We start from the raw sequence: 72,089 nt of genomic DNA, 5'->3' as shown, positions 1-72,089 counted from the left end.
CCTGTAGCCATTTGGGGCACCAAACAAGATCCATTCCCAAAATCGTCTGCACCCACGACTTTTTCTTATCAGTCTGAACCCTTGGGTCCATTTTCAAATTTTCTCTCGCCGGAAAGTTCGCGCACAAAAATTGGACCCCGAGGCACCCGCACGTGACCCGATAACCGTTTGGGGGCCAAACGAGCTTCGTTCCCAAAATCGTCTGCACGCACGGCTTTTACTCATCGTTCTGATCCCCTGGGTCCATTTTCAATGTTTCTCTAGTCGAAAAGTTCGAGCACGAAAATTGGGCCCTAGGGCACCCCGCCGGGCCCGTAGCTGTTTGGGGCACCAAACGAGCTTACCGTCTACGCACTCGACTTTTTCTCATCGTTCTGAACCTCTGGGCCCGTTTTCAAATTTTCACTCGTCGGAGAGTTCACGCACAAAAATTAGGCACAGAGGCAGCGCCGTGGGGATCGATAGCCGTTTGGGTCACCAAACGAGCTCCATTCCCACAACCGTCTGCGCGCACAGCTTTTTCTCATCGTTCTGAACCCTTGAGTTCGTTTTCAAATTTTCACCCGTTGGAAAGTTCGCGCACAAAAATTGGGTCCCGGGGCACCACTACTGGGCCCGATAGCCGTTTAGGGCAGTAAACGAGCTTCGTTCCCAAAACCTTTTACGTGCTCTACTTTTTCTCATCGTTCTGAAACCCTTGGTCCATTTTCAAATTTTCGCCCATCGAAAAGTTTGCGCACAAAAATTGGGCCCCGGGGCATTCCCGACGGGCCCGATAGCCGTTTGGGGGACCAAACGAGCTTCATTTCAAAAACCGTCTGCGCGCACGGCTTTTTCTCATCATTCTAAACCCCTAGGTACGTTTTCAAATTTTCGCCCGCCAGAAAGTTTGTGCACAAAAATTGGGCTCCAGGGCACCCCCGCGGGGCCCGATAGCCGTTTGGGGCATCAAACGAGCTTTGTTCCCAAAACTATCTGCACGCATGGCTTTTTCTCATCGTTTTGAACCCCTGGGTCTGTTTTCAAATTTTCGCCCGCCGCAAAGTTTGCGCACAAAAATTGGGCCTCGGGGCACCCACACGGGGCCCAATAGCCGTTTGGGGCACCAAACGAGCTCCGTTCCCAAAACCGTCTACGTACACGGCTTTTCTCTTCATTCTGAACCCTTGGGTCCGTTTGAAATCTTTTGCCCACTGGAAAGTTCACGCACAAAAATTGGGCCCCGGGGCACCCTCGCCAGTCTCGATAGCCGTTTGGGGCACCAAACGAGCTCCGTTCTCAAGACCATCTGCGCGCACGGCTTTTTCTCATCGTTCTGAACCTCTGGGTCCGTTTTCAAATTTTTGCCGGCCGGAAAGTTTACGCACAAAAATTTGGCCTCGGGGCACCCCCACCGGTCCCGATAGTCATTTGAGGCACCAAACGAGCTCCGTTCTCAAAACCGGCTGCGCGCACGGCTTTTTCTCATCGTTCCGAACGCCTTGGTTCATTTTCAAATTTTTGCCCGCCGGAATGTTCGCGTTAAAAAATTGGGCCTATGTGTTTGGCGATTGTGACTCCTATGCTCTCGAGAATTAGCCACAACATCACTATTACACAATAAAGTGTGATGGGCTTTGACATGTCTAGAATGACTTTAAGATCAGTCAATAATTTCCTGAGCCAAACAGCTTCCTTACCAACTTCACAAGCCGCTACATACTTAGCCTCCATAGTGGAGCCAGCAATGCACCCTTGCTTGGTGCTCCTCCAAAATACTACCTCTCCATTAAGAGTGAACACTGGTCCTAATGTGGATTTCGTAGAATTCTTATCAGTCTTGAAATCGGAGTCCATGTATCCAATAAGGAGTAGATCCTTAGATATACGAGCATGTAGTCCCTCGTTCTTCGTAGATACTTGAGAATGTTCTTAACGATGGTTTATTGATCAAATCTTGGATTAGAATGGTATCTATTGATTATCCCCACCGTATAGCATATGTCAAGTCTCGTACATAACATCGCATACATCAGACTACCAACAACTAATGCATAGGGAGTCCGTCTCATTTCCTCAACCTATTGAGGTGTCTTAGGACATTGCTCTTTAGAAAATATCATTTCATGCCTAAAAGGTAGTAAGCCTCTCTTGGAGTTCTGCATCGAATACTTGACAAGGATTTTGTCAATGTACGATGCTTGAGACAGAGCTAGCATTTTGTTCTTTCGATCTCTAAAGATCTAAATTCCCAGAACAGACTGAGTGTTTCCAAGGTAAGGAACCTCAGGCGAAAAACCTTGGATGATTTGAAATTCCACTCAACGGCTTTTATTTATAGAGCTTGGTCTCCGACAGCATTAATGGACCTGCTTTGAATCTAACACTCATGGCACGATGGTCCTTTTCTGAATCTCTGTTGCTAACAGCATGGTAGGTGAAATGTCAACATCATCTTTTGATACTCCCAAGGTATGCGTTCATGTTGCATTCCATCAACCTTGCGGTTGACGCATACTCGTTTTCTCATGAATTCCTAACATAATAGCCACATATTCTACTTAACAGCCCTCATAATTCTAAATAAAAGGCCTATAATGACGTGCATTTCTGCCCGTTATCAATATGCAATATGCATTTAAGAATATATGCGACGACCATGCATTCCCGTCACAAGTTTTCTTGCTCTCTCGCCAAGTATAATGAGGTCGCAAGTTTCTCATGGTGATTCGAGGTCGAACTCAGGGACTTGTAACTAAATGTTGTAATGTAATGTGTTTGCGGCGAAGAATAAAAGAATAATGAAGTTAAAGGACTATGCGCTACTCCTACTCCTAACTAAACAGATTAAGCAATGGAAGTATGACTATGAGAGCTGGCAGAGGCATGGAAACTATTAATGCGTAATAAGATGCAAGGAAAAATAGATAAAATGGTGGAGGAGATGACTTCACCGCATCATTAAACTTGATCGCAAGGGTAACCCCAGCCAGTGCAAGTTATACGATCATGCTATACACAAATATATATGTATATGATGCATATGCGAAAATGTTGATAGAACATATGTCTAAGTCTCTATTCTTGCTTATGCGATCTAACACACATAAACAAGATGACTGCATACCATTATATGCTACTTCTAAGGCGCATGCGATGTGTAGATAGCAGATAAAACTTATTTATAAGTTTCTACTCTTGCTTATGCAATCCAATCTGACTCTCTCAAGCCTAGATTTGGTTTTTAGACTACTCTCTCAAGTATGTCTAAATGATGAATGATGCACTCATAAGACAAGATAATCACATAAAGCATGGTTGACATAAGATTATTCCTATCTCTAGGAACACTACTTAATTTGCTCAGTGAGTTCCACTACTTACCCTCTCGGGCAGTTAGTCGTCGCTGTTCAACTCATAGACAAGCATTGCGACTGCTCATAAACAAGCGTTGCTACACTAAGCAAAAAGAATTTACTCACTATACTCGCGCAACGCACACCTTTCAGTGGTTCACTACACGCTTCATATGTCTATGCTGCATGATTAAGTATGCGATACTCTAGCAATCTTACTTAGTCGTTACAATAAAAGTAAAGGATGATAAAGAAAAGGTAAATGAAGATGGAGTCGAAGGAAATAAAGAGATGCATTGATTACAAAATATATTAATGTCTTAAGCCAAAATGTAATACAATACAGAGATAGAAGAGAGATGGAGGACCAGATATAGGCAATGTCTTACTTCCATCAGATGTGTGTCAAGGCTGCCGATAGTGCCATGGATGGGCGGTCAAGTAGTCTCTCTTGAGATCTATCTCCGACGAAGCTCAGGTCGTCACTTGGAATGGTTGAAGGAATGAAGAACTCTCAAAGATATGTCTTCTCACGCTCTCATCTGTGATCACAAGGATCTGCCTTAAGGCAGAAGCTCGGATGATTTGAAGTTGGGCTCTAAGGCTTTATTTATAGAGCTAAATCGCCGACAGCATTAATGGTCCTGCTTTGAGTCTCTGCTACTAACGGCGTAATAGACCTGCTTTGAATCTCTGCTACAAACGGCGTGGTAGGTGAAATGTCAACATCATCTTTTTTATACTCCCAATGTATACGTTCATGCTTGGTTTCCGAAGTACCATCGCGTTCTACCAACTTTGCGATCATCCTTATATTATGGTTATTATCCTGTAGTCGCAACCTCTATGCGATGGACACATGCGGTTAATGGCCGCAACATCTATGCGATGAACATACACGATCACCCTTGCAATGGTCTGGGATTCACCGTATGCGATTGGTTCCTGCGTTAGCTACAAAAATAGACATTTGGACGCAGAATAACGCATAATATTGGGTTAGCCGAGATTCTCAATGCTGATCGATGCAACCTCACTTTTCACATGAATTCTTAGTATAATCACCGCATATTCTACTTGTTGGCCCTCATAATTCTAAATAAAAGGCTACAATAACTTGCATTTCTACTAGTTATCAAAATACTCTCACGAAAGTTGTCAAGTAAATAGGATTTACTAAGTGACAACTTGGAGCGAGCTAAACGATTGTGTAGTGTTTGTAGGCGACAGACACGCAGCTAAGCGAAGAGCTAAACGATCGTTTAGCTTTTGCTAGACGGTCGATTAGATTTTGCTAAACGATTGGGCATTAACCTATACGATAGGTTCAACCTTCTCCCACTTGCTCAATCGTTTACACGATTGTTGTATCCTCTGTCTTCTGCCTCAAACCAAGTCCACACAGAGCCCACCCTCTGGATTCTCACACCAAGAATACCAAGGTAGCCTTCTTGGTGGTGCCATACTCAACTCGACGCCATCGAGGTTTTGTGGAGGTTGTTCGTGTTGTTTGAGTGTTCGTGACCTAGGCGATCGCTGAGCTCGAGTGCGCAGTGTTCATGCTGTGTAGCGGTTGTGTTGGATGAGCGTTCAAGGTTGTTGTGTTCGAGCGTTCATGATCAAGGACCTTGGCGATGAGTCTACGAATGTGTGTACCAGTTTCTCCTTAATCATTTGTAGTTTCATGTTGTAATTTCTATAATTAATGCATATCCGTATGTTTTTATTTATGACTATAATTTGTAAAGCTCATATATGATTGTAATTTGGAATGATCTTTCCGCTACTCATGGAAATTCTTATGATCGATTTCCTACAATTAGTATCAGAGCCAGGTTGTTCTGATATTCCAAATTACAAGTCTATTTCGAACTTAATTTACAGTCTCGGTGGGTTTCTGCATTTTTGTTTAATTGTTAAGTGCATTTGTGGATGGAGTTGATGAATGTTTCAAGTTTAATTGCCTTTCGTTAAAGCTTTCTTCAATTACAAAGTGTTAATTTATAAGGGCCCCTATGTTTTTGGGCGTAATAAACTTACAATCAAGTCTATAATTCAAAGAGTTTGAGTTAATCGAGTCGTTTGTGATGAAGTTTCGAAGCATGGAGATGTGGTTCTCAACGAAGAAGAAGACCAAACATTGGTCGTATCGTGTAGCCTAAGGTAAATGATAGTTGGGATTTATCTAAGCGATCATATAGATTTTTCTATACGATCGTGTAGTATTTACTAAATGATCATTTTGCTAATGTTAAACGATGGGATAAATTGTTTACTCTATCGTGTAGTGTTGGTTGCTCGATCGCGTAGGCACTGGAGGTAGAAGATCGTAGTGGGAGCATGTGATGCTCATTGTTTAGTAAAAGGCGCACGCTAGACCATCGTGTAGTTAGCAAGCCTCATCGCTTAGTTATTACCTACACGATCGTGCATACACAATACGGAGGCGCTAGTTAAGCGATCGTTTAGGCGATGGTGCTTTACTGCATCGTAGTCGTTTAGGCGATCACGTAAGGTGGGCGTTGTGCGGAGCGCGCTAAGCGATCGCGTACCTCAGGCTTCATCGCTTAGTAAAAGGTACACAATCATGTAGTATTTGCTAAATGATAGTTTAGCTTTGGGAGAGTTGGTAAGCGATATAACGAAGCGTTTGTTTTATCGTGTAGATGATTGCGAGGAACTTAGTACACGTTGGTTGGAGGCGATGCTTCTCCCGGACGATTCAAGACTCGGTTCGTCTGTTTGAACCAGAGACTCCTTGTTTTTGTAATAGTTAGCTTTAATTTTGTGATTTTAAGGTAATTTTACCCGGTTCATCAACATTTATTTTTTTATACATGTGATGTATGGTGCTTATATTCCAAAGTGTTTGATATATAGTTTAAAACCCACCTTAAGTTGTGCAATTATTCATGCGTCATGTATTATAAATGTTATAATCGAGCATGAAGAAATTACTTGAAAGTATTTGCATGCATCATGAAATATAAGAGTTATATTTTGCATGTAGTGAGAATTATCATGCATCATCCTTTTGTTATAAGTGTTATAGTCTAAGGGTGAATTGAAGCATGTTTTGCTTGTTTCATTGCTGTTTTGTATAAGTGTTATATAAAAGAAGTAGGAATGAATGAACAATGCATTGAGCATGACACTTAGGCTGTTTATAAGCGTTATGAATGCCTTGCATTTGTTAGCTTAGCATTGTGGTTATGGTTTTCGTTTATAAGTGTTATAAAGAAATTAAACTTAAAATCAATAAGAAAGAGTTACATGCAGACTTAAGGTGAACTCAAGTTTTTTTTAAAAGGGTTTTAAAATTGGATTGAGATGAACCTAAGTTCAAGTGGTTCTAAAGAGTTTAGTAAATTAGATTAATCTTTTAAAATCAGTTTAATAGGATTAAATTGGTTGGCATAAAAGATTAAATTTGTTTTAAATCTTATAAGGGACATTTTGTCTAAGGCAAGTTCTGCCTAGGCTGGGGTTCTTAAGTTGACGGAAACGTAACACCCCTACCTGGAAAGGGGAATTAGATAGATTTTCAATAAGTATGCGAAAATTTGGTCAAAGACTCCATTAAAGAGTTTAATGGATGATGATCAAAAAGTTGTTTAACTATCTAAGGTAAAAGTTACTCTTGGGCAAACCTAAAAGTCACTTAGTTAAAATCCTTAGCCGTGTTTTTTTCTAAGTAAACTAAACCTTAGGTTATAAAATACTCATTAGGAGGAAGAGATGTATCTGATATATCTATGATTCCACTCACTTTTCTCCCTGAATGTTCACACCGTGAGATTCATGCTTGGCCTCGTGGTGCCCTACGAGCATCCCCCCTTCGGATGGTGTTTGCATGAGTCAATATCAAGGTGAACAGAGAGTAGTGTTTATAGTAAGTGGGTGAAGGGTGTGTGTCAACACATCCTATGGTCTCTATCATTGGTTTACACCATGAGATCATTCTATACTCCCTCATGGTGCCTTGGGAGTGTCCCCCTTCGAATGGGTTTTGTGCAGTTGGTCAACGAGATACTCATAACTAGGGCAAGTAGGAGAATTTATGGGTATCTGATGCCCTAGTTTATTGTATTTATGCTTTTGTTTTTATTCTCTCATTGTACTCAACATTGAATATATTTATCCACTGGAGTTGTATTGTTGGGTTGTATGTCCTAAAACTCACAGTTTTAGAAGTTAAACATATTCTATTATCAATAAAGATGTTATTCGACATTACTTCAACAAAGTTGTTATTGAATCTATAAATTGCACTTAAAAAGTCTAAATCCAATAAACTAAGATCCATGGCTATTATATGAATACTTGAACTTTATGTGGAGATATAAAAGTGGATCAGGTTCAAGTAAATAGTCAAATTGATCTATAGTATACGAATAAGGTTGGGTACCTTATTCTGGTAATACTAATGGATGCAGCCCACTCTATAGCTGTTACAAGTTGTTGTAAAGATGCTACAAATGAAGTAATCCTGATTCGTTCATGTATTGACATGAGGAGTGGGGGCGTCCTATGCAATGAGTTTGCATAAGATCGGACGAGGAAATAAGTCACTCTTACTTTATAACGTTGTTTACTGTCTAAAGACTGACTATTTCGTTTAGATGACTTAGGTAACTTGATCTTAATCCTGAGCTAATTATGAACTCCTGTTTATCTGGAATTATCCTTAGATTTGCATAGGTGAGAGTTGGCTCAATAGCGCCAGTTCAATATGCCTCTCATTTCAGGGGTAGGACCGGGTAAATAGTTGAGGACATAGGGTGCAATAAGGAATTCATGCCTACCCGTTTTAGGTATAGAAGAAAGGTTGTTCTCTTAAGTATTGAATCCAGGTTGTTCTCATTGGCCCGAGAGGGATCTGGTTTAGTGAATAGGATTCATGTTTTAAATTGGGTGTGTGATTAATTTAATATTTAATATCTAATTAATTAATTAATTAAAAATCAAATTAATTTTCAATTTCAATTCAATATAAGAAATTAAATTTTAGTTTTTTAGATTTAATTAACTATGAATTAATTAAATCAAATTTTAGTTAATTCTAGAATTGATTAAAATTTGAAATTGGAAAAATGAAAACTTGGTTTGAGTAGGTTCTTCTCACATTTATACCAAGTAGGAGGTGTTCCTCCAAAATTTACACACAAATCCCACTTCTTCATCAAGTTGCTGCTGGCATTGAGCTGAGTTTGAGTGCTTGCATGCACTTTGTGTATAAAAGCTCTAAAATTGAAGATTGGAAGGGTGAATTTCTGAGTTCTTTAGAAGACTGATGCAGAAATTCGGCTTCACCAAAAAACCCACACATACACCCTTCACAAATTCACTCTAATTGGAGTTCCACCACTCAAATTCAAGGCTAAGAATAATAGAGAAGATTTCTTGGTGGTTCACTACTGAATTGGAGCTGGAATCACGTGAAGAGCAACTTGAAGTTGGGAGAATTCATCAAAGGTATGTTGTTAAGAAACCCTCTTCTGATTTTCTGTCAAAGCATGCTTTTAAAACTCAAATTAAATGCAATTAGAGTGCTTATTGATTTTGTTTGCTTTCGTTGCATGCTTGTATATCCTAACATTCCTCTCTAGCAGAACAAAGAAATGACAATAGGTGATGAAGCCATAAGTGATTTTTAAGCATAAAAGATGAAATATATAAAAAAAATCCATAGAAAATTAGAAGAAAACCATGAATTATGAGTCTCACAACCAAGTCAATAAATTTAATCCTAGTCTTAAGCTAGAGAAAACTTACCTTAGTCACTCATAATGTGGTAAGATGAAGTTATATGTAAAGAAATCAAAAGTTAATGCTGAGAATGAAGAAAATGCAGAGAAAACAGTGCTGGAGGCACTCAAATCGAAGTTGAATACTCTAAATCAGGCAAAATTTTAATTTATAAAAAGGAGCTAGCATCACGACGCGGTCCTGTGTTGAACACATCTGTCGAAACGTAAAGGGATAAGGTAGACAGAGCGCAGCGATGCTTCTCAACACGTGCATTTGTTCATCAAAGTCTCGAGTGCTACAACGCTACTCCAAATCGAGTGCTTCTGGAAATTACATCAGGCACAGCACCGAGCATGATGTTGAGGGCAATTTCGTAATATCTTCTATTCTCTTCATGGTTGATGCTTCAGAGCTCCGATTTGGTTTGTTTTCGTCCCGTTTTAGCTCCAAATGTTAGTTCTACTCTTAGTTGCTCAATGTCTACAAAATCATAGAATAAACTAGTAGAATCCTAGAACGAGCTTGTATTAAGCTAGGAAAATTAGCACATTTTCAATGCTAATAGTTATTCTTATATACTTACTTATCATAGACATTAAGAAGACCGATTGCATCTTAATAGCCCTACCACAGCCTATGAAGAAGAATTGTTTGCATCTACTTGGTTGGACTGGCTAGCTTGAATATCTTAATGAACAATATTTTTTTTTATATGCATGAAATTGGCTCATTGTAGGTCATTTATATATATATATCAACAAGTAAATATACTCCTAATGACAACCCTATCTTTTTGTGCATGTTCAACTCATACGTTTCACTACTATTAAAGGATGTTGTAGGGCTGTTGATCATGTAAATAATAACATTTTGTCTACATAGTACAATAGTTACATGTAGAAAATTGAGAATATATTTTTATTTATCGAATTCATATTTGAAACGCATGTTAAGAATTTGAGAAAGTATGTGCAGTTGAATGGTGGAAGAAAAATTTAAGCAAAAAAAAAAAAAAAAAAAAAAAAAAAAAAAAACAAAAAAGCCCCATAAAAATGCTTTTTTTTTTAAAAAAAAAAAAATTAGATATCTATAACTTAACACAATTCAACCCAACACTCCAAATTAGTCTTCATAACCAACTCTATTCAACACACTAAACACAGGCAATTATTACCAACTTAGTTCAACTCCGCACCCCAAACACATATAATTATTACTAACATAAATAATTATCACTCACAAATAATCATTACTACCTCGACTCAACCTAACTCTTCGTGCAAAATGCATCCTAATAGCCCATTCCACCCAACTCAACTTAAGGGCCAAATGCCTCAAGATTATAATCACAAAGATTAAAATTAAGAAGCTAAATTTGTAATCCAAACAATTTTCAACTAAAATAATCAAATCATTACAAATAACATGAACTCATCAATTGACGACAAGGATAAAAGTCTAGCCCAATCAGTAGCTGACGAGGTGCCACAAGGATGCTGAGCTCAACCTCCCTGCCACCATGGCTTCCTCTCTCCATAACAAATTTGTTGCAATGGTCTTCTTCCTTCCCTACAAAAGAAAAGATTCCTTTTATTCGTTTGTCCTTATTCTCCCTATTTGTGTATAAAAGGGGAGCATTGTACATTGTATATTGTGTGGAAAATATATACTGAAAGAGGTAAAGGAAATTAATTCATAGGCTGTCATCATCCTCTTCTTTTTCTCTTTTTTCCTATTTTCAGTTTCTGACTTGGTATCAGAGCTTCTCAACCATGGTGAACACTGCGTTGTCGATGCCCTTTATCGTGCTTCCTAGCGCTATTAACAATGGTAATATCACTAGCCCTCTGCTAAATCAACTATTAAATTAAGTAACGTCCATCAAGATGGATAGATCCAATTTCCTTTTATGGCAAAATCTTGCCTTTCCTATCCTTAGAAGTTACAGATTAGAAGGATACTTAATAGGAGAAAATCCCTGTCCCAATCGGTTCATCACCAAGCAAATCAATGAACATTCCAACGAAAGATCAAGCTTCGACCCAACTGTAGCGGCCGCATCTAAAACCGAGCTGCAACCAAATCCAACCTATGATGCATGGATTGCCATCAATCAGCTTCTATTAGGGTGGCTTTACAACTCAATGACTCAATAGATAACAACTCGGGTAATGGGTTTCCAAACCGCCAAGGACCTGTGGGAAGCTATTAAAAAACTGGTCGAAATACAATCGAGGGTAGAAACTGACTACCTCAAGCGGCTATTTCAACAAACATGCAAAGGAGCCCTCAAAATGAGTGAGTATTTGACTTTGATGAAGCGATACTATAATGGCTTTGCTTTTGCAGGTTCTCCGGTCTCTCCATTTGATCTCATTTCGCAGGTGCTGTTTGGACTAGATGAAGAATATAATCCCATGATAATAGCAGTTCAAAGCAAAGGCACAATCCAGTGGTCTGACCTACAATCTGACCTCCTCTCGTATGAAAAACGACTTGAGTATCAACTCACAATTAAGACGGGGATCATTGGAATATCTAATATTTCCTTTTCTCCCAATCCAGCCTCCGTGAATGTTGTTCAAAGTATCACTCACAATCCTGAAAACCCGTACCACAATCATCAAGGAAATTCCCAGCCCTCGAACTTCAAAGGAGGAGGAGGCCGAAATAGAGGAAGGGGCCGCTGTAACAATGCCTCGACAAGCTGGCCAACATGTCAAACTTGTGGAAAACTCGGCCACATGGCTGATATCTGCTTCTTCCGCTACAACAAAGAGTTCAATAATCCCCGATAAACACACATTAGAGTTGAATCCACCCAACTCCCGGCTACTCGAACTCAAGAACAGAGCAATTCAGCATTGCTCACCCACTCCGGCATTGCCTCCCCTGAAATTGTTGCTGATCGTATGTCGACAGTGGGGCTTCGACTCATGTAACAAGCAACCCCACCTTCCTCACCTCACCGGCACCTACACAAATACTGATAAAGTTATTGTTGGCAATGGTACTCCACTGAATATATCCCATTCTTTGAGCCATCGATGAAATGGCCAGTAGAGATGTGGATCTTCGACCCTACTTACTAAATCTGGTTTTCTTTCTCTCCTTAATATGTTCCTACCATTGCTAAAAATTTAGCCAGTGTCTCTAAGCTAGCTAAAGACAATAACATTTTTGTTGAATTTCATGCTAATTTTTGTGTGGTTAAGAACAAGGAATCGAGGGTGGAACTTCTGAAAGGCAAGCTTAAGGATGGACTTTATCAGGTGGACAATGTCAGCCCGTTGATAAATAATGCACTCACCAAATCAAGGTTACCGGGTGCTAGCTCGACCACTCAGCCTTCCCTATCATCTTCTTTGCCTGTCTTCACAACCAACACAACCATATCCAAATTGCTTTTGCATTGGCAGCTTGGACATCCATCCTCTAAAATTTTGGCAAAATTGATTAGTGGATGTAATTCGAACATTTTTGATAATGAGAATTTTTTTTGTGAGGCATGTCAATTTGGAAAATCTCACAATCTGGCGTTCTCTCCTTCTTCCTCTCACGCACAAACACCATTCGAGTTCACAATTTTTTGAAGGTTAGTTGCGTAAATCCTCATCTCCACATTGTTGGGATTTTTATATGAAAGACCTAAAAAATTGAGTTCAAAAAGAGATTTAATTATCGAATTTTACACCGACTTTATTCGATACAAAATTGAAAGTTTGAGGTTTATTAGATAGTTTTAAACTTCATGATTTTATTAGTCACAAAATTAAAAGTTAGCGACAAAATTGTTTTTTTTTAATTCAACAACATGTGAAATAAAAAGATTTAATTTTAATATGAGTCGAGAGGAACAAAAATGAGAGACTAAATTTGTTAGAAACATCATATCAATTACCATCAAACTGATACAACAATGAAACGAGAAAATGTAGCTCATATAAAAATTAAAACCTATATGGAAATATGATGACGAAAAATTAAAATGAAACAAAAATTCCCTTAATTTACTGCGTGTAAGTTGCGCTGTCTCTCTCTCTTTTCTTCACCGTCTCTTCCTACGTCCATTCTGTTTCGTTGCTATTTCCTGGACAGAGCCTTTCTAATTCCCAACCATTTTCAAAAATCTCTCTTCTCTTCCACTTTCCTCTCCAACTAGCTTCAGATCCGCCTCTTGATTCTACTTTCCGGCGTAAGCATTTCCTTTGATTCTCCGATTCCTCTACGATCTTGTTTCATTTTCCTGCTTTCCTTTCAGATCTTGAGATTTATTTCCTTTTTTTTTTTCATTCTCATCTTCCACTTTCTTCTTCTTGATTCAGCTTATTGATCCACAATTTTTGTTGAAGTTAAAATTTTATAATTCAACTCGAGATCGGATGCCTGTTTTTTTCGTTTTTTTTTTAAATTGGGCATTGTTGCTTCGGATGATTGATGATCCAAGTTGCCACTGAAGTTGATGATCTCGATCCTTGCTTTATGTTAATCCAGGCAGATTTTGGTCTGATTTTTGTCGGTGCTTTTGGTTGGAAATTTTCGATTCTCTTCCACCGACATCAATTGTTTTGTACTTTTCATGATGCGAGATGTGGGTCTTGATCTTTGGTTCGATATTTCTCGTTCTCTTGACAGCTGATGCGTGTATGCATATTTGTCCAAAGTTTTTAACGTACTTTTTGTTGTATACTTTAAAATGTGTGTATTTGGTTGTTAAGTTTGAGGAAATCATAGGGAATCTTGCATAAAGGTCTACTTTGGATTCATTTGAAATTCATGACGTAAGCTAGTAATGTAGATGAAAATGAAGATTCCTTCCATGCTGTCTTCGATGTCAGATAACCATGATTTGAAGTTGGTGTTATGTGTAGTTCGGAGATTTCTATGATGGTGCACTTTCATTGAGGGTTTTACTAGGAGGGTGTCTATAAATTATAGGAGTCTCTACTTAGATTTTCGTTTTATTTTCTCAGTAATGGACGCTCACATTTTTCGTTTTCAAGCTTCATTAACTTTTTTCCCCTTCATATTGAAAAGCGGCCGTTTTTACTTTTGATGGGTTTAGAGCTCAATTTTGACCTATTTTAATCTCTGCTTAAATCTTTACACGCTCTTGATATATATTCCTTTATATATTTTGATTTTGACTGAAGTTTAAAATGATATGTTGCTATATTAATGTATTCATTAAGAGCATACAAATTCCAGAGTTTTGGGATAGGGTAGCCAGCATCAACATACAACATGTGCTTTCATAATGCATTTTCTTGATTTCCAATATATATTCCAAACTTCCAAGCTTTTAAAGACTATTACTTGTTTGTCTCTGAAACAGCCTGGAAATTTTGAGGTGAGCTTCACTTAAATTTTCTGTGGAACTGGTTGGAAGGAGCTGTTAATTTCAGTACCATCAAGGCATCAACGATGAAGAAGGTCTTTGGTCAGACTGTTAGGGATATGTGAGTGTTATTCACACTTTAATGCCAAAAAATATTTCATCACTGCAGGTGTTATTGGATCCAAGAAAGAAAAGAAAAGAAAATTCCTAGTACTGGATAATATAGAGCCTGTCTGGTTTTTGGTTTATGATTGAGGGATATGAATTCCATTTCAAATGTTTCGGAAATCCAAATGGACATTTTGTTGCAACATCCTAAGTTATTTTTATAGATCTAGATAGTGAAGGTCAAGTTCAAAATAGAGTAATGTAATTAGTTTAAATTAGAAAATAAGTTCTACAGTTATCGGTTTATAAACTTTTTCCTACAGAACATTAATGTAACTTCATTTTATTATGCGGTTCAACAAGCTTTTCCATCTTCTACTTTTTCTTTTTCTTCTGTTAGTATGATTTATAAACATTTAAGTTCAAAAGAGAAAATAACATAGAATTAGATCACAATATAAATTGTAGACTGTAGGCCTTAATTTTTCATTTGTTAGTATGATTTATAAACATTTGTGTTTTGAAACATCTTTTTTGGGGTGTTTGACTACTAGTTAGCCGGGAGTAGAGATTTTAGTGTATGATAGAGGAGTTCTTCCATCCCCTGCATGAAGGGAGAGGGGTTATTTGTGGAAGGTTGGGGTGTGTGTTGTGTTGTGGGACATTTTGCAGGGGTTGAGAGAGATATTACATAACATGGGTTCCATTTCAAAACCAATTGACAATAGGAGTAGTCCATCTGTCTTATAAGGAGTATGAGATCCCTTGATTTTTCCAATGTGGGGTTCTCAACATGCCCCTCAATATGGTGCCTCTTTTAGGTTCACTATTTTTGATCGGATCTTTTGTGCTTTATAGGCTTTGATACCATATTTGATAGTATTGGGTTCCATCTCCTATCATATAAGGAGTTTGAGGTCTCTTGATTTTTTCAATGTGAGATGTTCAACATGGTGCCTCCTTTGGGTTCACAATTCTTGATCGGATCACAATTTATTTTTATTGGACCGAACATTCGTTTGGGCCTTAGATACCATATTTGATAGTGTGGGGTTCCATCTCAAAACCAATTAGTAATGGGAGGAGTAGCCCATCTATCTTATAAGGAATATGAGATCCCTTGATTTTTCCAATGTAGGATTCCCAATAAGGAAACCTTTTGATGTTTGATCTGGCAAAGTTTAATGCTTCTCTCTAATGTAATGAGTTGTTTCTGTAGACTGATTATTTGTTAGGCCTTATTTTGTTAGATTGGAGACCCCTTTTTTAGATGCTCCCTTCTATGGGCTTGATTTTTTGTTTGCCCTCATATTCTTTCATTTTTCCTTAATGAAAGTTGGTCTCCTATATAAAAAAAGGAAAGAGAAAAAAAGGAAAAAAAGAGAGGACAAAGTTCTATCTGATAGGTTCTTAAATATTTAAATACTTGTTAAATTGTAGTATCCTAATATTAATGATGCAAACTTTACAATTAGCTTTATTTACTTAAAAAAAGATTTATTTTAAAGCTATTCCTTTTTTTAGAGATATTTTGACAATTCTGCTGTTCCTCTCACTAAAGTCACCAGCAAAGGGCCCTACATTCTACCAGAGGACCAAAGCTTCTCTCCCCATTCGTAAACCACCTCAAGCTTCAAGGAGAAACTCTACCAAGCAAGGCATAATACTTGTGAACAAAGAGACGATAGGAAAAAAGAAAAGAACCAAAAAATGATCTCTATTCTCTGAGCTCGATATTTAAATTAAACTGCTTTTAGTTTTTCAAGAATCAAGAAGTATATGAAAGTAGAGTAGCTGTAGCTCTGCAAATTTTATATTCAGTACTCTGTCCGTATTCTTTATAATCTCTGTGTACCATGTTTCCAAGAACCTAAAACCATATCTTTACAAACTTTCCTGTTGTTCTTTTGTTAAAAAATAATTTCAGGGTCTGTGCCCTTTGATCTCAACATTTTCCTTTTCTTTGTCAATTTGCTTCCTCTTTTGCATATTATTTACTTAAATGGCGTTTCTAATTCATTTTCTTGCAGTAAGAGAGAAGTTAATAAGACAGTGCTTAAAGTTCCTCGACTAGAGCAGAAGGTTAATTTTTTCTTCTGCTTTATGATTTTCTTGATCTCTTCTCTGGTAGTTGCTCGTTGTTGATGGAAATTGTTTAAAATGTGATGCCTGGTCATTTAAGAGTTCTAACTCTGATAATAAGGTCATTGCTTTCTCTTCCTAGCAGGTTCTTGATGCTACTAGCAATGAGCCGTGGGGCCCTCATGGATCACTTCTTGCAGAGATTGCACAAGCAAGCAAAAACTAGTAAGCATATTTTATTTATTGATTGAAAGCATTACTTGGTTTACATGAATGATTTTTACCACCCGCCCAGAACCAGAAGACAGCTCATTTTAAACTTTGATGCAGCCATGAGTGTCAGATGATCATGGCAGTAATCTGGAAGCGTGTTAATGACTCGGGCAAAAATTGGCGGCATGTGTACAAGGTTTGATATCTTTTGCATTTGATATTGCAGCACCTGTGTGCTGACATAATGTTTCCCCCCCCCCCCAAAAAAAAGTTCATTTTCTTCACAGGGAAAAAAATGTTTGTCTTCATCAATTTGATTAGATTATTCAAGGAAAAAGAAATGTTGATTTTTTATTTCCTGCGCTGCAGTGAGGGTACAATTCTTTATTTATTATTTTTTAAAAGAAAAACATAAATTTTGCTTCAGGGTTTAACTGTCTTGGAGTATCTGGTGGCTCATGGATCAGAGCGAGTGATAGATGAAATCAAGGATCATGCATACCAATTATCAGTAATGCAGCTTCTTAGTTCTTTTAACTACATTGTTAATTAGTTCTCTATTTTCTGTGGATTTCATTTTGTTTTTCTAAATCATTCTCTTTCTCCCACTTCAGGCCTTGTCCAGCTTTCAATATATTGATTCCAGTGGAAGGGATCAAGGAGCAAATGTTCGAAAGAAGTCACAGAGTCTTGTGGTTCTTGTGAATGATCCAGAAAGAATCAGTGAGATTAGGCAGAAGGCTAATGCCAACAGGGACAAGTGAGTGTAATCCGTAAAAGAAATATATATGCGCCCACGTATAGTGTTAAATGTTGAAATGAATTTTCTGCTTCTCTCTATCAAAGTGTTAGAAAAGATATTTAAACATTTGATCTTTTTTCTACTTCTCTCTACTAAATTTCTCCAATTTTCTTTCCGGGTATTCTGTGCATAGAAGAACCTTCTAATTTTAATGCCTGCAGGTTATTTACCTAAAGTTTGCCGATCAATCTTGTATAATAATTTGCTTGTCAATCATCCGTTCAATGTTTTCTACTCCTTTCTCGATCTTTTTCTTTGTTTTCATAATTTTTGTTTACTTTAGAATCTGCATTTTCACAGTCATTACTCCACATAGTTATTGTGATATCCGTTAATTTCTCAAACTAATTTCTCTGTCAAATATTTTAAGAACAGCAGGAGCCTGCATTTTAACCTGGTGAACCTGGAGATTAAATAGAACTTCTGGCATGAAAGAAATCTATTACCTTTCCTTCTTCCTTTCTTCTGTCTTTTTCTTCTTCATCCTCTCCCCTTTTTCTAATTTTTTACCACAGTAGTTGCTAATATACTTTTAAAATTAGGATAGTTCCTTATAATTGGTTTAGCATGGTTGAGCTGAACCATTATGGCATTTGTTATATATAGGTTTCGAAGTGCATCATTAGCTGGCGGAGCACAAAGGCAGGGGTATGGAGACCGTTATGATGATGATTTTAATGAGGGACGTTACGGAAGCAGGGATGATGATAGGAATAGCAATGGTTATGGAAGGGAAAGAGAATATGACTATAGAGATGATGACCGTGGTAGGAATTCCGACTCAAACAGACGTGATGGAGATCGCTATAGCAGAGATGGTGAAGAACGCCATGGAAGAGAGAGTCCCAGGGATGGTGATAATTGGGGTCGAAGAAGTGTTGATGACCACCAATATGGTGCAAGAAGGGATCAAGATAGAGACCATGATGACAGTGCCCGGTATGTCCCATGTTATGAATTATTTTTTTCATTATTATGTAGAGGAACTCTTTTTTTTGTGATAAGAAACATGGATAAGATACCATTATAAAATGCCAACGGCGAAATAACATAACCTAAAGGACAGAGTTCCTTCTCTAATAAAATAAGGGATGAAACAAAAGGCTTGCAATCATAGTTGATAAGGGGGAAAAAATAGTTACAAAATTAAAATGATGAGGATGCCAATTTGAGGGATCGAACCATACAATGTCACATAATCAAGAAATTTTGTGTAACGACCCAATCCCCTAGGACTTAAGTTAGGCCGTTACTAAATACATGCATGCATGGAACTCAAAATGACACTCGGTTATGGCGAAATAAATGCTAATTAAATAAGGTAAGTTCAAAAGACTTTCATTAAATTCAAATACTAAAACAATAATAGGTACCCATAAATCATAAAGGATAGTAAATGAGTCTGAAAAACGATTCTTAAAGTAAGTTTTAAACATCAAAACTAAAATTTAAGAGAAACATGAAAAGAACTCTAAATTTCATGATGCGGAAGCGTAAAAACTAGTCTCAGTGGCTTGATCATGAATTCCACTTGTCCATCGCCGGTGCATCTCTACCCTTACCTGAAACAATAACATGAGATAGAATGAGTATAAAATACTCAGTAAGTAACCCCATTACTGGGGTCAGGCTAGGCATCTATGTCCTCTAGATACCCACCTCTGGTGAAACATATACACTGCTCTAGTCCTCATGGGACACATACACATGAAACAAGGAGACTGAGTCCTATCCTATAGTTAGGTATGCCCACTACCTCTGGTGAATCCTGAAGGAGACACAAACTCTAATGGACATCTAACTAATCAGTAAGGACACTTGCACAGTCTCAACATCATAATTATCACTATATGAATGTATGACATACATATATACCTCAACATCATGGCTCTATAACATACACATATACCTCAACATCATGGCTCTACAACATACACATATACCTCAACATCATCCGATCAAATACAACCATATGGAATCACATACCATCTCATACTAGCATTCAAGTGTCTATGTGCACAAATAAATATTAAAGATTTCGTGCCAGAACATACTTTGGTCATATTATACTATCAGTCTATCATGTTGTCATTCTATCATAACATTCATTTATCATGCTAGCATACATCTAATGTCTGGCTCATGGGCAGTTCCAGTAGTAAGATTACTTACCTTGATATTAGGTCGAACCAAAAAGTAATGGAATCTTTGTGAAATTCTTGAATCCTTAATCAAGCCTAAACATAAACCAAGCTTTAAAATTAATAGTTAAGGCCAAATTCCAAATACCCAAATATTACAAAATATTTCCAGATAACCTTACCTAGTGTGGCCCAATTCGAATTCACCTTCCAAACCTCCAATTTTAAGCCCAAATAATTAGCAAACCAAACTCTTCTTCATCTTGAATGAAATTCTTGAATCAACCCCCTAATCATAATTTGAAATTAGGCTTACATGATTAAAACTTGAATCAAATACATACTTCACTACCAATGTCTCAAATAAATTATCCATATGTAGCTTCGTCAAAAAATCACTTCCAAATGACTTTACCAAAATTTCTCAACAACTAAAATTAATCCAAAGCATAAAACTTACCAAAACTCGCTAAAACAAACTTCAACTTCACTGAACAATACCTCAATACTTTTACAAACTTGAATCCAAAGTTGAAACACAATGGGTATCAACCAATTGATGCCAAAAGTAAATGAGTATTCAAGAATCAACCGAAAACAACCTAAACGGCAGAAATATTACCCAAATCGATAGATCCAGTGATAGCAAAAGCGAATGACGCTTGAATAGTGGTGGACGGAGGTCATGAAGAAGAAACTGACGCGACGGCTTTGGGCGGCGTGAGCTCGTCCGACGCCGCCCATGAACGTGAGGAAGAAAAAGGTGGTGGGGTTTGACTTTTTATAAAAAAAAAAAATAATAATAATAATAATAAAACAAAAAAGGAAATAAATATAATTACATTTAATTCCTTTCCGTTTTATACTATTAAATTCCATTCCGTTTCAAAAGAAAATTAATTCCTGCCATTAATTTCCAATTTGAATAATTTCACGCCAACAATTAAATTCCCGCACTTATACTTGATGTCCAAAATTCCAAAAATGCCCTCCAACTAATAACAATTACTGAAATTCCAAATAATAAAGTTACTGAAATTACATTATTACTAAAAAAATATGCGGGGTGTTACATTCTTCCCTCAAAGAACTTTCGTCCTTGAAAGTTCATTCTTGAAAAAAAAAACTCCGGGGGTGTTACATTCTTCCCTCCTCAAAGAATTTTCGTCCTCGAAAGTTCATTCTTGAAAAAAAAAACTCCGGGTACTGGGCCTTCATCTCATCCTCTCACTCCCAGGTAGCCTCCTTGAACTGGTGATTCTGCCATAGGACTTTCACAAAAGCAATTTCCCTGCGGCGCAACGTCTCTACCTCTCTGGCAAGAAATTCTACAGGCTTCTCCTCGTAGCTCAAGTTGTCATTCAACTGCAATGGCTCAAAGTCAACTACATAGGACGAATATGTCACATACCTTCCTCAAAATAGAAATGTGGAAGACATTATGAACTGAAGACAGTGCTGGTGGTAGCCAATCAGTAAGCTACAGGGCCAATTCGCTCTAAGACCTCGAAAGGTCCAATGAATCTTGGACTCAACTTCCCCTTCCTGCCAAACCTCAGAATACCTTTCATGGGTGCCACCTTTAAAAAGACTTTATCACAAATCTTAAATTCTAGGTCCTTACGTCTTATGTCGACGTAGCTTTTCTGTCTGCTCTGAGTTATATTTGCATACGAGCCTTGATCTTCTCTATTGCCCCATTCAGGGCTTGCACTAGCTCAAGTCCTAGCAATTTCCTCTCTCTTACCTTATCCCAACACACAAGAGACCTGCAGCTCTTCTCATAGAGGGCTTCAAACGGTGACATGCCAATGATAGCTGGATAACTGTTATTATGCAAATTCCATCAAATGTAGGTGAGAGTCTCAACTCCCTGAAAACTGTAACGCACAAGTGCACAACATATCCTCCAATATCAGGTTCAAACATTCTTTCTGACCACCATTCTGTGGGTGAAAAGCTGTACTAAAATCCAATCGAGTACCCAATGCTAACTGGAGACTCTTCCAAAAACTAGATGTAAAACGAGGGTCGCTATTTGACATAGCTGTAACTAGTATCAAAAGAGGTGTGACAACCCCTTCCATATATAACGATGAAACTTAAGATGCTGAAAACCAACTATACTTTAACACGTTCAAGCTGAGAACTATGAAAACTGTCGTGAGTTTAAGAAAATCTTATCCACTAAAAACATACATCTGAGCTTATCATTCTGTCACAAGGAAAATTTCATATGTGTAGTGGAGAAGCTGGTCATGCTATATAATGCGTCATATGAAGATACGTATCAGAACAAATCTGGGCAACTGAAAACTGTTTCTACTCTAGAAGCGCCGACTGTGATGCCTTTTTTAGGGTCTACATGCCTGAGAATAACTCTGTCTAATTAAGTCTCACAATCATGAGAAACTCATCATGAGGCTCTATATTGTCATGGGCTATAAAACTGCTTAAGTCAATCCTCATATTATTCTTTAACCTTAAAACAATCACATATCATTACTTAGACCCTGTTGCGGATGACTTTAAAATTCCCTCTGAAAATGAGGTTTTGAAGTCTCTGGATGCTAAAGCGTCAATCAATTGATAACACATTTCCATAACCTCGTAATAACCGTAATTGATCCCTTAAGTTAGTTTTTACGATAAATCCTTCTTGATTCATAAGTCATAACTTGACTTACTCGTACTCCCTAAAGCTAGTTAATTCATTGCCCATGCAAGGAAAAACATACTATCCTGTACTGCTCCAAACCCACCTATAGCAACTTCTTGTTATCAACTTAACTTTATTACAAGTCTATTCCCTATGCCAATGGTGATATTGGATGATCCAACTTACTTTTGTGCATATACCACTTTTGTCTACCTCGAGCTAGATTAAGTTCATTTTTCAATCAAATTGATGGTCTTGCTAGTTCATGTTTCGAACTTGAACACTACGTCAACATCCCTTAAATCTTACTAATGCCTTGCCTCAACATACCATGTCAAAGTTCTTGAACATTTACTATTACTGGTAACTCCATTTTAGCTTATCCCTTCTCAACCTTTTACTGCCTCAACATACCATGTCAAAGTTCATCAAGACAGTTGCATTCCTGGGCTTAAACATATACATACCTTTATTTTTAAACTGTCATAACTCTACATAGTTTCATCAACCTTTAAGATCTCTGAACTAAGGTATATGTATTTTTTTTCATTTCTAACATAATTTCCATGAGATAAACTAGTGCCACGTGACCTCATAAATTATTTTATTTTATTTTCCTCCTTTTGTAGTGTCGTACCTGATAATCCTCTTATAATAACTTCTAACGAGTCACTGACCTAGCATTAGAGCATAACTGGTGCATTTAAGCTAAACATATATATTAATGCACAACTATCATAAAACTTGTAATTGATGAGACATACCTGGCGATGACGAGGGATTCGTTACTGGGCCACAGGGACTATCTAGACTTACGTAGTAAGTCAATCTACAGAAACCAAAACATGGGCTCTGATACCAACTGTAACAACCCGACCCCCTAGGACTTAAGTTAGACCGTTACTAAATACATGCATGCATGAAACTCAAAACGACACTCGGTTATGGCGAAATAAATGCTAATTAAATAAGGTAAATTCAAAAGACTTTCATTAAATTCAAATACTAAAACAATAGTAGGGTACCCATAAATCATAAAGGATAGTAGATGAGTCTGAAAAACAATTCTTAAAGTAAGTTTTAAACATCAAAACTAAAAGTTAAGAGAAACATGAAAAAAACTCTAAATTTCATGTTGCAGAAGTGTAAAAACTAGTTCCAGTGGCTCGATCACGAATTCTGCTTTTGTCCATCGCTGGTGCATCTCTACCCTTACCTGAAACAACAACATGAGATAGAATGAGTATAAAATACTGAGTAAGTAACCCCACTACTGGGGTCCGGCTAGGCATCTATGTCCTCTAGATACCCATCTCTGGTGAAACATATACACTGCTCTAGTCCTCATGGGACACATATACACATGAAACAAGAAGGAAACTGAGTCCTATCCTACTGTAGTTAAGTATGCCCACTACCTCTGGTGAATCTCGAAGGAGACAAACTGGTGAGTCCCGAAGGAGACACAAACTGGTGAATTCCGAAGGAAACACAAAATCTAATGGGCATCTAACTAATCAGTAAGGACACTTGCACAGCCTCAACATCATAATTATCACTATATGAATGTATGACATACATATATACCTCAACATCATGGCTCTACAACATACACATATACCTCAACATCATGGCTCTACAACATACACATATACCTCAACATCATGGCTCTACAACATACACATATACCTCAACATTATGACTCTACAACATACACATATACCTCAACATCATCCGATCAAATACAACCATATGGAATCACATACCATCTCATACTAGCATTCAAGTGTCTATGTGCACGAATAAATATTTCAGATCTCGTGCCAGAACATACTTTGGTCATATTATACTATCAGTCTATTATGTTGTCATTCTGCCATAACATTCATTTATCATGTTAGCATACATCTAATGCCTAGCCTGTGGATAGTTCCAGTAGTAAGATTACTTACCTTGATATTAGGTCGAACCAAAAAGCAATTGAATCTTTGTGAAATTCTTGAATCCTTAATCAAGCCTAAACATAAACCAAGCTTTAAAATTAATAGTTAAGGCCAAATTCCAAACACCCAAATATTACAAAATATTTCCACATAACCTTACCTAAGGTGTGGTCCAATTCGAATTCACCTTCCAACCTCCAATTTTAAGCCCAAATAATTAGCAAACCAAACTCTTCTTCATCTTGAATGAAATTCTTGAATCAACCCCCTAATCATAATTTGAAATTAGGCTTACATGATTAAAACTTGAGTCAAATGCTTCACTACTAATGTCTCAAATAAATTATCCATATGTAGCTTTATCAAAAAATCACTTCCAAATGACTTTACCAAAATTTCTCAACAACTAAAATTAATCCAAAGCATAAAACTTACCAAAACTCGCTAAAACAAACTTCAACTTCACTGAACAATACCTCAATACTTTTACAAACTTGAATCCAAAGTTGAAACACAATGGGTATCAACCAATTGATGTCAAAAGTAAATGAGTATTCAAGAATCAACCGAAAACAAACCCAAACGATAGAAATATTACCCAAATCGATAGATCCAGTGACGACAAAAGCGAACGACGCTTGAGTAGTAGTGGACGGAGGTCATGAAGAAGAAACTGACGCGGCGGCTTTGGGCGGCATCGCACGGGCTCACGAACGTGAGGAAGAAAAGTGGGGCGGAGTTTGACTTTTTATAAAAAACAATAATAATAATAATAATAATAATAAAACAAAAAAGGAAATAAATATAATTACATTTAATTCCTTTCCGTTTTATACTATTAAATTCCTTTATGTTTCAAAAGAAAATTAATTCTTGCCATTAATTTCCAATTTGAATAATTTCACGCCAACAATTAAATTCCCGCACTTACACTTGAAGTCCAAAATTCAAAAAATGCCCTCCAACTAATAACAACTACTGAAATTTCAAATAATAAAGTTACTGGAATTACATTATTACTAAAAGAATGTGTGGGGTGTTACAGTTTTACTTATCAGAATCTTCTTGCATTTCTTTCCTTCCAAATAGACAACAAAGCTCCAACGGCACCAGACCAAATCACTTTAACTTTGTCCTTGATACCAACTGAACAAGATCTCAGGTAACCAATTTTCTGAGAGATTAGGGCATCACCAAATTAAACTAAAGCAAACCACTCAAATAAGTTCCAGACTTTTGATACAGATTTACAATGAACGAAAAGGTGGAAGAGGGATTCTTCCTTACTGTTGCACATTACACAAATTTGGGGGGATAGGTGACTGTAGCCTGTAGGTGTTCCTCTTTTGAACCTTATTTTAGGTATTAACGCTGCTGAGATTTTAATATTTTTAGAACCAATTCCTTCCCAGATCAAGCTGGTGTACAATTTTGATACGGGTTGTACTTAGACACATATTTCTTTTTCTTGCAGTGATGGTAGTGGAAGAGGTGATGTCAGGTCACCAGATGTGAGGTAATTCTTAAAACTTCCATGGAATAGTGGTTTAATTGAGTACTATGAATCACATAATGAGTTGTATTTTGGCAGGCGGCATGATAATAAATTTTCAGAGCAAGACACTGGTGCACCTCCTAGTTATGAAGAGGCAGTGAGTGAGTCCCGAAGCCCACCAGCTCATAGCGAAAGGTATCAGTTTTCTGTTGCTTAACTCTATTTCTAGTTTTAGCACTTTTAATAACTATTTAGTCAACTGGATATCTTACTATGATAGGGACCAAGAAACCTCAACCTCTGCTCCTGCTACTTCATCTGCCCCTGTTACCAGTGCACCTAGCCAGTCAAGTCCCGTACATGGTGCTCCAACATCTGCTGACCAGTTAATTGGGAACTTTGATGAATTTGACCCTCGCAGTTCAGTCTCAGGTGCAAAAAATCTCTATTAATTTTTGTGCTATTAACCTCAGGCTTAGGTCATTTAAAGCTAGCTGCCCTATACTTTGTTATCATCCTTTAAAAGTTTGATTGCTATAGTGACCTTTACTGAGGGAGATTAATAGTAAAGTTAAAACTGGTAGATTTAGTAGATTTCATTACCATAGGGAAGAATTTCCCCCCTCCCCTCTTTAGTATTGTGTATTTTAGTTTTGACGAGGTTGCTTCATGAATTCGACCAACATGAAGATGAATTAGACACATCATGGATGGGTTGCATGGTTTGTTCAAATGATGCTTTGTGTCATAGCTACACCATGTTTCTTTATGTGTGTGTAATTCATCAAGTATTAATTTGGAGGGAATATTTTTTTAAAATGAGAGGTTTTCGAATGCTAGATAGGATTAAGGGCTTTTCTGTATGTACATTTGTCAATTTGGTGCATGTAAGGAAATAAATAGTAAAAGTGATAAAATAAAACTAATAATTAGTGCATTTCATTCTATGTTTTAGGTAGCTGCCTTTCCATTATCACCATTTTAATGTAAGTTATACATGGTTTGTGTTGTGCAATAAACATCTATTCTCTATTTATGACTGTATTCTGTTTCTCTTCAGTTCTTTGCTATCAATTAAATGCATAACATTAGTGTGCGATTGAGTGTAAAGGTTCCTTACATATTGACATGAAAATGTTAATCTTGAAGAAATAGTTAATCTAAAAGTTATTTTGCATGTCATCTATCAAAGATAAGCTCACGTGGCCTATTAAGGATAATCCACTCATGTGATTCACATCAAACGATAAGTTATCTTACTTTGTTGGTTTTTGGCACTAAACCACAAAAGACATCCTCTCTTTTCTCAGCTGCTCCAACTATTCCACCAAACAATGCTGAGATGGACTTACTTGGTTCACTGACAGATTTTTCTTCAAACTCACTGGCCGTTATGGCAATGGCATCTGCAAATGTGACTGGGGCCTTTGAGCCTGATTCACACATGAACTCTGGTGCAGGAACTCCGCAGACTACTACAACAGTAGCCAATATCAGTAATCAGGTACATGCTGACGGTTTTAAAGTTTTTCATTCACATTGGAGTTTTATAGAAGTGCCCACTCTGATAAAATTGACATGTATACATCATTCCGTACGTTTCCCATTATTTATTGCTTCTAAGTTGATATTTTTCTTATATTTTTCTGAGTTCGAATTATGTACTTGCAGAATTTTGAAGATCCTTTTGGTGACACTCCTTTTAAAGCTATGCCTTCTAATGATGGTGCCCCTCAATTCCATTCTTCTGCTATGACAGATCCACTCCAGTGTTCCCTGCACCAAAACGTTGGACAACCGCATCCTAATACAATGACAGATCCACTCCAGTCTTCTCTGCACCAAAGCCTTGAGCAGTCCCATCCTTCTACTACGACAGATCCTTTCCATTCTTCTCTGCACGAAGGCCTTGGACAATCCCAAGGAGCTATCCCGGAAACAAACCAAGTCTCTAATTCTGAATATGGTAATGCATTTTCTGCTTCAACTGGTGCATCCGGCTTATCCAGCTTGCAAGCATCATCAGACCCACAGTTCCTTCAAGGGCCCTCCACTACTCCAGACCCTGAGATTGATATACTGGCAGATATTCTACCTCCTTCTGGACCTCCATCTAACCCAGCATCCTTGTCAACTTATTCCTTCCCTGGCGACCAGCCTGCGTTGGCTACTCCCTTCTCAGATCCTGGTCAACCTCTTCAGCAAAATTTTACAGCTTTAAGCAATCCACCTTCAGAACCAAATGCTAGTTCATTCCTTAATGTGCAACCCCAGTCCGGAGCTACAGCATCGTTGAACTCAAATATGGCTTTTCAGCCTCAAAGTGCACCTACTGGACAGTTTGCCTATGGGGCCCCAGAGGGAGGATCTACAGCAACACCTACTGGACAAGTTAGCTATGGGGCCCCACAAGGAGGATCTACAGCAGCACCTACTGGACAGGTTGGCTATGGGGCTCCACAGGGAGGATCTACAGCACTAGGACAGGTTGGGTATGGGCCCCCGCAGGGAGGATTTTCAGCACCTACTGGACAGTTTGGCTATGGGCCTCCACAGGGAGGATCTGCAGCACCTACTGGACAGTTCGGCTATGGAGGGGGCCCACAGGGAGGTTCTACTGCTCCTTTCTATACACAGATGGCTTCAACCAGCAGTCCAAATGCACAGGCTAGTGGTGGTAGCTATTTTGTACAGAATGGAGGATCTGCTGCTCCTGTTACTTCACAACTTTCTCAGCAAAATCCAAGTGGGTCAGCTGCTCCACTTGGCAGTGGAAACGTGCAGCACCATGGTTTTACAGCCCCACCAGTAGCTTCACAAGGAGCTTATCAGGTTCAAAATGGTTATGCTGCACAGCAAAAAAGTGATGATTTTCTGGGCAGCATTCTTCCGCAAGCTGTACCCCCTCAAGTTCCTTCACAGCAAGGTTTTCCAGCATCAACGGGTTCACTTTTGATAGCATCTCAACCATCTAAGGGCAAGTTCGAGACAAAGTCAACAGTCTGGGCTGACACTCTTAACAGAGGGCTAGTTGATTTGAATATATCTGGGCGTGAGTTCATGCTACCTTGAATTCTTACATATGTATCATATCTGTTCTCTGATATTTGACTAAATATGTTCCTCAATGTGCAGCTAAAACAAATCCATTGGCAGATATTGGAGTGGATTTTGATGCCATAAATCGGAAGGAAAAGAGGATGGAAAAGCCTACTACAACTGCAGTAACTTCTACTATCACCATGGGTAAAGCTATGGGATCTGGTTCTGGAGTGGGTCGTGCTGGTGCGAGTGCCCTTAGAGCGCCACCGAACCCTATGATGGGTTCAGGTATGGGTATGAACAATGCTGGCATGGGAGGGCCCTATGGAGGAATGAATCAACCCATGGGAATGGGAATGGGCATGGGCATGAACAATGCTGGCATGAACCCGGGAATGGGAATGAACAATGCAGGCATGAACCCGGGAATGGGAATTGGAATGGGAATGGGAATGGGAATGGGTATGGGTATGGGAATGGGAATGAACCCGGGTATGGGAATGGGGATGGGAATGAATCCCGGAAATTTGGGTATGGGACAAGGAATGCAATTTCAACCACCAGGTGGTATTCGGCCGGGATCCAATGCTTCGGGTGGTTATAATCCAATGATGGGTGGTTACGCCCCCCAGCAATCATATGGTGGTGGCTACCAATAAACTGTTCAATATATTCATTTTAGAGTGTAGTATCAGATTTACTTGAGAGTTGAAGATTGGGAGGGGGGGGCAACTTGATTGTTGCCTTTGGAAGTCCTTCACACTGCACATCTTGTGAAGAGCAAAAGCTGCATTTCATTATTTTCTATGAAAGCTGCTCAATGCGATGTTCATTTGCTTATTCTTTGTATGTTTTTTCCATTTCTAACGACCTACCGAGAGTTCTATAGTTGAGCTATGGTTGATTGATAATTTTCGTATTCTCATCACAATTTGTATACAACTGAACATCGATAAATGAGGACATACCTCGATTTTTATTATCAACGTAATATATGCACAATACCTCATTTTGTTCATGCCACCATAGAATGAATTATACATTTCTCTGATAGGTTCTCTTCTTTGGTGTTGATTCATTTGATCATGCCATGTCAGTCACATTATTCTGCCATATTTGATTCAAAGAAATTTAAACTGATTGAAACAGACTAGATCAACTATTTTGATCAACACTTTGCTAATCAACATGGAAAATCAAACTTCAAGCTTGATACTGGAGGATTCATATCTGGTTTCTTGAGGTCCTTCAAGACCTACGATGAAATGCCGACCAAAGTACTTCCATTTAAAGAACTTTTGGTGCTTTTGAAAATCGAAAGACTTAATTTAATGGGTCCTATAGTCAGTTTTCATGTGAACTTCAGAATTTAGTTAAATTCTACGTCACTCAAAAAATCTTCGATGCCACCAGATCTTTTACACAATTTAGTTATGTTTGATTGGATAAAGGTAAAAGGGAAACAATTTAAGTAAATAAAATTTATTTAATTTTGCTCATATCTTATTCTGAATACGACTGGTCATCTTTCTCTACTACATCTTAAGAAGTAAGAAAATATATCAGGTAAGAAAACCATTAACATCTAGCAACAATAGTAACGTTTTGAAAATTTTACTCCAAATTATAGACCAAATTAAACCTTTTACAATTATATGCATCGATTTAAACCAAATGGGCTTCGGAAAGGGGCTAAACAATTTCATAGTATAAAAAAGAGTACTCCATTTTGATGGACAGGTTGCCTAAAAACTTAAAGGTTGGCTCTCCTTATATTTGACTCTATGCATCAAAGTTGCAAAAGAATGCCGAGGTTGTAGAATTATGGCAATTTCTTCAACAGTCAGTCAATCAGGCAATCTGATTCCTAATCATATTCTGAAAGCAAGTTACAGGCAGATACTTCTTCGAATCTATATCGTGTTTCATCCACTTCATCATGATGAAAGTGACCAAATGGATCTTCTTTTTCTTCTTCTTCTTCTTCTTCTTCATTTTTTTTTTTTTTTTTTTTTTGGTACAAACTTCTACTTCTATCTAGTTGGCCTTTTCTCAACATGCTTGTAAATCTTTCCCTGATGCCTAACAAGAGGGTGCTTCTGCAGAAGCTTGTAACCATCATATGCTTCTCGAAAGATTACAGTCTGTTTGCTGTCCTTCTTTGAGATGTAAAAGATACCAAGAGGCTGCTCGAATGCTTTTGTGAACTTTTGAGGCATAGAGTTGTTTGCGGAGGTTGCTTACGTTCTTTCATTCAGTTTTCTTTTGCAAGGTCCGTGAAGAAGCTCATGAAAGACTCCGGCAATCCTCTTTTCAAATACATCAGTACGGGGATCTAAATAGGAGGCATCACAATATGGAGAAGTATAAGGGAGCTTCTACCTTTCTTTTAACCAATCCATACATTTTCTCCTCTGTCCCAAAACCCCTTGTGATCCAATTGGAAAGGCCAAATAGCCATTTCTTATGTCGACCCTTTGTTGGGAAGCAGTGTTCTTCTGCAGTTCAGAAACAAACAAGGTCATTATCCCAGGACAGAAGTTTCAACCCAATGTGATCATCTTGGAGTCGGATAAACAAAAACAAGTCATGGTTATATGGGATGAAAGAGTTCTGATAATCATATGGCAGCCCCATGTCCCATCAACTGATCAACGTTAAGGAACTGTCCAATCACTGGTAAGCATTAGCAATCTGCAAAGCCTAGATCGAAGATCCATCCAACACTGCCGAAGAACAATGATTTCCTCCTCATAAAGCTCCCTAGCTTCTGGAGTTAAGTAAAAAGATGGCACACGAGTGCCTTAACTGTCAAGAATATGTGATTCATGAAAGATTGGGTATCTCCTAATGAAGGTAGACATCTTGACATCATTTGGAAGACCAAACTGCCAACGATGGCGACACAGATAGTAGATCGGTAAGCAATGTTCAGGTCTTGAAGAGATTATGGATACAAGAAAGTGAACGACCTTGAGGTCCTTCTCAGCACTCACTACAGTATCCAAGTCCTTGTCTTTCACCCATTTCAGTTTTATGTTTACCAAATAACGACCTTGCTGGTAATTTAAATTCAACCCTCTCTGTACATGGGAAACCAGAGAATTTAACCCTGCTAAATAACCAAGCTACCATCTTCTACATCCAACATATGAATTCCATCAACTTTGCACAAAATGTATCAACATCCGCCTCAAACCTGAAATGTCAAACATGTTGTAACAAATATACCCTATGTTTCATACCAAAAAAGTTATCGTAACAAAATTAGAAAATCGCTCACGATGCAGCTAAATCATACAAAACACTCAAAATCAAGTCACAAATTCGGACCTAACCACAAAATAAAAAAAAATTCACAAAGTTGAAATTCACAAGCAAAATGCATAAGAAATTCCCGGACCTAACCACAAAATAAAAAAAAAGTCACAAAGTTGAAATTCACAAGCAAAATGCGTAAGAAATTCTTTCCCGTAAAATGTTTAAAGGACCCAGATCATTTGGGCATTTCATCAAACACTTGTTAGGCATACCTTGCACAGTGAGAGATAGACTACCTAGTTCCTAATCCCTTTCCTTCTCGTGCTTCATAAAACAACATGAACTATCTTGCACTTAAAATTGGAAGGTGGATCAAGACTTACACAGTAGAAGTGTGATCAGAAGTCAATTTTCCATAGGCGCAACAACCATTTCTACTATTTATTTGAGTCCCAGTACGCAGCTGGGAATTTCTTTTACAAATCAAAAGTCTGAAATCTTCATGGAGGTGTTTGTCATAGGATGACCCAATATTTGGGGCAAAAATAAAATAGGCCATACCTTTCAAAATTGGAGGGTTTTATTTTAGTTTAAATCCTATTTCAGTTATTGAATTTTGAATTTTGTTCTATTTTAGTCTTTAAACTTTCAAGAATTTTCATTTTAGTCCTAAATTTTTTTAAAAAATGTTTATTTTAGTCCGTACTACACTATTAAAATTTTGTTAACTTTTCAATAGAAATGTGAGGGAGCTTGTATTTTTTAATGACGACTAGACTCTATATTAAGTAAGATGAAGATGAAGTAAAATGTCAACATCTAATAAGATAAAATACTAAACGGCCAAAATTTTGAACTAAAAATGTCTTTTAAATTCTCATATTTGCCATCTTATTCAAAATTGAAACTCTAGATTTTTTAGCATAGCCAACTTATTTGGTAGCCTAGTCATCTAAAATACAAGTCATCCCACCATTTTGTTAAAGAGTTGACAAAATCTTAATATAGCAGAGACCAAAATAAACACTTTTTAAAAGTTTAGGGACTAAAATGAATATTTTTAAAAGTTTAGGGACCAAAATAAAAACAATATTCAAATTTGCTTATAAATATGGTGAAATTAGGTCTGATAAATGGATGACTCAAAATTTAGAGAGAAAATGAAATTTGCCATACCTTATGAAATTGAGGTTTTCTTTACCATTTATTAATGTCATGTTCAGCGAAATTACCAAAACGAAACCTCGCGCACGTGTATTGGTCTTTTGCTCCTACTCTTCGCTCTCTTGCTAACTTTTTGTCTCGCTCTGATTCTCACTCTCTCAACCTCTATTTTTTTTCGATTTTCTTTCTCTCGCTTTCTCTATCTCCTCTTTCTTGTCTCACTCTCACTCTCTCTTCTTGTCTCCCCCCTCTCTCACTCGCTCTCGATCCTCTTGCTCTCACACTCTTCGTCTTTGCTATCTTTCTCCACTACATCTTATATTCTAAGCAACGTTCGAATGGCCAGCAACGATACCTCTACAATGTTTTGATGATCAGCGAATAATGTAGAATGACTAACACAAATGATCCGACAAAATTCTTAAGTTTGAAAAAGTAGGGCAAAAACCCTTTTTCGGATTTGAGATTGAAAGGATCAAATCTCCAGCAGATGCAAATTATGAGATTGTTTTGATGTTGATTTAAAATAAAAAACAGAAAAGAAAAATTACATAAACAAGAGAATGTTGTAGTTCGAAGGTTAAGCATATAAAAAAACATATATCACCTTTATAGAAAACTCTTTCCATGCAACATTTTTGTGCCGGTATTATCCTCCACGAGATCTTCCTTCTATATCTTTTGATAAGGATTACTTGTGTGAGCAAAAAAATAAAAAGGAGAGAGAAGTACTTGAGAAAAATTTGAGAAATGTAAAATTGTGGAAATTGTGGAAAAAATAAAACAAAAGAGAACCCTTTTTTCTTCTCATAATGGTCCAATAAATAGAACACAATTAGGTTGGAACCTAATTATAAAAAAAAAAAAAATTACTTTAATATCATATATTAAAATAGACAAATACCAAATAGGCTATTAGACCTAGCTTTTTAGCTACACAATACGCAAAGTTATTACAATATGGGGGAATATAACGAAGAAAATAATATCAAACCAACTTTCCATCTCCTAAATATCAGAGAGCCAACGTCACTACCTTTTTCACTTTCAACTCTTTCAATAACTTGATGCCATTCAGGATGACCCATAGTTTCAAATAAATATTTGAATCATATTCAAATGTACATTTCTCTTATAACATATAGTTTTAATATGAACCTCATTCATATTAAATGATTAATTTTTTTTTTTTTTTTGTAGTTCGACAATTGTGAGGTGAAGGAATGATCTTCCAACTACTAGGGATGAAGGTCATGCTAATACTACTGAGGAGAACTCACTTTGACAAATAATTAATTATTTGAATCATATTCAAATGTATCTTCCCTTATTACATAGTTTTAATATAAATCTCATCCATATTAAATTATGAATTATTTGATTCACATTCAAATACATTTATTCTCCCATATTATATAGTTCTAATTTGAACTACATTCATAATTAATTATATACTAATGTATGTTCATACATCATAACTTATATTAATTTTACCCAATACAATAAATATATTTTTCCTTAATTAATTTGCACACTTCAACTTATTCTTTCAATAACTCGATCCTTGTTGGTTCATTATAAGCTAACAAGAGAATTTTATGGACCTACAGATTATAAGCTCTAATGATCGGAGATTAATTAATTAACTTCCATTCATTAACTATGAGGCAAACCATCATAGACTTGTAATTGTACTCTTATGCATTATAGGGCAAGTTGTGATAAGCAAATAAGTGGCAATCATAAGGAACTAGCCAGGTAGGAAATATTGAGGTTCTACAAGATGAAAGTGAAGCTCAACAATCTCAAACCAGCTTAATTGAAGCTCGTGGTGAAAATCATTGTAAGAACTTTCCAAGTCAATCCAATCATGAGGCAATCATTATGCCACAAGGACCAATGACAAGAGTTAGAGCTAAAAGACTTGAAGAGGGATTAAATGCTTGCTTCCAAACTAAATTTCCAGCCCATCATGAAGAGTTGCAACCCTTCAAGCTCCAAGAATCACTTGGACACCCAAAAGTCCTAATGAATCTGGAAATTTAGATTCATCCCCATATTTAATGCTTGATGTATTAATTTATTTCAATGTATTTACATTTATTAAGGTTCATGTATTTAGTTGATAGATGAAAGGTTGCATCCTTTCATAGTATCTTTTCATTTAGTATATATAGTGCTGTATTTTTTTTACATTTAGAAGATAGATAGAGAAGAAGATTTGAGAAATGTAATCTCGGGTTTTAAACCTTGAAATCTTTTTAAGCTTTGTTTCTTGTGTGTTCTTGAGATAGAATGCATGAATATTTGGAGTATTCAAGTAAGGATTGATCTATCTTGCTTGTGGAGTGCTTTGAAGATCAAGGGTTGATGGGAGTTGAAACTTTGTCTGATCTTTGAGAATCGGATCTAAGAACTATGTTGAAAAATAAGAACCAAAGAACTCAACCTCAACAGACCCTATAACCAATTTGATCCCAATCCCTAAGATAGATTAGATGACAAATTACTTAGATTATCTAATAAACCAAGGATGGGGTAGGCCTCTTGCTCAAGACCCAGAATCAGCACTTGAAGGGAACAACCTCTCTACTAACCCTAATCGGGTAGGAGTGAATTCCGTCTTGCACCCTATGTCTGGCTATTCATCCATTCTTATCCCCAAAATGGGAGGCTTATTAAGCAAAGATAGTTGGTCTACTCTCACCGTTTGCAAATCAAAGGATAATCCCGAACAAACAGGAGTTCATAATTAGCTAAGGATTAAGGTCAAGTTACCTAGGTCATCGCTTTGAAATAGTCAGTCTTAAATAATAAACAACATTATAAAGTAAGAGTGGCTGGTTTCGTGGTCCGATCTTGCACAAAATTCATTTGCACAGGATGCCTCTACCTCTCATGTCATAATATGCACGAATTAGGATCACTTCGTATGTTGTTACATCTCTTTGTAACAACTACAGAGTAGGCCGCATCCGATAGTGTTACCAGAATAAGGCACCTAACCTTATTCATATACTATAGATCATTTTGACTATTTACTCAAACCTGATCCACTTGTATGTCTCCACATAAAGTTCAAGTACTCATGTAATAGTCGAGGGACTTAGGTTTATTGGATTTTTAAAAAACAGTATATTCAATAACAACTTATTGAATTTTCAGAATAAATTCTATTATTTACATACCACGAGTTTTAGGACATAAAACCCAACATTCGTCAAGTAGAAACCCAAAGTTTATACTTTTCAAACTCTATCTTGACCTTTTTGGCCAAAGTTCATCCACAAAGGTACAAAACTCATTTCAAGTGTTCATAAGTACCTTTTGAACGAAACATTGTCCAAATTTGAACTTAGAGCACATTTCAATAAGTAAAAACCCAAAATTCGACCTTTTTGGATTCTGTCATGAGTTTTATGCCAAAGTTCGTCCACACCTATACATACTCCTTTCCATGGTTCATAAGTACCTTTTGAACCAAACATTGTCCAAATTTGGACTTGGAGCACATTTCGAAAAGTAGAAACCCAAAATTCGTCCTTTGTAGATTCTACCATGACGTTTTGTGCCTAAGTTCATTCACACTAGTACAGAATGCATTTTCAGGGTTCATAAGTACCTTTTGAAAAAAAATTCGTCCAAATTTGGACTTGAAGAACATTTCGACAAGTAGGAACACAAAGTTCGTCCTCTTCAAACTTTGTCTTGACCTTTTATACCAAAGTTCATGTACATAGGTACAAAATACCTTTCATGGTAAGTACCTTTTGACCTCAAGTTCGTCCAAATTTTATGATTGGAGCACATTTCCACAAGTAGAAACCCAAAGTTCGTTCTTTTCGATCTCTGTCTTGACCATTTGTGCCATAGTTCGTCCACATAGGTACAAAACTCCTTTCGAGGATTCATAAGTACTTTTTGAATCAAACATCGTCCAAATTTGGACTTGAAGAACATTTCGACAACTAGGAATCAAAAGTTCGTCTTTTTCGTTCTCCGTCTTGACCTTTTGTGCCAAAGTTCGTCCACACATGTACAAAACTCCTTTTCAAGGTTCATAGGTACCGTTTGAACCCAACTTCGTCCAAATTTGGACTTGAAGCTCATTTCGACTTGTAGAAAACCAAATTTCGTCATTTTCGGATTTTTTCTTGACCTTTTTTGCTAAAGTTTGTCCACACAGGTACAAAACTCCTTTGCAGGGTTCATAAGTACTTTTTGAACCAAACTTCGTCAAAATTTAGATTTGAAGCACATTTCGAAAGTAAAAACCAAAAGTTTGCCCTTTTTAGATTTTTTTCTTTACCTTTTGTGTCAAAGTTTGTCCACAGAGGTGAAAATTCCTTTCCAGGGTTCATATGTACCTTGTGAACCAAACTTCATCCAAATTTGGACTTGGAGAACATTCCGATAAGTAGAATCCCAAAGTTCATCTTTTCTGGGCTCTATTTTCACCTTTTGTTCCAAAGATCATCCACACAGGTACAAAACTCCTTTCCAGGGTTCATCAGTACCTTTTGATTCCAACTTCTTATAAATTTGGACATGGAGAACATTTTTTTTTTAATTCCAATGTTCATCCTTTTTGAAGTTTGTCTTCACCTTTTGTGCCAAAGTTCCTCCACACAGGTACAATACTCTTTTCCAGGGTTTATAAGTACCTAATGAACCCAACTTCATCCAAATTTGGACATGGAGAATATTTCGTCAAGTAGAAACACAAAGTTCGTTCTTTTCGGATTTTGTCATGACCTTTTGTGTCGAAGTTCGTCCACACTGGTACAAAACTTCTTTCTAGGGTCTATAAGTACCATTTGAACTAAGCTTCATCCAAATTTAGACTTGAACCACATTTCCTCAAGTAATAACCCAAAGTTTTCCCTTTTCAAACTCTATCTTGACCTTTTGTGACAAAGTTCGTCCACATGTTACAAACTCCTTTCCAGGAACATAAGTATCTTTTGAACCAGACTTCGTCAAAATTTGGACATGAAACACATTTCGAACAAGTATAAATCCAAAGTTCATCCTTTTTTACTTTCTCTTGAACATTTGTACCAAAGTTCATCCACATTGGTACAAAACTCTTTTCTAGTGTTCATAAGTACCTTCTGAACAAAACTTCGTCCAAATTTGGACTTGAAGCACCTTTCAACAAGTAGAAATCGAAAGTACATCCTTTTCGAATCTGTCATGATCTTTTGTGCCAAAGTTCATCCACACCGGCACAGAAGTCCTTTCCAGGGACCATAAGTACCTTTTGAACCAAAGATCGTCCAAATTTGGACTTGAAGCACATTTCTACAACTAGAAACCAAAAGTTCGTCATTTTCAAACTCTATCTTCACCTTTTGTACCAAAGTTCGTTCACACAGGTACAAACTCTTTTCCAGCCTATTAAACCCAATTTCATCCAAATTTGGACTTGGAGCATAGTTCGACAAGTAAAAACCCAAAGTTTGTCCTATCTAGATTCTGTCATGATGTTTTGTGCCAATGTTTATCGACACAGGTACAAAACTCCTTTCCAGGGTTCATAAGTACCTTTTGAACCAAACTTCGTCAAAAATTGACTTCAAGTACATTTCGACAACTAGAAACCCAAAAATCGTCCTTTTCGGATTTTATCTTTACCTTTTGTGCCAAAGTTCGCTCACATAGGTACAAAACTTCTTTCCATGGTTCATAAGTACCTTTTGAACCCAACTTCGTCCAAATTTGCACTTGGGAATCAATTCGAATTGTAGAAACTCAAAATTCGTCCTTTTCGTTCTCTGTCATGACCTTTGTGCCATAGTTTGCTCACACAAGTACAAAACTCCTTTCCAGGGTCCATAAGTACCTTTTGAATCAAACATCGTCTAAATTTAGATTTGGAGCACATTTTGACAAGTAGAAACCCAAAATTCTTCCTTTTCGGTTGTCATGATGTTTTGTACCTAAGTTCGTCCACATCGGTACAGAACTCCTTTCCAGGGTTCATAAGTACCTTTTGAACAAACATTCATCCAAATTTGGATTTGAAGAACATTTCGACAAGTAGGAACCTAAAGTTCGTCCTTTTCAAACTTTGTATTGACCTTTTGTACCTTTATAACTTATGAACCCTGGAAAGGAGCTTTGTACTTGTGTGGACGAACTTTGGAATAAATGGTGAAAATAGAGTCCGGGACAAACTTTGGAATTCTACTTGTCGAAATGTTCTCCAAGTCCAAATTTGGACTTGGAGCACATTTCGACAAGTAGGAACCCAAAATTCGTTCTTTTCAAGGTCTTGACCTCTTGTGCCAAAGATCGTCCACACATGTACAAACTCCTTTCTAGAACTCATAAGTACCTTTTGAACAAGACTTTGTCAAAATTTGGACTTGAAGCACATTTCGACAAGTAGAAACCCAAAATTCGTCCTTTTCGTTCTCTATAGACCTTTTGTGTCATATTTCGTCCATAAGTACAAAACTCCTTTCCAGGATTCATAAGTACCTTTTGAACCAAGAATTGTCCAAATTTGGACTTGGAGCATATTTCGACAAGTAGAAACTCAAAGTTCATCCTTTCCGGATTCAGGATGTGCCAAAGCTCATCCACACCAATACACAACTCCTTTCCAGGGTCAATAAGTAGCTTTTGAACCAAACCTTGTCTAGATTTGGACTTGAAGAATATTTCGACAAGTAGGAACACAAAGTTCATCCTTTTCAAACTCTGTCTTGACCTTTTGTACCAAAGTTCGTCCACACAGGTACAAAAAACCTTTCTAGTGTTCATAAGTACCTTTGAACCCAACTTCGTCCCAATTTGGACTTGGAGCACATTTCGACAAGTAGAAACCAAAAGTTCCTCCTTTTCATTCTCTGTCTTGACCTTTTGTTTCAAAGTTCGTCCACACTGGTACAAAACTTCTTTCAAGGGTTCATAAGTACCTTTTGAACCCAACTTCGTCCAAATTTGAACTTGGAGCCATTTCGAATTGTAGAAACCCAAAGTTTGTCCTTTTCGGACTTTATCATGACCTTTTGTTCCAAAGTTCGTCCACACAGGTACAAAACTCATTTCCAGAGTTCATAAGTACCTTTTGAACCCAACTTGTTCCAAATTCGGACATGGAGAACATTTTGACAAGTAGAAACCCAATGTTTATCCTTTTCGAACTTTGACTTTACCTTATGTGCCAAAGTTTATCCATACAGGTACAAAACTCATTTCCAGGGTTCATAAGTACCTTTTGAACCAAACAACGTGAAAATTTAGATTTGAAGCACATTTCGAAGAATCCGAAAAGGAAGAACTTTGGATTTCTACTTGTCGAAATTTGCTCCAAGTCCGAATTTGAACGATGTTTTGTTCAAAAGATACTTATGAACACTTGAAAGGTGTTTTGTACCTTTGTGGACGAACTTTCGCATAACAGGTCAAGATAGAGTTTGAAAAGGACGAACATTTTGTTTTTACTTGTCAAAATGTTCTCCGTGTCCAAATATGGAAGAAGTTGGGTTTAAAAGGTACTTATGAACCCTGGAAAGGAGTTTTGTACCTGTGTGAATGAACTTTGGAACAAAAGGTGAAAATAAAGTCTAGAAAGGACGAAATTTTGGGATTCTACATGTCGAAATGTTCTCCAAGTCCAGATTGAGATAAAATTAGGTTTAAAAGGTACATATGAACCCTGAAAAAGAGTTTTGACCTGTGTGGACGAACTTTGGCATAAAAGGTCAAGACAGAATAAAAAAATGATGAACTTTAGGTTTCTTGTTGAAATGTGCTTCAAATCTAAATTTTTACGAACTTTGGTTCAAAATGTACTTATGAACCTTGGAAAGGAGTTTTGTACCTGGGTGGACGAACTTTGGCACCAAAGGTCAAGAAAAGTCTGAAAAGGATGAACTTCGAGCTTCACTCTTTCATATGTGCTCTAAGTCCAAATTTGGAAGAAGTTTGGTGCAAAAGGTACTTATGAACCTTAGAAAGGGATTTTTTCCGCCCTTATTAGATTAGTTTAGTAAATTCAAGCTCCAAAAAACGAGAGATTAACCCACGGTGCGCTACACCCGGCAACTCATCAAGCAATTTCTTTGCGCTTTCATTTTAGTGATGAGGTCACAAAGAGGGAAGTAGGGCGAAACAATCATTTATTCTTCACATACAAGATTGAATACGGTCGGTTCATCCTCTTTTTTATGTGAAAAATGTTGATCCAATAGACGACGGACCATTTGGAGTATTGAAGGTAAATGTTTGCTCCGTTGAAGTGGAACATGGAGTAGACATTAAGTTTCCATGAGTTCAAGCACTTTGAAGAATTTTTATATTTAAGTTCACAAACATTTTATTGTAATTTCAGCTTTAATTTTATTTTTATGACTAGTCAAAGATGGAGGCCATCATTGAAGATTGTAGTTGGAAGATGGTGGATGGAAGATAGTGGTTGGAAGATGAAGAACTCTTTTAATGTTTTATTTTGACTTTCTATCTTACATTATATTATCTCTACAAGGCTATAAAAAGCCTTCTCCCCATCCATTTGTAATCAAAATTTGATGAGTGAAATTTGAGATCTCATATTTGAGACTATTCCCTTAGAATTTTTACAATTCTTGTGATAGAATGCATATGAGCCATTCAATCTAACCTTGATCAAGTTGATTGTCGAGTGACTCAATCTAGAACAAGATTTCCCAATCTTGCTTCTAGATCTTTGATCAAGAGGTAATCTAATTCTAGCCTTTTTTCTCGAGGTTGAACTAAATCGTGTAGGGAGGTGTTAATTTCTTAGATTCAAAGGTTGCTACATAATAGTGGGTATTTGGGCTGGGGGTTAGGGTTGGCTTATCAAAATATCTTTTTATTATTTTAAACTTGTAATATGTATGCATGGATGGGGTGTAAAAAGACCTGCCTTTGCTGTGATCAGTTAGGACACCTGGAAATTGACTAGGTACGGTTCCCTGCAGTGAATGTGGGAAAGCTAGTTCCCCTAGGTAAAATGATGCAAGTTTAAGGCCATTTTTGTTATAAAAAATAATATTAAAAAACAAGACAGCTTATTGGACATATTACTTTCTTGAATATGTGGATGCTTGATGATTGGTACATGAGCCAGAGTAGGGAGAAAACTGGAGAAGCTCTCTTGAAACTAACTTTAGTTCTTGCGTTTTGAATTAAATGTGTCTTGCACACACACATGTGGGAGATGATGAGATTTGGCCTTGAAATCTTTTAATGTTGGGATGTGCTTGAAAGTTTCTACTAATGGATCTAATATGCTTATTCTGAATGATGAGATTTTGAGTCATTTGCATGCTTGTCTAAATTTCATCATAGTCTTGTTCTTTCCTTGCTCGGGACTAGCAAAGTTCTAAGTTTGGGGCTGTGAAACACATCTAAAAAGTGCATTTTCTAGGCTTAGAATTTAGTTAGTTTTAGGCTTAATTTGAGATCTTTGATGCTTTTATTGTTTGATTGTAGGAAATGGAGCAATTGGATGAAAACAAACAATTTTGGAAGTTAATGACCAAAATACCCTCAAGAAGGTCAAAGTTTTGACCTAAGGTATTGTTCAATGGAGAAAAAGGAAAGAAAATGCGAAATTCGGAGGTAGGGCAGTGTTGAACAAGTGTTGCAATATTGCCACGCGACGCTGCAATGCGGAGAGCATCTAAGAATAGGGCAACATCACAATGCTGGACGCTACGACTAGAAGAGGCATGGAGTTACTGTCAGCGTTGTGACTGCTGTCTATTTAAACACTTTATGGCCGACTTGATACGGGGGAGGCACTTTTAGGGCTATTTTGAGAGCGTAAAGAAATATTTCGGTGAGGCCTCCCTGAGGAGTGTAATTCTAGACAGAGGTGGCATCTCAAAGCTTCAAAGGATCAAAGATTTGAAGTGTTTGTTGGGTTGCGATTTTGGATTCAAGGATGAGAATTAAGAACACGGTTTGCAAGTACTTCTCTCTTTGATTTTCTATTCCTTTGTGTTTGGAAACCTCATGAATGACCTATGTTTGTGTTGTAATCATGAGTGACTGATTTGCGTTTCTAGGGTGTTGATCTAGTTTTATGGATTGTGAAAACTGAATTAATTGTTTCTTGGATTGAATTTATGCATAATTATTTTAGCATGTTCGTTCTTAATATTTTTTATTAACTGATCACTAATTGAATGTAAACTTTACTTAATATCTATCTCGAGAGAGAAGGTGTTGAGTTGAATCTAGCATGTTAAACTATTAATTGAGTATGCATGAGAGTGATAGGAGATTAATAGAGATTGTTGATTGAGGAACTTAATGTTGTGGCTAGTCAAGCAATAGAAGAGATTCAGGTCGATGGTTAGTCATTGGAAAGGGCTAAGCTCGAGAGAGGATACCTGGATAAAAGACTCCTAGATCTATTATTTGCATGGATCAATCTAAGGTCAAAATAATTAATTTGGTTAATCCGTTTAATGAAATCATACCCTAGGACGTATATTTATCTAGTTTCACCCCAGTTTTTTCTTTCTTGCTTTTTAGGATTAGATTAGTTAGGTTCTCATTATAGTCCGATCCCTAAAATAAAATTAGAAGAATCTTTGAATAGCTAAAAGAATCAAACCAATTCCTCAGAGGACGATACTCGGTCTTTTGATCATTTTACTATTTAATAATTTGACGCGTGTGCTTATGCTACTGTCAACTGCTTGTAAGCGTTGCGATGCTATGATTAGAAGAGGGCGTTATGAATGATTTAACGCCAACGTTGCAATGTTCAACATTGGACTACTGCCTGTATAAGCAGTTTGTGGCCGAACTGATTTAAGGAGACAATTTTAAGGCTATTTTTAAAGCGTAAAGCGATATTTTGGTGAGTCCTCCCTGGGAGTGTAATTCTGGATAGAGGTGGCATCTCGAAGCTTCAAAGGATCGAAGATTTGAAGAGATCGTTGGGTTGCCATTCTAGATTCGAGGACGAGAGTCAAGAACACGACTTGCAATTTCTTCCCTATTTGATTTTATGTTCCTTTGTGTTTGGAAACCTCATGAATGGTCTATGTTTGTGTTGTAACCATGAATGACCGATTTGTGTTTCTAGGGTGTTGATCTAGTTTTATGGATTGCAGAAATTTGATTTGGTTATTTCTTGGAATGAATTTATGCATAATTATTTTAGCGTGTTTGTTCTTAATGCTTTTGAATAATTGGCCATTATTTGAATGTTCTTTACTTAATGTCTTCCTTGAGAGAGAGGGCTTGGGTTAGATCTACTGTGTTAAACTGTTAATCAAGTATGCACGAGAGTGATAGGAGATTAATAGAAATTATTGATGGAGGAACTTAATGTTGTAGCTAATCAAGCGATAGAAGAGATTCGGGTCGATGGTTAGTTATTAGAAAAGGTTGAGCTCGAGAGAGGATACCTTGATAAAAGACTCCTAGGTCTGTAATTTGCATGATTAGATTAATTAGATTCTCAGTTAATCCATTTAACGAAATCATACCCTAGAATGTGTCTTTGTCTGTTTCACCCTAGTGTTATTTTTTCTTGCTATTTAGGATTAGATTAATTAGATTCTCATCACAGTCTAGTCCCCTAAATAAAATTAGAAAGATCTCTGAATAGCTAAAAGAGTCAAACCAATTCCTCAGAGGACGATACTCGGTCTCTTGACTATTTTACTATATTATAATTTGACATGTGCGCTTGCATGACATCAAAGGTCAAATCAAAGATTGAGTAGGTTAGCTGAAAAGAAAGCTTCGCTACTGAGCCAATGAACTTCTAACGCGCAGCAGGCGGTGCATTAGGGTATGGAATTTAATGCACCTTATCAACACAATCATAAGTTTGAGAAGAAAAGCTATCATCGTCATCTATAAATAGCCATGAAATCGCCGTGCAAAGGAGGAATGTGGGAAGAGAAAGAGTCAAGAGTACAAATTCTGTCATAGGCGCCCCTTTCTCTTACATCCATTCAAAAACTTTAATGAGAGCTTCGGTTTCCTGTGGGAGTAGAAGATGAACTCCATCTTTCAATACCTACAATGAAGCAGTCATTTAGGAAGCCAAGGGAAATAATAAATTGTGCACCACGACTTGACTCTTTTTCTCTATTTTTTAAATCTCAAATCGTATTTGTATTGTTTAAATGCTACAAAGACTTATTTCTTTAGTATGAATATATATTCATTTCAACTTTCATCCATACTCTCTTTAGTCATCATGAACAGCTAAAATCTTTCATGGGTTGAGAAACATCTAGCTAATATGAACGAACTAATATTTAATCCCGCATTTCACTTGTTTTATGTATGCCTAATGAAATACTTGGATAACTCAAGAGATTACTCTGAGTAGCTTAAAACTCAGTTTGAGATTAGAGATTAAAACTCATAAAACAATAAGAGTGGTTTCTTAGAAATAAGTAACATCTTTTGCATTACACACTCATCGCATGCATCCTAAAGATGGAATAATGTGGCCTTGTACATTGAGACGTGTAAGTTCTAATAATATGTGCATCGCATGAATGCATGATTTATATATTCACTTAGGAATTGTTAGCGAACATTCTTCTCAACCCTGTCATCACATATACTGTTTCACTCAAAGTATAGACCCCTCCATTAAACATAACTTAGTATTTAAGTATTACCAAAAATCAATATGATTTGTAATTGGTGCGGGGAAAATATATAATGCATGTCTTATGCTATGCGTTGATCTCCATGCATCCATGGTCATGCGTTGGACTAAGAAATATACAATATGTGTTTAAGAATACATGCAATGACCATACGTTTCTGCCACAAGTTTTCTTGCTTTTTCGCCAAGTATAACGAGAATGCAAGTTTCTCGGGATGATCCGAGGTCGAACTCAAGGACTTGTAACTAAATGTTGCGAAGCAATGCGTTTGAGGCGATGAATAAAAGAAAAAGGAAGTTAAAAGACTATGCACTACTTCTACTCCTAACTAAACAAATTGAGCAATGGAAGTATGACTATTGAGAATTTGTAGAGACGCGACAACTGTTAACGCGTAATAAGATGCATGGAAAAATAAATAGAATAGTGGAGGGGATAAATTCACCGCATCATTAAGCTTGATCGCAAGGATAATCCCAGCTCGCCACACTAATGCGTCGCACACCTCTCGATGGTTAGCCACATGCTTATATCTCTATAACACATAGCTGCATTGAGCATAAGAATATTCCTATCTCTAGGAACACTACTTACTTTGCTTAGTGAGTTCCACTACTTACCCTCTCGGACAGTTAGTCATGACTAATCAGCTCATAGACAAGCATTGTGATAGCCTCGCACTAAGTAAAGAGGATTGGCTCGCAATACTCGCACAACGTACACTTCTTGGTGGATTGCTACCTGCGTCCTATCTCTAGGCTACACGATTGAGTATGCGACCACCTTTAATAACTAAACGATGAAGGTAAACGATGACAAAGAAGAAGATAATGAAGATGGTGTCGAAGGAAATAAAGAGATGCATTGATTATAAAATGTGTTAATGTCTTAAGCCAAAATGTAATACAATACAGAGATAAGAAGAGAGGTGGAGGGCTAGATGTAGGCCATGGATGGACGGTGGAGTAGTCTCTCTCAAGCTCTATCTCTAGCAAAGCTCCGGTCGTCACTCGAAATGGGTTGAAGGAATGAAGAACTCTTAAAGAATGTCTTGCTCACACTTTCATCTATGATCACAAGGATCTGCCTTAAGACAGAAGCTCGGATGCCTTGAATTTAGGCTCTAAGGCTCTATTTATAGAGCTCAATCGCCGACATTGATGATCCTGCTCTAAATCACTACCACTTTTGGCGCGGTAGATGAAATGTCAACATCACCTTTTTTATACTCCCAAGGTATGAATTCATGCTTGTTTTTCCCGAAGTACCAACGCATTCCACCTACCTTACGATCAACCTTCTATCATGGCTATTACTCTGTAGCCGCAACATCCATGCGATGAACATATGCGATCAACCTTGCGATGGTCTGGGATCAACGCATGCAATCAACTTTGCGATGGTCTGGCTTCAGCGCATGCGATTGATTCCTGTGATAGCTACAAAAATAGACATTTTGACACCGTATAACGCATGATATAGTATTATCACTTTTTAGTGTAAGGATTTTTAGTGTTGATCGACGCAAGCTCACTTGTCACATAAATTCTTAGTATTATCACCATATATTCTGCTTGTTAGCCCTCATAATTCTAAATAAAATGCTTTAATAGCTTGTATTTCTACCCGCTATCAGTAATCAATTGCGTCAAGATCAAGGCATTAGACTTCATTGCATACTTGTAAAGCAATCCCTATGTTCGATCTTGGACTCATTAGGACTCTAGTTGACCTTGCACTTAGGTTCAATTAGATAAAACAATGCATTATAGCATCACAATTAATACTCATTTCATCGCATGTTATGATCGCATCAACGCGATTCTTCTCCATCTCGAAGCGTCACGACGTCGTGCCCTAGTTTGCGACGCTACGGAGAAGAACTCCGCCTGCCGCATCGTAGCATCGCAACGCTAGGGCACAACATCGAGATGCTACTGTACAGATTTGAGGGGGAAATTAATTCCTCTTTTTCTATTAAAAAAAATTGCCAAATTTTTGCCGGCCTAAAATTTTAAAATTTTTAATAGCCTTTTGTAAAAAGGCTGTTATTCGAAGTTATGTTATCAAACATTTATTGTAGTGATAGTTTTGGTCTCAGTTGTCATGTAAAGATCTTAGTAAGGAATGAGAAAGAAACTATCTGGTTGTATATGTTCGTAAATATTCATTTATGTTGGGCCCGTATATAAGTTGTCTGATGTTCTGAATGCCTATAAGGCTACTAGTTATAAGATGAATGCATATACCCATATTATTGTTTATCAAGTCAAGCAGGAATAGGTGAGCAAGTTAAATAGGAAATAAGTGGATAGTAGATGTCACAAGAGGGTTGACATATATTGTCTTCACATCTTCTTCTAGGTTAAGAGGGTAATCTAGGAGGGGGTGTGAACCTATGACTAACACTAGCACTACTGTTGTTCGTTGGCAGTCGCCGTTACTAGAGTTCATCGGATTTGTTCAACAGCCTTAAGGTTGGATATTTGTGGTAAATTTCTTGTGTAAGAGAAATGTTTTTGGTTTTTCTTATGTTTTTGGAATACCCATTGACTTAGACTAAGCTATTGGCCTACCCTTAGTGAATGGATGTTTAGGTGGGTGATTTAAAGTTTTCCAACTTGTTCTCCAATGAGATTAAGAATTGTTTCATCAATTTTTGTAAGTTCTAAACCCTTTTGGTTTGAATGATTATTGTTGTAATTTGGATTTGAAACCCTAATTTTTTTTGTTATCAATAGGTAAGAATCATTCTTGGATCGAGCCTGAAGTTGGGTGAGCATTAAGAGATTGTTAGGATGAGTTTTATGCTTGGTTTGAGCCCCATTATCTAGATTAATTTCAATTCATATTTAGGTTTTATTCAAGATGTTTCTCAAGATAAAAAGGAGAATGGTTTGTTTGTTATTTTGCACAAAAGTTCGAGATAAGTAACATTACTACTGGAACTTAATATTACTACAACACCTTTGAGCAAGGCGAAATTAAATAAAATATTAAGGCATGCTATGAAATTTTAGGTGATGATATATTATGCTTTATAAGATAATTGATATGAGCATGATATTAATAAATTATAAGTCATTATAATATGATTATATGATGTTTGACCCCTTATTGTATGTTGCATATTAAATTAGTGCCAATTACCCTCCTACCGATAGCTAGGTACACACTAGATTTGTGTGTCTATGGTTCCACTAGACTTGTGATCCTACGGGTTCACCAAAACGTGCACCTACAGAACATTAGATATGTATGGCATGTATGAGTAAATCTCACTTATGGTAGGACGGGTTCAATTTCCACTTAGATGACCATCCATGTATAGCTTTAGTTCCTCGAAATAGGTCCCACTATTTATATTCATTCATTTCCATGTGGTTGCATAGCCTGATCCTAGTAGTGGAGTTATTAAGTATTTTATACACTCGCCCTTTCCTATAATATTATTTTTCAAGTAAAGAAAAGAACGAACCAACGTATGACAAGAAGAATCTATGACAACTCTAGAGAACCAGCTAGAAACTTCCACACAATTTTCATGATTTTTTGGCAAGTCACTGAACGTCTGGAACATAGAACTTTTAGTGTTTGCATTCTTAAGTTTTAAGTATTTATTGTTTTTAACTGTTATTTTTAGGGGGATCGTGAGAAAAGGTTTTGCATTATTTCAACATTTATTTTGTTGAGGTTACATATTTCAATAAATTTGTTTTATTCGAAATAAATTGGTTAAATGATTTTTTTAAAAAAACTTTGCATGCATGAAGTAACGATCAGGTTAGTAAACTTAGAAAAATCATCTCGTTACACTAAGAGCCTAGACATAAGACATCACATGACCTTAGACATAAAGCACACCGTAGAACTTAGAGATTGCATGGAACTATCTAAGATCTAATTAGCTATAGAAATATAAGACCAATTAAGTAGACTTCTAAGGGTAATTGTGAAACAAGGTTGAATAGGAGTAGTTTCTATTCATAGTTGGTTGATATTGACATAATGTCGACGTGATCTAGTCACATAGCTTAAGACAACTTATCTGTGAGTTGAAACATGACTTCAGTTCCTTATTTTCTATTATTGTTTATCTTTATTATTTGAAAACATCCTCAAAACCACTCATTTTATCGATTATTACTTGGTTCACATTTAAAAGCTCTTTCTTAGAAAATTTTTATTGCAATAATAGTCTCTTGGGAGACGATATTTAGAATACTTTTCATATTACTACTTGTTGACAATGTATACTTGCACTAGACCAAGTTAGATTACATTTTCATCATCTATATATGTACACATTTGGTCCATGACACTTAAAAAATTTGCTGAACGTTCCTCCAAAACCCCAAAGGAAGTGTGAAATGTATAGCTGATCTAGCGATAGCACCGTGACCCTACACATAGTCCTTAGCGCCCTCCAACGCGATGATGTTGCAAGCGGGCATCGTAGAGCTAAGTTACAGCATCATGATTTTTCCTTGTTTACAGCTCTCGAATTTCCAACGTTCTCTGGCGTTAAGGAGAGCATTACAATGCTCCCTCTTTAAGGTTTTTGACTTGTTTTCCTCTCATAATTGTATAAATGGCCCTACATACTCTTATTAGGCACAACTTGCACCGTTTAGCTTCAGTTCTCACTCTCTTACTCAATTCTTAAAAATCATTAACAAACGACCTCAACTCTGATCATTTTTAGTAAAAAGAACTCTAAATTAAAATCAAATAAAGCAATTTTCAAGTATTTTTCATCTACACCCCAAACACAGACTCTATGAACTCAAGCTAAAATAGTTTGGACCCCGAAAAAGAAACTATCTGAAGCCATAGTTAAATAATTTGTATCCTAAACACAGACTATTCAACTCCAAAGACTATTATAACCCACACAAATTCTAATGACCATAGATTATTCTAACCTTCTCTATGTCCCAAACTACCCTTTAAAGTATAAGAGTATTATTAAAAAACAATTGAGAGTTAAGAAGTATTGGCACCGAGCAAAAAATGTCTCTTCTTTCGTCTTGGGTCCTATTCCTAGATTGGATGATATGCTAGATGAATTACATGGTCCAAACTTGTTTTCAAAAATTGATCTTAAAAGTGGTTACTATCAAATTCGAATGCATGTAGGAGATGAGTGGAAAACGGCTTTCAAAACAAAATTTGGTCTTTATGAGTGGTTTGTTATGCCATTTGGTCTTACCAATGCACCAAGTACTTTGATGAGGCTAATGAATCCTGTTTTGAGAGAATACATTGGAAAATTTGTTGTGATATACTTTGATGATATTCTTGTTTACTCTAAAAATTTGAATGAACATATGTTGCATGTCAAGACAATTTTGCTTAAACTTAGAGAAGAAAAGCTTTATGCCAATTTCAAAAAGTGTAGTTTTTGTCTAGACTAAGTCATTTCTTAGGATTCATTGTTGGAAAGGATGGGGTGAAAGTTGATAAAGAAAAGGTCAAGGCTATTCGAGAGTGACCAACACCCACCAATGCAACCGAGGTGAGATCTTTTCATTGTTTGGCTAGTTTTTATAGAAGGTTTATTAAGGATTTCTGCAGCATAGTCTCACCATTGAATGAACTTATTAAAAAGAATGTGAAAATTGAATGGAAAGAAAAACAAGAAAATGCATTCAATGAATTAAAGATAAATTGACTAATGCACCTTGTCTTGCTTTACCTAATTTTGACCAATCTTTTGAAATTGAATATAATACAAGTGGGATAGGGATTGGAGCTGTTTTGATGCAAGAGGCCAATCATGTTTTTTTAGTGAGAAGCTAAATGGAGCACAACTTAGTTACCCCACATATGATAAGGAATTACATGGCCTTGTAAGGGCCTTGCAAGTTTGGTAACATTACTTGTGGCCAAAAGAGTTTGTCATCCACACGGATCATGAAAGCTTGAACCACCTCAAAAGCGAAACAAAGTTAAACAAGAGACATGCTAAATGGGTAGAGTTCATTGAGAAATTTCCATATGTCATTCATTCCAAGAGAGTTAAGGATAATGTAGTGGCTGATGGATTATCAAGAAGGTATGCATTATTTTCTTCCCCTAGTGCAAAAATTCTTGGTTTTAAGCACATGATTGATTTATACAAAGTAGAGACATCTGAATTTCATGATGTGTATATTCAATGTTTAGAAGGGAAAAATGTGCATGATTATATTGTGTTTGATGAAAATGCTTTTTAAGAAAGGAAAACTTTGTATTCCTAAGTGTTCCATTCGAGAGTTTCTTGTGAAGGAAGCTCATGGGGGAGGATTAATGGGGTATTTTAGGGAATTTAAAACATACATGTTGGCTGAACATTTGTATTGGTTGAAATTGAGAAAAGATGTGAATAAAGTGTGTAAACAATGTTTCAAATGTAAGGAGGCTAAGTCTAAGACACAACCACATGGTCTTTACACACCTTTAGATGTTTCTAGTGAACCTTGGGTTGACACTAGCATGGATTTTGTTTTAGGACTACCAAAGACTAGGAGACATCATGATAGCATTTTTGTGGTAGTTGATAGGTTTAGTAAAATGGCACATTTCATACAATGTAGTAAAACAGATGATGCTACTAACATATCTAATCTTTTCTTTAGGGAAGTGGTTAGATTGCATGGAATTTCTAAGATCATTGTTAGTGATAAAGAAGCAAATTTTTTAAGTCATTTTTGGAGAGTTTTGTGGGGTAAATTGGAAACTAAGCTTTTGTTTTCAACAACTTGTCACCCACAAACTGATGGACAAACTGAGGTGGTTAATAGAACATTGGGAACTTTGCTTAGGTCATTGATGTTTAAAAATCTCAAGTCTTGGGAGGATAATCTACCTTTTGTAGAGTTTGCTTACAGTAAAGCAATACATAACCCCACTCATTGTTCACCTTTTGAGGTTATGTATAGCTTTAATCCATTAACTCGTTGATTTGTCACCCTTGCCACCTAATATGTTTACTAGTGATGCAGCTGTTTCAATGGCAGAATACATAAAAATTTGCATAAAGAAGTCAAAGAAAGGATTGAAAAGAAGAATCAAAAGGTTATCAATAGCAAGAACCAAGGGAGAAAGAAAATGATTTTTAAACCTGGTGATTGGGTTTGGGTTCATCTACGAAAGGAAAGGTTTCCGGATCACAGGATATCTAAACTTCAACCAAGAGGAGATGGTCCATTTCATGTGATAGAGCAGATCAATGATAGCCTACAAATTGGATCTTCGAGTAGAGTAGAACGTAAGTTCTACTTTCAATGTGACTGATTTGACTCCTTTTGATGTAGGGAATGAAGACCCTGATTTGAGGACAAATCCTTTTAAAGAAAGGGAGGATGATGTGAATTCAACCATTGAACCACTACATGTACCTGAAGGACTAATTACAAGAAGCAAGGCAAAGAAGATTCAAGAGGCATTCACACTACATCTTCAAAAACTAGCAAATTCACAAGAACTGACCATTAATTTTAGACCAAAGTTTTATATAATGTTAGTTCAATGAGTCAAGAAGAGAATGACACGAAGATGGCACGAAAAAGTCTTATAGTTTGGAAGATGGCACGATGGTAAAAAAAAGTGTGCAGATTTTGTGAAGAAAATGCTGTCAAATGTGCACTGCATGGGAAAATGTGATGTCAAACCTTGTCAAACATGCATAACTACTTTCCCCCCTTCTAGAGGAGATATTTAAGGCAATTTGAAGGCTTTCTACATTCCTAGTTTTACATTTTGACTTATAATTTAGTATACAATTAAGTTTCAAGTTTCTAGGTGTTATTTTCTACAATTTACAATTAATTGTATTTGAATGACTTTTGAGCTTCTTGGTCTATTCACGACCATTTGGCCTATAAAATGGCTTGTAATGTTCTTCAAAACTCAGATTATTGATAGTAAAAAACCCACGCTTATTCAACCCTTTGGTGTTGTCTTTTTCTTTCAAATCTTGCTTTAGATTTGATATTTAAATCAATTCATTGGATTAGTCTTGATCAAGCTAATTATGGAGTGAGTTGTCTTAGGATCTAAGAATGACCATCATAGATTCTAAGTTCGATCTAAGTAGCTTTCTTTGTGAGTATTTGCAAGGATCCTAGAAGAACCTCTAGCTTTGCATCTAACAAGCATCGCGGGCGTATCAAGAAACCCAAAGTTCATCCATTCCGAATTGTGTCATGACGTTTTGTGCCCAATTTCGTCCACACTGGTACAGAACTACTTTCCAAGGTCAATAAATACCCTTTGAACAAAAAATTTTCCAAATTTTGACTTGAAGAGCATTTCGACAAGTAGGAACACAAAGTTCATCGTTTTCAAATTCTGTCTTGACCTTTTGTATCAAAGTTCGTCCACACAGGTACAAAACACCTTTCCTGTGTTCATAAGTACCTTTTTAACCCAACTTTGTCCACATTTCGACTTGGATCAAATTTTGACAAGTAGAAACCTAAAGTTCCTCCTTTTCGTTCTCTGTCTTGACCTTTTGTGCCAAAGTTCGGCCACATAAGTACAAAACTCCTTTCAAGGGTTCATAAGTACCTTTTGAACCCAACTTCATCCAAATTTGAACTTGAAGCTCATTTCGAATTGTAGAAACCCAAAGTTCGTCCTTTTTGGCTTTGTTTTGTCCTTTTGTTTCAAAGTTCGTCCACACAGGGACAATATTTCTTTCTAGGGTTCATAAGTACATTTTGAACCAAACTTTGTCAAAATTTAGATTTGAAGTAAATTTCGTCAAAATTTAGGTTCATAAGTAAATTTACATTTTGACCCAAAGTTCATCCTTTTTCATCTTTCTTGACCTTTTGTGCGTTCATCCACACAGATCAAAACTCTTTTCCAGGGTTCATATGTACCTTTCAACCCAACTTCGTCCAAATTTGAAAAGTTCGTCCTTTCCGGACTCTATTTTCACCTTTTGTTCCAAAGTTCACTCATACTGGTACAAAACTCATTTCAAGGGTTCATAAGTACATTTTGAACCCAACTTCTTCAAAATTTGGACATGGAGAATATTTCAATAAGTAGAGACCCAATGTTCGTCCTTTTTGGAATCGGTGACCTTCTATGCCAAAGTTCGTCCAAACAAGTACAAAACCCCTTTTCAAGGTTCATAAGTACCTTTTGCACCAAACTTCTTCCAAATTTGGACTTAGAGCACATATGAAAGAGTGGAAGCAAAAAGTTCATCCTTTTTGGATTTCGTCTTGACCTTCTGTGCCAAAGTTTCATCCACACAGGTATAAAACTCTTTTCCAGGGTTCATATGTATCTTATAAACCCAACTTCGTCCAAATTTGGACTTGGAGAACATTTCACATGTAGAATCCCAAAGTTCATGCTTTCTGGACTCTATTTTCACCTTTTATTCCAAAGTCTATTCACATAGGCACAAAACTCCTTTCCAGGGTTCATAAATACCGTTTGAACCCAACTTCTTTCATATTTGGACATGGAGAACATTTCGACAACTAGAAACCCAATATTCGTCCTTTTCAAACTCTGTCTTGACCACTTGTTCTAAAGTTCATCCACCAAGGTACAAAATTCCTTTCAAGGTTTCATAAGGACCTTTTGAACCAAACATTGTCCTAATATGGACTTGGAGCACATTTCGACAAGTAACCCAACGTTCGTCCTTTTCGAATTCTGTCATGACATTTTGTGCCAATGTTTGTCGACATAGGTATAAAATTCCTTTCGACAAGTAGGAACCCAAAGGTCATCCTTTTCAAACTTTGTCTTGACCTCTTGTGCCTAAGTCCCACACAGGTACAAACTCCTTTACAAGGTTCATAAGTACTTTTTGAACAAGACTTCATCACAATTTAGACTTGAAGCTCATTTCGACAAATAGAAACCCAAAGTTTGTAGTTTTCTTTCTTTGTCTTGATCTTTTGTGCAATAGTTCATGCCCACAGGCACAAAACTCTTTTCAAGGGTTCATAAGTAAGTTTTGAACCAAACATTGTCCAAATTAGGTCTTGGAGCACATTTCGACAAGTAAAAACCAAATGTTCGTCCTTTTCGGATTTTGTCATGATGTTTTTTGTAAATTTCGTCCACACCAGTACAGGACTTCTTTCCAGGGTCCATAAGTATCTTTTGAACAAAACTTTGTCCAAATTTGGACTTGAAGAACATTTCGACAAGTAGGACCCAAAGTTCGTCCTTTTCAAACTCTTTCTTGACCTTTCGTACCAAACTTCGTTCACACAACAAAACACCTTTCCTGTGTACTTAAGTACCTTTTGAACCAAACTTTGCCGAATTTCGGAGTTGAAGCACATTTCAACAAGTAGAAACCCAAAGTTCATCCTTTTCGGATTCTATCATGATGTTTTGGGCCATCCACACCGGTACAGAACTCCTTTCCAGGGTCCATTTGTATCTTTTGAACCAAACTTCGTCCAAATTTGGACTTGAAGAACATTTCAATAAGTAGGAACCCAAAGTCCGTCTTTTTCCAACTCTGTCTTGACCTCATGAGCCAAAGTTCGTCCACATAGGTACCAACTCCTTTTTAGGGTTCATAAGTCCCTTTTGAACAAGACTTCGTCAAAATTTTAGACTTGGAGCAAATTTCAATAAGTAGAAACCCAAAGTTCGTCCTTTTCTTTCTCTATCTTGACCATTTGTGCCATAGTTTGTCCCAGAGGTACAAACTCCTTTCCAGGGTTCATCAGTACCTTTTGAACCAAATAACATCCAAATTTGGACTTGGTGCAAATTTCGACAAGTAGAAATCCAAAGTTCATCCATTTTGGATTCTGTCATGACGTTTTGTGCCTCACTTCATCCACACTTGTACAGAACTCCTTTTCAGGGTCAATAAGTACCATTTGTGATATGACTTCAACCATTGAACCATTGCATGTACCTAAAGGACTAATTACAAGAAGCAAGGCAAAAAAGATTCAAGAGGAATTCACACTACATCTTCAAAAACTAGCAAATTCACAAGAACCAACAAATAATTTTGAGACCAAAGTATTATATAATGTTAGTTCAATGAATCAAGAAGAGAATGACATGGTGGTCAAAAAAGTGTGCAGATTTTGTGAAGAAAATGTTGTCAAATGTGCACTGCATGGAGAAATGTGATGTCAAACCTTGTCAAACGTGCATATCTACTTTGTCACCTTCTAGAGGAGATATTTAAGACAATTTGAAGACTTTCTACATTCCTAGTTTTGCATTTGGACTTATAATAGTATGCAATTATGTTTCAAGTTTCTAGGTGTTATTTTCTACAATTTGCAATTAATTGTATTTGAATGACTTTTGAGTTTCTTGCATCCACGACCATTTGGCCTATAAAATGGCTTGTAATGTTCTTCAAAACTCAGATTATCAATAGTAAAAAGCTTATGCTTATTCAACCGTTTGGTGTTGTCTTTTTCTTTCAAATCTTGCTTTAGATTTGATATTTAAATCAATTCATTGGATTAGTCTTGATCAAACTAATTATGAAGTGAGTTGTCTTAGGATCTAAGAGTGGCCATCATAGATTCTAAGTTCGATCTAAGTAGCTTTCTTTGTGAATATTTGCAAGGATCCTAGAAAGACCTCTAGCTTTGCATCCAACAAGCATCGCGGGCGCTTATCAGTTTGAACCAAACGTTTTCCAAATTTTGACTTGAAGAGCATTTCGACAAGTAGGAACATAAATTCATCGTTTTCAAATTCTGTCTTGACCTTTTGTATCAAAGTTCATCCACACAGGTACAAAACACCTTTCCTGTGTTCATAAGTACCTTTTTAACCCAACTTTGTCCACATTTCGACTTGGATCAAATTTTGACAAGTAGAAACCTAAAGTTCCTCCTTTTCGTTCTCTGTCTTGACCTTTTGTGCCAAAGTTCGGCCACATAAGTACAAAACTCCTTTCAAGGGTTCATAAGTACCTTTTGTACCCAACTTCATCAAAATTTGGACTTGAAGCTCATTTCAAATTGTAGAAACCCAAAGTTTGTCATTTTCAGGCTTTGTTTTGACCTTTTGTTCCAAAGTTCGTCCACACAAGTACAATATTCCTTTCCAGGGTTCATAAGTACATTTTGAACCAAACTTTGTCAAAATTTAGATTTGAAGCAAATTTCGACAAGTAGAAACCTTTCTTCCCTTTTTATTCTTTCTTGACCTTTTGTGCCAAAGTTCGTCCACACAGATCAAAACTCTTTGCCAGGGTTCATATGTATCTTTTAAACCCAACTTCGTCCAATTTTAGACTTGGAGAACATTTCGACATGTAGTTACCCAACGTTCGTCATTTGCGGACTCTATTTTCACCTTTTGTTCCAAAGTTTGTTCACAAAGGATCAAAACTTCTTTCAAGGGTTTATAAGTACCTTTTTAACCATACTTCTTCCAAATTTGGACATGGAGAACATTTCGACAAGTAGAAAACCCAATGTTCGTCCTTTTCGAACTTTTTCTTCACCTTTTGTGCCAAAGTTTATCCATACAGGTAAAAACCCTTTTCCAGGGTTGATAAGTACTCTTTCTTGACCTTTTGTGCCAATGTTCATCCACAAAGGTACAAAACTCCTTTCAATTGTTCATCAGTACCTTTTAAACCAAACATCGTAAAATTTGGACTTGGAGCACATTTCGACAAGTAGAAACCTAATGTGCATTCTTTTTGGATTCTGTCATGACGTTTTGTGCCAAAGTTTGTCCACACCGTACAGAACTCCTTTCTAGGGTCCATAAGTACCTTCTGAACCATCGTCCAAATTTTGACTTAAAAGAATATTTCAACAAGTAAAAACCCAAAGTTCGTCCTTTACAAATCTTGTCTTGACCTCTTGTGCCAAAGTTCGTCCACACAGATACAAAACTCCTTTCAAGTGTTTATAAGTACCTTTTGAACCAAACATCATCCAAATTTGGACTTGGAGCACATTTCAACAAGTAGAAACCCAAAGTTCGTCCTTTTCGGAAATTGTCTCGACCTTCTGTGCCAAGTTTTTCAACACAAGTACAAAACTCCTTCAAGGACTCATAAGTACCTATTGATCCACATTTCTTCCAAATTTTGACTTGGGGCATATTTCGACAAGTAGAAACACAAAGTTCGTTCATTTCGGACTCAGTCTTGACCTTTTGTGCCAAAGTTCGTCCAAACAAGTACAAAATCCCTTTCCAAGGTTCATAAGTACCTTTTGCACCAAATTTTGACTTGGAGCATATTTTGACAAGTAGAAACACAAAGTTCGTTCTTTTCGGGCTCGGTCTTGACCTTTTATGCCACAGTTCGTCCAAACAAGTACAAAATCCCTTTCCAAGGTTTAGAAGTACCTTTTGCACTAAACTTCTTCCAAATTTTGACTTAGAGCACATTTGAAAGAGTGAAAGTCGAAAGTTTGTCCTTCTAAGAGTCTTTCTTGATCTTTTGTGCCAAAGGTTGACTACACAGGTAAAAATTTCCATTCCAAGGTTCATGAGTACCTTCTGAACCAAACTTCATCCATATTTGGACTTGGAGCACATTTCGACAAGTAGACGAAGTTCTAAGCGAACTGTACCAAACTTTATCCTTCTCAGACTCTTTCTTGACTTTTATGCAAAATTTGGTCCATAAAGGTACAAAACTCCTTACCAGGATTCATAAGAACCTTTTGAAACAAGCATCCTCCAAATTTGGACTTGGACCACATTTCGACAAGTAGAAACCCAAAGTTCATCCTCTTCGAACATTGTCTTGACCTTCTATGCCAAACTTCGTCGACACAAGTACAAAACTCCTTCATGGGCTCGTAAGTACCTATGGAACAACACTTCTTCCAAATTTTGACATGGAGCACATTTCGACAAGTAGAAACCCAAAGTTCGTCCTTTTCAGACTCAATCTTTACCTTTTGTGCCAAAGTTCATCCAAACAAGTACAAAACCTCTTTCCAAGGTTCATAAGTACCTTTTGCATCAAACCTCTTCCAAATTTGGACTTAGAGCACATATGAAAGAGTGGAAGCAAAAAGTTCATCATTTTCGGACTTTGTTTTGACCTTTTGTGCCAAAGTTCATCCATACAGGTACAAAACTCCTTTCCATGGATCATATGTACCTTTTAAACCCAACTTCATCGAAATTTAAGCCTAACTTCATCCAAATATGTACCTTTTGTGCTAAAGTTGGTACATTTTATTCTCCCCATGTAAACTCAACATTGTATATATTTGTATATATTGATCCACTGGAGTTTTAGCCCAAGTGGGAGTATTGTTGGGTTTTATGTTCTAAAAACTCGCAGTTTGTAAAATGATAAACATTTTCTATAATCAATATATTTATTATTGTTTCATAAATTGTATGAAAGTATAAATCCAATAAACTAAGACCTATGACTATTGTATGAGTACTTGAACTTTATGTGGAGACATAAGAGTGGATCAGGTTTGAATAAATAGTCAAAATGATCTATGGTGCATGAATAAGGTTGGGCACTTTATTCTGGTAACACCATTGGATGTGGCCTACTCTGTAGTTGTTACAAAGAGTTGTAAAGTGCTACATACGATGTGATCTTAATTCGTACATGTTATGACATGAGGAGTGGGGGCATCTTATGCAATGAGTTTCCATAAGATCAGGACCAAGAAATAAGTCTCTCTTACTTTATAACACTGTTTACTATATAAGACTAACTAGTTCACCTAGATGACCTAGGTAACTCAATCTTAATCTTGAGCTAACTATGAACTCTTGTTTATTCGGGATTGCCCTTAGATTTGCATAGGTGAGGGTTGGCTCAACAGCGTCGGCTCAATAAGACTCCCATTTCAGGGGTAAGACCGAATAGATAGCTAGGAACATAGGGTACAAGATGAAGTTCACGCCTACCGATTTAGGGATAGGAGAAAGGTTGTTCTCTCAAGTACTAAATCCAGGTTTTGAACAAGGGGCCCCACCCTCTCACTATGTTGAGAGAGTTTGGTTTAGTGATTGGATCACAAACCAGTTATTCATTAGAGGATGAGTAGGGACTTGAGGAATAAGACGTAATCTCGAGGGTAAAATAGATATTTGACCCAGCCATTATTACGATAACCTGTGAAGGGTTGACTTGCTAATTATGGTTAAATCATGTGGACATAATATATCTACAATGAGGGGAGTGCAACTATGGGCTTTAGTGGAGTGACCCATTAGTAAATGAATGAGGATTAATTTGGTCTAATGAGTTTAACCAGTTAATCTCAGATTGTTAAAGTTCATGATCTGTAGGTCCGCGAGGTCTCTTTACTATCTCGTAATGGACTAGCTCTAGAATATTGTGATAAGTTAATTTGAATCGTTCAAATTAGAATTAAGGGAAATAGTAATTATATGAGATATAATTAAATGTTTAATTTGAGAATTAAACGGAATAGAAGAATATATATATTTAAATATGATTTAAATATATAAAGATGGATATGTGTTAAAATTAATTTAATATTTGATATTAAATTAATTAAGTTTTATTTAATAATTAATTTATGAAATTAATTAATTTTTTTCAATTTTAAAATCAAAATAGATTTTATAAAATCATTTTTGATTTTATGATAAAATCAAAAAAGTAAAAAGCAACACACAAAATGGAAAAAGATGATTTTCCATTATCCATCTTTGAAGTAGCTCACACAAAATGTATTTTTCTTGCCTTGTCTTCTCCAAGCGTGAGCTATAAGTTATGCAAGTCTCTCCTTTGCATGTTGATCTGCAATATAATGAGAGATTGGAGTGAAAAAGAGGCATGCAATCTATAGAAAATTTTAGAGAAAATTCAGTTTGAAGAAATGTTCTTCAACAAGGTTGTTGAACTGAGCTTTTTTCTTACATCCCTTGATCCAAGCTTGTTTTGAGTTCTACAACTCAATCTAGAGCACCAAAAGAATAGTGGGAAACATCTTGAGGTGGTCTGCAACAAATGGAGAAGATAGCAGCTAAAGAAGAAGCTTTGAAGAAGTTCTACAAGAGGTATGTGTTGAAACTCACTTGTTTTTCTGCAAGAGCATGCTATTTTGCCAAAATTAGTGAATTTGAGTACTTAGATGATCCTTGTGCTTCCATTGTTATTGATACAATCCTACAATTGGTATCAGAGCATCAAATAAGCATTCAATTCGGTTTAATTTTGGTTTGGTGGGTTTTTTATATGAGAAATATGAAACTAGTGCACTGATATGGTTTTCTGAGTTTTGGCTGTTTAATTCTGTTTATTTTCTCATTTAACTTTGTAATTGACTCTTGTTTGATGAGCTTTTATGTGTTGACAAGAGTCTGTTATTTATTTGGAGTCATTAGAATCGAGATTAAGATGTAATTGAAGAAACAAGTGAAAGAGGCCGAGCTGCTATTCCAGTTTTTTCAACTTCTGCTCCAGGCGCTAACGATGTTAAGAAAAGCTAGACGATCGTATAGCAATGGGCACTGGTCATTGTGATGTTGAATGCTAGATGATCATGTACTTGCAGGAGCTAAACGATGTGTTCAATTTGCTATGTGATCGCACTAAGCGATCGTTTAGCTTTGGCGTGGGAACTAAACGATACGTTGAATTTACTATACGATGGTACAATACGATCGTTTAGCTACGATGCGTGCTAAGCGATGCGATGAACTGCTACACGATAGCACTGAGCGATCGTTTAGATGCGGAGCTAAGTGATCATGTAGACGAAGTTCTAAGCGATGCATTGAAGTTTCTATGCGACCTTTTGTGCCAAAGTTCGTCCACACCGGTATACAAGTCCTTTCTATGATCAATAAGTACCTTTTGAACCAAAGATCGTCCAAATTTGGACTTGAAGCACATTTCTATAACTAGAAACCCAAAGTTCATCATTTTCAAATTCTGTCTTCACCTTTTGTACCAAAGTTCATTCACACAAGTACAAACTTCTTTCCAGGGTTCACAAGTACCTATTGAACCTAACTTCATCCAAATTTAGACTTGGAGCACATTTCGACAAGTAGAAACCCAAAGTTCGTCCTTTTCGGATTCTGTCATGACGTTTTATGCCAATGTTAGTCCACACGGATAAAAAAACTCCTTTCCAGGGTTCATAAGTACCTTTTGAACCAAACTTCGTCAAAAATTGACTTGAAGCAGATTTCGACAACTAGAAACCCAAAGTTCGTCCTTTTCGGATTCTATCTTGACCTTTTGTACCAAAGTTCATTCACATAGATACAGAACTCCTTTCCAGGGTTAGTACCTTTTGAACCCAACTTAGTCCAAATTTAGACCTAGAGCACAATTCAAATTGTAAAATCCCAAAGTTTGTCCTTTTCGTTCCCTGTCCTGACCTTTTGTGCCATCGTTCGTTCACACAATTACAAAACTCCTTTCTAGTATTCATAAGTACCTTTTGAACTCGATATCGTCTAAATTTGGACTTGAAGCTCATTTCGACTTATAGAAACCCAAAGTTCGTTCTTTTCGGACTTTGTCTTGACCTTGTGTGCCAAAGTTTGTCCAAACAACTAAACACATTTTTAGGGTTCATAATTTACCTTTTGAACCAAACTTAGTCAAAATTTAGATTTGAAGCACATTTCGATAGTAGAAACCTAAAGTTCGTTTTTTTTTGGATTTTGTCTTGACCTTTTGTGCCAAAGTTCGTCCACTCAGGTCAAAACTCCTTTCCATGGTTCATGTGTAGCTTTTGAACCCAACTTCATCAAAATTTGGACTTGGAGAACATTCGATAAGTAGAATCCAAAGCTTGTCCTTTTCGGACTCTATTTTCACCTTTTGTTCCAAAGTCCATCCACACAAGTACAAAGCTCCTTTCCAGGGTTCATAAGTACCTTTTGAAGCCAAATTCTTCTAAATTTTGACATGAAGAATATTTCGACAAGTAGAAACCCAATGTTCGTCCTTTTCAAACTTTGTCGTCACCTTTTATGCCAAACTTCATCCACACAGGTACAAAACTCTTTTCTAGGGTTCATAAGTTCCTATTGAACCCAACTTCATCCAAATTTGGACTTGGAGAATATTTCGTCAAGTAGAAACCCAAAGTTTGTTATTTTCGAACTCTATCTTGACTTTTTGTGCCAAAGTTCGTCCACAAAGGTACAAAATTACTTTCAAGTGTTCATAAGTACCTTTTGAACCAAACATCGTCCAAATTTGGACTTGGAGCACATTTCAAAAAGTAGAAACCCAAAGTTTGTCCACAATGGTACAGAACACCTTTCCAGGGTCCATAAGTACGTTTTCAACCAAATTTCGTCCAAATTTGGACTTAAAGCACATTTTGACTAGTTGGAACCCAAAGTTCGTCATTTTCAAACTCTATCTTGACCGTTAGTGCAAAAGTTCATCCACATGGGTACAAACTCCTTTCCAGGGTTCATAAGTACCTTTTCAACCAAACTTCATCAAAATTTGGACTTGAAGCACATTTTGACAAGCAGAAACCTAAAGTTTGTCCTTTTCGCACTTTGTCTAAATATTTGTGCCAAAGTTCGTCCACATAGGTACAAAACTCCTTTCCATTTTTCATAAGTACCTTCTGAACTAAACTTCGTCAAAATTTGGACTTGGAGCACATTTCGACAAGTAGAAACCCAACTTCATCCTTTTCGGATTCTGTCACGACGTTTTATGCCAATGTTAGTCCACACAAGTACAAAACTCCTTTGTAGTGTTCATAAGTACCTTTTGAGCCAAACTTCATAAAAAATTGAATTGAAGCACATTTCAACAACTAGAAACACAAAGTTCATCATTTTCAGATTCTATCTTGACCTTTTGTGATAGCGCCCACGATGCTGGTTGGATGCAAAGCTAGAGGTCCTTCTAGGATCCTTGCAAACACTCACAAAGAAAGTTACTTAGATCGAACTTAGAATCTATGATGGTCACTCTTAAATCCCAAGACAACTCACTCCAAAATTAGTTTGATCAAGACTAATCCAATGAATTGATTTAAATATCAAATATAAAGCAAGATTTGAAAGAAAAAGACAGCACGAAAGGTTAAATATCAAATCTGTGCCAAAGCTCGTCCAAACAAATACAAAACCCCTTTCCAAGGTTCATAAGTAACTTTTGCACCAAACTTCTTCCAAATTTGACCTTAGAGCGCATATGAAAGAGTGGAAGCAAAAAGTTCATCCTTTTCGGACTTCGTCTTGACCTTTTGTGCCAAAGTTCATTCACACAGGTACAAAACACCTTTCCAAGGTTCATATGTACCTTATTAACCCAACTTCGTCCAAATTTGGACTTGGAGGACATTTCGACATGTAGAATCCCAAAGTTCGTCCTTTTTGGACTCTGTTTTCACCTTTTGTTCCAAAGTTCACTCACATTGGTATAAAACTCATTTCAAGGGTTCATAAGTACCTTTTGAACCCAACTTCTTCAAAATTTGGACATGGAGAACCTTTCGACAAGTAGAGACCCAATGTTCGTCCTTTTTGGACTCGGTCTTGACCTTCTATGCCAAAGTTCGTCCAAACAAGTACAAACCCCTTTCCAAGGTTCATAAGTATCTTTTGCACCAAACTTCTTCCAAATTTGGACTTAGAGCACATATGAAAGAGTGGAAGCAAAAAGTTCACCCTTTTTGGACTTAGTCTTGACCTTTTGTGCCAAAGTTCATCATCACAGGTACAAAACTCCTTTCCAGGGTTCATATGTACCTTATAAACCCAACTTCGTCCAAATTTGGACTTGGAGAACATTTCAACATGTAGAATCCCGAAGTTCGTCCTTTTCAGACTCTATTTTCACCTTTTGTTTCAAAGTTCACTCACACTGGTACAAAACTCATTTCAAGGGTTCATAAGTACCTTTTGAACCCAACTTCTTCAAAATTTGGACATGGAGAACATATCGACAAGCAAAGACTCAATGTTCGTTCTTTTCAGACTCGGTCTTGACCTTCTGTGCCAAAGTTCATCCAAACGAGTACAAAACCCCTTTCCAAGATTCATAAGTACCTTTTGCACCAAACTTCTTCCAAATTTGGACTTAGAGCACATATAAAAGAGTGGAAGCAAAAAGTTCATCCTTATTGGACTTTGTCTTGACCTTTTGTGCAAAAGTTCATCTACACAGGTCCAAAACTTCTTTCCAGGGTTCATATGTACCTTATCAACCCAACTTCGTCCAAATTTGGACTTGGAGAACATTTCGACATGTAGAATCTCAAAGTTCGTCCTTTCTGGACTCTATTTTCACCTTTTGTTCCAAAGTCCGTTCCCATAGGTAAAAAACTTCTTTAAAGGGTTCATAAGTACCTTTTCAACCCAACTTCTTTTAAATTTGGACATGGAGAACATTTCGACAAGTACAAACCCAATGTTCATCCTTTTCAAACTCTGTCTTGACTACTTGTGCCAAAGTTTGTCCACCAAGTTACAAAACTCCTTTTGAACCAAACATCATCCTAATTTGGACTTGGAGCACATTTCGAAAAGTAGAAACCCAACGTTCGTCCTTTTCGGATTCTGTCATGACGTTTTGTGCCAATGTTTGTAGACATGGGTATAAAACTCCTTTTGACAAGTAGGAACCCAAAGGTCAACCTTTTCAAACATTGTCTTGACCCCTTGTGCCAAAGTCCCACATAGGTACAATTCCTTTCCAGGGTTTATAAGTACCTTTTGAACAAGACTTCATCACAATTTGGACTTGAAGCTCATTTTGGTAAGTAGAAACCCAAAATTTGTAGTTTTCGTTCTCTGTCTTGATCTTTTGTGCCATAGTTCATGCCCACAGGTACAAAACTCTTTTCAAGGGTTCATAAGTAACTTTTGAACCAAACATCGTCCAATTTTGGACTTGGAGCACATTTCGACAAGTAGAAACCAAAAGTTCGTCCTTTTCGGATTTTGTCATGAAGATTTTTGCCAAAATTTGTCCACACCAGTACAAGACTTCTTTCCAGGGTCAATAAGTCCCTTTTGAACAAAACTTTGTCCAAATTTGTATTTGAAGAACATTTCGACAAATAGAACCCAAAGTTCATCCTTTTCAAACTCTATCTTGACATGTACCAAAGTTCGTTCACACAACAAAACACCTTTCCTATGTACATAAGTACCTTTTGAACCAAACTTCGTCGAAATTTGGAGTTGGAGCACATTTCGACAAGTAGAAACCCAAAGTTTGTCCTTTTTGGATTCTATCATGAGGTTTTGGGCCAAAGTTCATCCAAATCGGTACAAAACTCCTTTCCAGGGTTCATATGTACCTTTTGAACTAAACTTCGTCCAAATTTGGACTTGAAGAACATTTCGACAAGTAGGAACCCAAAGTCCGTCCTTTTTCAACTCTGTCTTGACCTCAAGTGCCAAAGTTCATCCACATAGGTACCAACTCTTTTCTAGGGTTCGTAAGTACCTTTTGAACAATACTTCGTCAAAATTTTGGACTTGGAGCAAATTTTGACAAGTAGAAACCCAAAGTTCGTCCTTTTCTTTCTCTGTCTTAACTATTTGTGCGATAGTTCATCCTGACAGGTACAAAACTCTTTTCCAGGGTTCATCAGAACCTTTTAAACCAAATTACATCCAACTTTGGACTTGGTGCACATTTCGACAAGTAGAAACCTAAAGTTCATCCATTCTGGATTGGTCATGACGTTTTGTGCCAAACTTCGTCCACACTAGTACAGAACTCCTTTCCAGGGTAAATACGTACCTTTTGAACCAACATTTTCCAAATTTTGACTTGAAGAGAATTTCAACAAGTAGGAACACAAAGTTTGTCCTTTTCAAACTCTGTCTTGACCATTTGTACCAAAGTTCGTCAACACAGGTACAAAACACCTTTCCTGTGTTCATAAGTACCTTTAGAACCCAACTTCGTCCCAATTTGGACTTGGATCACATTTTGACAAGTAGAAACCAGGAGTTCCTCCTTTTCGTTCTCTAGCTTGATCTTTTGGGACAAAGTTCAGCTACACAGGTACAAAACTCCTCTCAAGGGTTCATAAGTACCTTTTGAACCCAACTTCATCGAAATTTGGACTTGAAGCTCATTTCGAATTGTAGAAACCCAAAGTTCGTCCACACAAATCAAAACTCTTTCCAGGGTTCATATGTATCTTTTAAACCCAACTTCGTCCAAATTTTCACATGGAGAACATTTCGACATGTAAAATCCAACCGTTCGTCCTTTGCGGACTCTATTTTCACCTTGACGAAATGTTCAAAAAGAACGAACTTTGGGTTTCTACTTGACGAAATGTTCTCCAAGTTCCAATTTGGAGGAAGTTCGGTTCAATAGGTACTTATCAACCCTAGAAAAGAGTTTTGTGTATGGTGAAATTTGGCACAAAAGGTGAAGATAGAGTTCGGAAAGGATGAATATTGGGTTTCTACTTGTCGAACTCCATGACCAAATTTGAACGAAGATTGGGTTCATAAAAGGTACTTTTGCACCTTGGAAAGGAGTTTGTACCTGTGTGGACGAACTTTGGCATAAGAGGTCAAGACAGAGTTTGAAAAGCATGAACTTTGGGTTCCTACTTGTCGAAATGTTCTTAGGGTCAAAATTTGGATGAAGTTCGGTTCAAAGTTATTTATGGACCCTAGAAAGGAGTTCTGTACTGATGTGGACGAACTTCGGCACAAAACTTCATGATAGAATTCGAAAATGATGAACTTTGGGTTTCTACTTGTCGAAATGTGCTCCAAGTCCAAATTTGGATGATATTTAGTTAAAAAGTTACTTATGAACACTTGAAAGGAGTTTTGTACCTGTATAGACAAACTATGGCCCAAGACGTCAAGTCAGAGTTTTAAAAGGACGAACCTTAGGTTCCTACTTGTCGAAATATTTTCCAAGTCCAAATTTTGACAAAGTTGGGTTCAAAAGGTACTTAAGAACATAGGAAAGGTGTTTTGTACCTGTGTGGACGAACTTTGGTACAAAAGGCCAAGACAGAGTTTGAAAAGAATGAACTTTGGGTTTGAATTTGCCGAAATATTCTTCAAGTCCAAATTTGGACAAAGTTTTGCTCAAAAGGTAAGTTATTGACCCTGGAAAGGAGTTCTGTACCGGTGTGGACAAACATTGGAGCAAAACATCATGACATAATTCAGAAAGGACAAACTTTGGGTTTCTACTAGTCGAAATGTGCTCCAAGTCAAAATCTGTACCTGTGGGGACGAACTATGGCACAAAGGTCAGGACAGAGAAAGGAAAGGACGAACTTTGGGTTCTACATGTCCAAATGTGCTCCAATTCAAAATTTTAACAACGTGTTCAAAAGATACTTATAAACCCTGGAAAGGGGTTTGTACTTGTGTGGATGAACTTTGGCACAATAGGTCAAGATAGAGTTTGAAAAGGATGAACTTTGGGTTCCTACTTGTCAAAACGTTCTTCAAGTCTAAATTTGGACGAAATTATTTTTGAAAGGTACTTATGGACCCTAGAAAGGAGTTCTATACTGATGTGGACGAACTTTGGCACAAAATGTCATGATTGAATCCGAAAAGGACGGACTTTGGGTTTCCACTTGTCGAAATGTGCTCCAAGTCCAAATTCGGACAAAGTTGGGGTCAAAAGGTACAAGAACACAGGAAAGGTGTTTTATACCTTGTTGGATTAACTTTGGTACAAAAGGTCACGACAGAGTTTGAAAAGGACGAACTTTTGGTTCCAACTTGTCGAAATATTCTTCAAGTCCAAATTTGGGAAAAGTTTGGTTGACAAGGTACTTATTGACCCTAGATAGGAGTTCTATACTGGAGTGACGAACTTTGGCACAAAACGTCATGACAAAATCCTGAAAGGATGAACTTTGGGTTTCTACTTGTCGATATGTGCTCCAAGTCAAAATATGGACGATGTTTAGTTCAAAAGGTACTTATGAACCCTGGATAGGAGTTTTGTACTATGGAGACGAACTATGGCACAAAAGGTCAAGACAGAGAATGAAAAGCATGAACTGTTGGTTTCTAGTTGTCGAAATGAAGTCCAAATTTCGACGAAGTTGGGTTCAAAAGGTACTTATGAACACAGGAAAGGTGTTTTGTACCTATGTGGACGAACTTTGGCACAAGAGGTAAAAATAGATCTTTAAAAGGACGAACATTGGCTTCCTACTTGTCAAAATGTTCTTCAAGTCCAATTTTGGACGAATTTTGGTTCAAAAGTTACTTTTGGACCTTGGAAAGGAGTTCTGTAGTGGTGTGGACAAGATGTGGCACAAAGCTTCATGCATAACAGAATGGTCGAACTTTGGTTTTCTACTTGTCAAAATGTGCTCCAAGTCCAAATTTGGACGATGTTTGGTTGAAAAGGTACTTATGAATACTTGAAATGAGTTTTGTACTTTTGTGGACGAACTTTGGCAAAAAAGGTCAAGACAGAGTTCGAAAAGACCGAACTTTAGGTTTCTACTTGACAAAATGTTCTCCATGTCCAAATTTGGAGGAATATGGGTTCAATAGGTACTTATCAACCCTGGAAAAGAGTTTTGTACCTGCCTGGACGAACCTTGGCATAAAAGGTGAAGACAAAGTTTCAAAAGGACGAACATCGGGTTTGTACTTGTCGAAATGTTCTCCATGTCCAAATATTGAGGAAGTTGGGTTCAAAAGGTACTTATGAACCGTGGAAAGGAATTTTATACCTGTGTGAATGAAGTTTGGAATAAAAGGTGAAAATAGAGTCTGGGAAGGACGAACTTTAGGATTCTACATGCCAAAATGTTCTCCGCATGCAGGTACTTATGAACCTTGGAAAGGAGTTTCGTACTAGTGTGAACAAACTTTGAAAAAAAGGTGAAAATAGAAAAGGACGAACTTTGGGATTCTACATGTCGAAATGTTCTCCAAGTCCAAGTTTGGATGAAGTTGGGTTTAAAAGGTACATATGAACCCTGGAAAAGAGTTTTGACCTGTGTGGACGAACTTTAACTTTTGTCAATATAGAATAAAAAAAGGATGAACTTTGGGTTTCTACTTGTTGAAATTTGTTGTAAATCTAAGTTTTGGCGAATTTTATTTCAAAATATACTTATGAAACCTGAAAAGGAGTATCGTACCTGTGTGGACGAACTTTGGACCAAAAGGTTAAGACAAAGAAGACAAGGACGAACTTTAGGTTTCTAATTGTCGAAATGTGCTCCAAGTCCAAATTGCGATGAAGTTGGGTTGAAAAGGTACTTACCAAAACAGGAAAGTTGTTTTGTACCTGTATGGATGAACTTTGTACAAAAGGTCAAGAAAGAGTTTGAAAAAGATGAACTTTGGGTTTCTACTTGTCGAATAGTTCTTCAAGTCCAAATTTTTCAAAAGTTTGGTTCAAAAGGTACTTATTGACCCTGGAAAGGAGTTCTGTACCAGTGTGGATGAAGTTTGGTAGACAACATCATGATAGAATCCGAAAGGGATGAAGTTTTGGTTTCTACTTGTCGAAATGTACTTCAAGTCCAAACTTGGACGAATTTGAGTTCAAAAGGTACTTATGAACCCTTGAAAGGAGTTTTGTATCTATGTGGACGAATATTGGCACAAAAGGTCAAGATAGAGAATGAAAAGGACAAAATTTGGAATTCTACTTGTCGAAATGTGCTCCAAGTCCAAATTGGGATGAAGTTGGAATCAAAAGAGACATATGAACACACGAAAGGTGTTTTGTACCTATATGGACGAACTTTGGTACAAAATGTCAAGACAGAGTTTGAAAAGGACAAACTTTGGAACTTGACGAGATGTTCTTCAAGTCCAAATTTGGAAAAAGTTTGGTTAAAAAGGTACTTATTTACCCTGGAAAGGAGTTTTGTACCGATGTGACAAACTTTAGTAAAAAATGTCATGACAGAATCCGGAAAGGACGGACTTTGGGTTTCCACTTGTCGAAATGCGCTCCAAGTCTAATTTGGATGTTGTTTGGTTCAAAACGTAGTTGTGAACACTGGAAAGGAGTTTTGTACTTGTGGCGACGAACTATGGCACAAAAGGTCAAGACAGAGAGAAAAAAAACACGAACTTTGAGTTTCTACTTATCAAAATGTGCTTCAAGCCCAAATTTGGACAAAGTTTGGTTCAATGGACTCTGGAAAGGTGTTCTGTACCTGTGTGGACGAACTTTGGCACAAAACGTCATGATAGAATCTAAAAAGGATGAACTTTGGGTTTCTACT

General features: G+C 36.9%; 1 protein-coding gene and 1 pseudogene across 4 annotated transcripts; one reads left to right on the top strand and one right to left on the bottom strand.

Moving 5' to 3' along the window:
- The first annotated feature begins 13,065 nt into the window (after positions 1 to 13,065).
- On the top strand, positions 13,066 to 29,932 carry LOC120075063 (clathrin interactor EPSIN 2-like). 4 transcript variants are annotated; one of them, XM_039028218.2, is made up of 15 exons: positions 13,094 to 13,281; positions 13,581 to 13,730; positions 14,422 to 14,545; positions 16,563 to 16,614; positions 16,760 to 16,839; positions 16,945 to 17,023; positions 17,255 to 17,338; positions 17,442 to 17,587; positions 18,236 to 18,568; positions 25,847 to 25,888; positions 25,964 to 26,062; positions 26,148 to 26,299; positions 27,178 to 27,371; positions 27,539 to 28,919; positions 29,003 to 29,932. In XM_039028218.2, exons 3-15 carry the CDS (start codon positions 14,511 to 14,513, stop codon positions 29,566 to 29,568), a joined length of 3,243 nt encoding a protein of 1,080 aa, XP_038884146.2. In that variant the 5' UTR covers positions 13,094 to 13,281; positions 13,581 to 13,730; positions 14,422 to 14,510; the 3' UTR covers positions 29,569 to 29,932. The 4 variants fall into 4 exon arrangements, with proteins under 4 accessions (XP_038884147.2, XP_038884145.2, XP_038884146.2 ...); XM_090312996.1 differs by lacking the exon at positions 13,581 to 13,730 and adding an exon at positions 16,057 to 16,190 and having other exon boundaries at positions 13,095 to 13,281; XM_039028219.2 differs by lacking the exon at positions 13,581 to 13,730 and having other exon boundaries at positions 13,066 to 13,281; positions 27,235 to 27,371.
- Positions 29,933 to 30,751: 819 nt separating this feature from the next.
- Positions 30,752 to 32,059, bottom strand: LOC120075915 (protein WHAT'S THIS FACTOR 9, mitochondrial-like; annotated as a pseudogene).
- Positions 32,060 to 72,089: the final 40,030 nt, after the last annotated feature.

Source organism: Benincasa hispida, chromosome 4 (assembly GCF_027475165.1).
Source record: "Benincasa hispida cultivar pf3 chromosome 4, pf3_genome.v1.1, whole genome shotgun sequence".
NCBI classification, from domain to species: domain Eukaryota; kingdom Viridiplantae; phylum Streptophyta; class Magnoliopsida; order Cucurbitales; family Cucurbitaceae; genus Benincasa; species Benincasa hispida.
Note: the sequence above shows the minus strand (reverse complement) of the source record. Positions and strands in the feature narration are given on the sequence as shown.

Bases quoted from the DNA above. Each gene is read 5' to 3' on its own strand.
- LOC120075063 (XM_039028217.2), top strand. From the start codon at position 14,511: ATGAAGAAGGTCTTTGGTCAGACTGTTAGGGATAT. The intron at 17,588-18,235 runs GTGAGTGTAATC...TGTTATATATAG, and splicing joins GCTAATGCCAACAGGGACAA to GTTTCGAAGTGCATCATTAG. The intron at 26,063-26,147 runs GTATCAGTTTTC...TTACTATGATAG, and splicing joins CCACCAGCTCATAGCGAAAG to GGACCAAGAAACCTCAACCT.